Genomic DNA, 72089 nt, shown 5'->3' with positions numbered 1-72089 from the left:
TGACTAAGGGATCTTGTTCTGATGGGCATGGCCATGCTCAGTAAGTCTTTAATCCAATTTTCTGTTGATGGGTAGGGCTGTGTTCCCTCCCTGTCGTTTGATCTGAGGCCAAACTATGGTGGAGGTAATGAAGATAATGGCCACTCCTTCAAAAGGTCCCATGCAGGCACTGCTGCCCTCAGTGCCCCCAATCCTGCAGCAGGCCACCGATGACCCACGCCTCTGCTGGAGACTCTTGGACACTGACGGGCAAGTCTGGGTTAGTCTCTTGTGAGATCACTGCTCTTTTCTCCTGAGTCGCTGCTGAAAAACCATCAACAGGAGAATGTTGGATCCCACCAAAAAAAAGATACCCTGTGTCCAGAGGATGCAAAAACAGAAGGCAAAAGAGAAGCCCCAGCAAGATGGTAGGATGGGCAAAATCTCATTTAGAATCAAGCCCCATACCCGCCAGAGACTCTCGGAGGGCTCAAACAAACCTTATGTGCACCAGGATCCTGAGACCTCACAGAGACTGAGGCAGAACTGTGTTTGAGTATCTCCTGCATAGGTACAGGTCAGCAGTGGAATGCTGCAAGGGGAGCGGCTCTGGGTGCAGTAGACCTGGGTATGGCATAAGCCTCTTGGAGGTCACCATTAACCCCATCATACAGCTGCCAGAACTTACACAAGACTGGGGAAACAGATCCTTATGCTCACCGTGACCCAGGAGAGAGGAGAGGGGTTAGACTGAGGCAAGCTAAGTGAGGATAGACCAAAAGCTATACCTATTAGAATAGTGCATTATCTTAAGTGAACAAAATTGCCAATGATTGAACCCTATTTACAAGGCCCAAAAAATGTTTGGGAAATTAAAACAATCCAGTGGTCACTGGGAAGGTTATTCTTTTTATATTTTTTGAAAGTAATGCAGAACTTTTAAGGTATTTTTTTTCTTTAGAAAAAGAAATCATTCCCTCCATTCCCTCCAAGTGGAATGGCCACTACTGTCTCTATTGTTAATTTAGTTAAGAGTAGACAAAAACGAGAAGATTCTTGAGAGTCCCTTGGACTGCAAGGAGATCCAACCAGTCCATTCTGAAAATCAGCCCTGGGATTTCTTTGGAAGGAATGATGCTGAAGCCGAAACTCCAGTACTTTGGCCAACTCACGTGAAGAGTTGACTCATTGGAAAAGACGGTGATGCTGGGAGGGATTGGGGGCAGGAGGAGAAGGGGACGACAGGATGAGATGGCTGGATGGCATCACCAACTCGATGGACGTGAGTCTGAGTGAACTCTGGGAGTTGGTGATGGACAGGGAGGCCTCGTGTGCTGCGATTCATGGGGTCGCAAAGAGTCGGACACGACTGAGCAACTGAACTGAACTGAACTGAGACAAAAAGTGAAAGGTGCTTCCATGAGGAGGTCCATTAGAGACTGGGGAGGGGCTGGGCTTGCCCAGTGGAGCTTCTCAACTGCACAGGTGCCTGAGCAAATCCAGAGCACCTGGCCCTCAGACTCTCTCAGAGCAACGTCCTTCTGAACTGGAGGGGGAGTATCTCAAAAAAACCCTGCTAAAAAGGACTTAGCTCTGGTCTCCCCAGGCTTCCTGACTTTGTGAGTGAGAAGTAGTTTCCAGGATGAACCTCAGATTTCACCTCTAGCCATCTTCCTCTAGAGGAAGGGAAAGGGCAGATTTTTTTTTTATTTATTGTGCTCTGGTTCAACAAAGATACAGTAGATGAGAGATGGACAAGATGGAGGGAAAGAGCTGAAAGATACGACCCCATGGCGAGGAAGGTAGAAAAGTGGGCCTGATGGCCAGCCCCCCCACCACAGCTGATACTAGCGGGGGATCCTTGAGGGTCTACCTGTTCCCCAAGGACAAACTTGGCATGGCAGGAGCCTCAGATCACTTCTCCTGGCTGGGATTTACACCCTTTACACCAAGTCCCTGCCCTTGGTTCTACTGTTATTGTAAGGATCGAGGTAGTTAGTTACTTCTACCAGAGTATCCATCACCTGTGGTTACTCAAAACACATGCTCCCAAGGCGCTTTCAGTTGTTACATTTAAGGAGAAAAATATCTTTCTTTTGTCCTATCAGATTCTTTTGTCCTGTTAGATCCAACCGTATTGAGGCACCAGTAATGGCACCATCAGACTGTTCCCCAAGGAGGTGCGTAGGGCCAGGGTCGGGGTTGGGGTTTCGGCCCTTACCCTCTAAATCCAACTTTAGTCATCAGGCTTCCTCCCTCTCCCATGCCAAATAAAGAAGCCTTGTGAACCCAAAGGAAAACTGAAGTTTTCAGGTGATGTTACTCTAAGTCTAAATATAAGGGAAATGTTCTGCATTTAAATCATCATATATTTGGAAGGGTAATAGTTTTATGATCCCTGGCGTTGATGCAGAGTTTTTTTGCAATGTACCTTCAATTACTGGGTCAGGCTGTGCTGCTTTCCATCTGTCTGTTGTCTGCAAACATGCAAACAGTTGCATGGTTTCAATGTCAAAGCCACTAGGATCTCCCCATGAACACATTAGGGGAAAGAAAGGATGAGAGAGGGAGGAAAGGGTTGACCTGAGGCACAACTTCTGTGAATGAGAAAGTTCACGTGGACCATCTGGGGCTCTGTGAGGTCCCACCAAAGTACTGGTGGTTCCCTGTTGGGCACCGTTGAAACCTAACCGATGCCTCTCCTCCCTGGACAGGATCATTTTTACTATCTGAGCAGAATCTTGCCGGTGAGACTACACATGAAAACCGTTTTCTCAAACAAGCTACTATGGCAGTCTTCAGATTGCCTTTACTGTCCAGTTACCCAAACATGTGTTTGAAATTACTGTTTCATTCCTTGGGGATAGGACAAATTGTTCACTGTAGATTAGATACTTAAAACACATTCGTTTTACCTGAGTCACATCTTTATGGAAACTTTCCCAGGATTGAATTTGCAAGAATCCGTGACTGGCATTTATCATAGTTATTAAGCATAATGAAATCCAAACCAATACAAGTTCATCTACTATATCAGCCTCAAGGGCTCCATTTGGTACTCTGAAGGCCCAGGTTGTGAATACTGCTTGTAATTGTGGCCTGGTTACTATTGGTTAGAGATTCCAATTTGAGAGAAATCAATTTAGTTTATTTCAAGGCCATTTTAAGTTTGATTGAGCAGTTTCTGCTTCATTTAAAATAAAATCTCTTCAAAACCAGTTAAGTTTAAACCTTTAAAGATCTTATTTTTAAGAAAAGAAAATGGTAATGATTCAGTTAATAAAGTTATTGTTATTCTAAAACATATTATTAAAATATAGAAGGGGAATTAGATGAAGGCAGTCAAAAGGTATGAATTTTCAGTTACAAGACATTTACTAGGGATGCAATGTACAACATGATGATTCTAGTTAACACTGCTTGTATGGCATATTTGGAACTTGTTAAGGAAGTGGAAAAGACTCTGATGCTGGGAGGGATTGGGGACAGGAGGAGAAGGGGACGACAGAGGATGAGATGACTGGATGGCATCACTGACTCGATGGACGTGAGTCTGAGTGAACTCCGGGAGTTGGTGATGGACAGGGAGGCCTGGCGAGCTGCGATTCGTGGGGTCACAATGAGTAGGAAACGACTGAGCAACTGAAGTGAACTGAATTGAAGGAAGTAGATCCTGAGTTCTCAACACAAGGAAAAAAACATGTTTTTACTTTTTTTGTATCTATATGAGATGATTCAAGTTAACTAAATTTATTCGTGGTAATCATTTCACAGTTTATGTGAATCAAATCATTATACTATACACTTTAAACTTACACAGTGCTGTATGTCAACTATGTCTCAGTAAAATTAGGGGAAGGAAAGAATTATACTTCACTCCGTCAGTTCGATTCCTGGGTTGGGAAGATTCCCTGGAGGAGGGCATGGCAACCCACGCCAGTATTCTTGCCTGGAGAATCACGTGGACACTGGAGCCTGGTGGGCTACAGTCCATAGGTTGCAAAGAGTCGGACATGACTGAAGCGACTGAGCACTGAGCACAGTTAGTTCAGTTGCTCAGTTGTGTCCGACTCTTTGCAACCTCAAGGACTGGTATATGCCAGGCTTTCCTGTCCACCGCCAACTCTCAGAGCTTGCTCAAACTCAAGACCATCAAGTTGGTGATGCCATCCAACCATCTCATCCTCTGTATCCCCTTCTCCTCCTGCCTTCAATCTTTCCCAGCATCAGGGTCTTTTCTAATAAGTCAGTTCTTCGCATCAGATGGCCAAAATATTGGAGCTTCAGCTTCAGCATCAGTCCTTCCAATGGATATTCAGGACTGATTTCCTTTAGGAATGACTGGTTTGATCTCCTTGCAGTACAAGGGACTCTCAGGAGTCTTCTTCGGCACCACATTTCAAAAGCATCAATTCTTCAGCGCTCAGCACTCTTTATGGTCCACCTCTCTATTTAGAATAGTATCCATCACAAGATATACTTCACTATTAAGGAGTGATCCTATAAAGGGTTGGAAACCCCCAAATTTGATCCGGACCAATACTAGATCTGCTTTAAAGCAGGGTTTCCCAACAATAGCAGCATGGACACCTTTGTTGTGAGGGGCTATTCTGTGTATTGCAGATGATTAGCCACATCCCTGGCTTCTTTGCATCAGATGCATGCATGCAAAGTCTCTCAGTCATGTCTGACTCTTTGCAGTTCTTTGGACTGCAGCCCACCAGGCTCCTCTGTCCATGGGATTCTCCAGGCAAGAATACTGGAGTGAGTTGTCATGCCCTCCTCCCAGGAATCTTCCTAACCTAGTGACTGTGTCCACATCTCTTATGTCTCCTGCATTGGCAGGGGGGTTGTTTACCACTAGTACCACCTGGGAAGCCCTGGCCTCTATGCATTAGATGCCAGTAACATCCCCTGCCCACTGTAACAACTAGAAACATCTCCAGACATTAGCCAATGTCCCTGAGGGGTTAGAATCACCCACAGTCAAGAAACCTGTCTAAAGAAAGAGCTAGGATTATTTCAGGGTAGGAATGGGATCATCTGCATGAACAGTGTCCCTGTCCTTCAGTAATCCTGGAGTAGACACATTCCCTGTCTAATCTAGATGTTTTCACCCAAGCCCAACTTCACATACTACTGATTCTACTAGTTTGAACAGACTCCAGGAAGGTGTAGTTCGAGATCCCCTTCTCCAAGGCAAAGTTAGAGAACACTGACACTTATTTCTTCTGACGGAAGCTATTCCCCATATCAGAAATTGTTCTTACACTTTGTGTTAATGGGCAAAAGAATGTACATTCATTCTGTGAGCTAAAGCTGAATACTGCATTATGAATCTTTTCATTCATCACACAGAGCAGTTCACAGTGTTCCTTTAGGTGGCTTGCACTGTACAATTGCTAACAACAAACAAACAAAAAACAGAAAAATTGTCAGAAACTGTCACTACCTTCAAGAAGCTAGTAATGAACTCCTGCGCTATTCTGGTATGGTTTCCTTTCAGCGTCACTCCTGCTAACCTACACTCTCCACTGCCCTCTGACAGACCCTGGCCTCACACAGGGAAACATATACACCTATTCCTGTGGTAGTTGTCCATTTATTCTGAAAGACAGAGTTCATTTTTCTGATATCTCAGTTCTACTTGAATTGACCCTACAGTTCCCTTAATCTCACTGAGCTTTCCTGATCATACACTTATGTCAATTCTTTTCACCACTGAAGAGTGATTCCCCTGCTTTGCACCAGTCTTTTGGTTTATATTTTTGTGAAACTGTGAGCACAGAAAGCAAATAAAAATATATAAAAAAGGAAATGTTCATAGTAGTCAGAATTCACCCTTATATTGAAAAGGATTCTCTTGTGAATGAAATGTGGATTTGGTTTCTAGCATGTAGAGAATGCTACGGAAGAGGGAAGTCCTTATCTCTGCAGGAGATATGCGGGGTGGTCTTTTTAAAAACATTCTCTGTGTGTTACTGGAGAACATTACAGGCAAAAGGAATTGCATTTGCAAAAAGTTTTAGCAAATTTAAGCAGCAATTCAAGGCATGTGGGTTGAGTTTGGGGGCAAGATGAGAATGTTGTGGAAAACAGGGCCAGAAAGTTAGAAATTAAAAAAGAAGAACCCAGATTTTTTTGTAAAAGTTTATCACTCTGGAAGCAGTATAAAGAATGAATTGAAGAGATTTTTTTTTTTTTTTTCCCTGTAATGACCGTGTTACCTTCTTAAAGAGAGTCCATCTGGGAGGATATTGCAAAGGACTCAGAAGTTGAACATCAGAATTTCAGCAGCACCCAAATTGATATCATTTAAAATTTACATATAAAAGAGAGAACACAAAACTTGCTCTAATGGTGAGAGCTGTGTGTGAAGATAGTGCTATTTACACACTTGATGAAAGTGGTAGATAACGTTTATTTTTTTAATTTAATTTTATTTTATTGTTTAACTTTAAAATATTGTATTGGTTTTGCCATATATCAACATGAATCCGCCACAGGTATACATGTGTTCCCCATCCTGAACCCTCCTCCCTCCTCCCTCCCCATACCATCCCTCTGGGTCGTCCCAGTGCACTAGCCCCAAGCATCCAGTATCGTGCATCAAACCTGGACTGGCGACTCATTTCATATATGATATTATACATGTTTCAATGCCATTCTCCCAAATCATCCTACTCTCTCCCTCTCCCACAGAGTTCATAAGACTGTTCTATACATCTGTGTCTCTTTTGCTGTCTCGTATACAGGGTTATCGTTACCATCTTTCTAAATTCCATATATATGCGTTAGTATACTGTATTGGTGTTTACAAGCAATAAATGCTGGAGAAGGTGTAGATAAAAGGGAACCCTCTTACACTGTTGGTGGGAATGCAAACTAGTACAGCCACTATGGAGAAGAGTGTGGAGATTCCTTAAAAAACTGGGGTAGATAACATTTAACTCTTTATATACACCATCTCTCATCCGAAGCACTTGCCTCTCAGCACTACTAACTCATCTCATCCTCATGGCAAATCACAAATTCTACCTAGATTTGACTATATACTTCTTTGTGGTATGAATTCCCACTTCTCCTATCAAGGGATAGGGTCTGTCTCTCTACCCCTTTAATTTGGACTTGACTATGTGATTTTCTTTCATCAAAAGGCATTAGCAAATAGAGGCTTGAAAATGGGCTTGTTCTCATTTGTTGCTCTGAGAGCACCATGTAAAGAAACCTGAGTTAGCCTATTGGATGATGAGACACGTTCAGACATGTAAATAAAACCACCCCAAGCTAACCATCTTCAGCCAGGCCTCTCCAGATCAGAAGGCTCTCCTAGCCGATCCTTGGAGTTGTAGAAATAATACATGTTTATTGTACTGAGCCACTAAGTTCTTGATGGTTTGTGACACAGCAGAAGCTTACTAATAAATCTCACTGCAATCCTAGTAGATGGATACTAATATTTTTGACATTTTAGAAAAAAAAAATGAGACATTTAAAGACTAAGTAACCTATCCATGGTTATAGAGCTAACAAATGATAAAGACCAGAATTTGAACCCATACTCTAGATGGATGTGGATTTTGAAGGGGTTTGATCTGCTTAGCAAGATAAATCTGCTTAGTGTTTTCTCAATTAAAGAAATTAAGATTTTGCTAGTACTTTAAAATGGGAGTGGAGGAAACATACAAGAACAAGAAATTCTGGTAAAAAAATAATTCACCAGATTTTCAATTGAGGAATGCATAAGTTAAAGAGAAATATGATAACTGTATTGCTGCTGCTGCTGCTGCTGCTAAGTTGAGTCAGTCATGTCCAACTCTATGCGACCCCATAGATGGCAGCCCACCAGGCTCCCCCATCCCTGGGATTCTCCAGGCAAGAACACTGGAGTGGGTTCCCATTTCCTTCTCCATTGCGTGAAAGTGAAAAGTGAAAGTGAAGTCGCTCAGTCGCGTCCGACTCGTAGCAACCCCATGGACTGCAGCCTACCAGGCTCTTCCATCCATGGGATTTTCCAGGCAAGAGTACTGGAGTGGCTTGCCATTGCCTTCTCCAGCTTTATTGCAGCGATTGTCAAAAAGAGTAGTTCATAGCCTATCAGTTAGCTACAAGACTCAGTACCCTGCAGGGTCTTATAGGTGGACCATTGCCAATCCACAAACCTATTAACATTAATATGTGTGATGTACCAGCGTGGCAAGGATGTATTTATTATGTACCTCCACAAAATGGTATCAAAATGCCTCACAGTTCTTCATATTCATTCTTTCTTTTCTTATTTGGTGATGGCAGGTGAGAGGGATTTATTACCATGCCACAGTCCCTGGACCCTGAGTATTTGAGACACACCACAGCCAAGCATACAGCCAAAGATGCCTCCCAAATCTAAACCTACCGGAACAGGAAACAAGAAGTTCCACAATAATTAAAAAGGTAGCAGCAAGAATGCTGCAAAGCATAGGTACCACAGTGAATACAGAGTTATACCATAGAGGTAAAAGAGCAAATTTTGATTTATTGAGCTCTAATTCCATTGAGGGTTTCTGGTGACTCCAGCTTCACACTTGTGGTTATAGTATTCCCAGAACCCCTCCATAGAGTTATTTCCTGAAATGCACAGCTGCCTCTTATTTATTTTATTAACTTTACATAAAAACCATGGGAGCACAGCTTTTACGGTATTTGACTATGATTGGCCTTGTCTTTTCAAGTTTGGGATGGAAGGGGGAAAAAAAGCATAAAATGCAAAGAGAACACCATTTAAAAACTAAGACTCTCGAAGGAGTGATAAGTACAAAGACTTCTGCTTGAGGTTATAATTTAGCAGTGAAATTTCCTCAGACTAGTATATGATAATTGATTATATTTCAAAACAGATCAAAATGCAGATTTTTATACCATGAAGGACAGTTGTACAATGTACAAACACCTAGTCAAAGAGACAGAAAAATTGCTGAACTTCTTGGTTATAACCTTGTTATTAAGAAGTAAGGTAATGTAATTTGTTATAGAATCTATTGTGATCCATTCAATTTTTTTCATCTAGAATACATCTAAAAAGATCCTTTGAAGTTGTCATCATTATTCCAAAATGTCACTGCAAAGAGTATTACCTTTAAAACATAAACCATTAGAGTCTGGTCCCAGATTCTGGAACTAAAATAGTATACTAGAATAGAAAAATCAGTTCACTGAGAAAAAAAATTTGTTAAAATTATATAATTATTCATTAAACTAATGATACTTTTATAGCTTTGAGATAAATTTGCATGTTTTAATAAATCCTAAAGAAGCTCTTTTGGGTAAGATCTCTAACCATTCAATGTCATTATAAAAATTAAATTAGTGCTAGTAAACCATGATATAGTGTTAGTGCCAAAGTATTTTGTTGCTTAACCAAACAAGGGTATAGTCAGAAATTCTTCCGAAAGTCCAGCATATGGAGCTTATAGCTCTTCAATTATGTCAACATTTATTAGTTAAATAGAAATCACAAATCTTCTTTAAGGAAGTGAGCCCAGATGCCTGCAATTAATATTTCTCAGACCCACAGAAAATACTTTAACTTAATTCCCAGTGTCTTTACTTTCATGGGCTAAAAACTCACCAATTATGTCGTTAGAAAAAGCAATGGCTAACCAGAGCTTTGTTGTCATGTATTTTTGTTAGCCGAAGCTAATTGGATCCAAATGAGTAGAGCAATGTTGTAAGGGCACGAAGAGAAATCTTGGGTCTTTAGGAACTGAAATAAACGAGGGTAATCAGCGGTATGTGCAGAATATCCTGCGTTCAATTAATATAATAGGATGGCAGTCAGCTGGGAAGTGCCACGGATCATGATGGCTTGTGGTGGGCAGCTCACGTCTTATTACGCTATATAAACACAAACAACACGCCAGACGGAACTAGATCAAATAACAGGAGTCAGGGAACCAGGAGCTCAGATGAAGGCTCTTGCAAATTTCTCTGCTCCAGTTTTACAGAACACAGTCTGGTCTAGATTGTCAATTTGTGTGTTGAGTAGTAGGAGGAAGGTAGGATGCACGGGAAGTCCTCGTTTCAAAGATGAAAAATGTAGCTCAGGTAACATAAAGCTACTAATGTATTCCAACCATGACAATTATTTTCACCCACATACCTATATAATATTTATATTATATATAATAAGAATGATTTTAAGTTTGTATTTGATTTTTACAATAAATTTTGATCTAAAATATAACACTCTTGGAGAAGGCAATGGCACCCCACTCCAGTACTCTTGACTGGAAAATCCCATGGACGGAGGAGCCTGGTGGGCTGCATTCCATGGGGTTGCTAGAGTCGGACACGACTGAGCGACTTCACTTTCACTTTTCATTTTCATGCATTGGAGAAGGAAATGGCAACCCACTCCAGTGTTCTTACCTGGAGAATCCCAGGGACGAGGGAGCCTGGTGGGCTGCCGTCTATGGGGTCGCACAGAGTCGGACACGACTGAAGCAACTTAGCAGCCGCAGTAGCAGCATAACACTTTCTAGAAGAATTTCTTGATGTACTGGCAATCATTTCTTAGTGGATAAAAATTATAGCTTGAGTTTCATTAGCATGGTATCTTTAGAAAGTCTCCTCTTATAACGGACATTTAGTTCCCCTTTAAAAATGAAGTAGCATTAAGCCCACAATTTGAAGCTATTTTGTGCATAACATATTTAAGTTTGTCATGGTATATTGGAATTAAGACTTTTTTCTCCCATTTTATTTTCTCCCATTTTTTCTCCCATTCTGACTTAGAGATGCCAACCCTGTGGTCATCATTAAGCATTGTGTGTTAGGTACATGTTTTCCAACAGACACCGAATTAAACAGTGACATTTCAGGTAAGTTCATATTGTTGTTATTAAAGCAATTCTGCAGTGAGAAACTTGGATTCATCACCAACTCTGTGACTTTTCAATTGAGTGTCAGCCTCTCTGGATTTCAGTTTACTCACCTTAAGATGAGAGACTTGGTTTAGATAACCTTAGAGGCTTTTCCAGCTCTCAGAGTCTGTGTAAACTGAGAACCAGTCAAACCATATGAAACCACTGATACTTGAGGCAGAATGGTCTTTTTTTATTGTCATCTTTATGGCTGAGACTATTTCTGAGACTTCTACAGTTCTAATCATGACTTATTACAGGAAGTCATGTAGGAATCAGAGAGCAAGCCAAATTATATATAATTATTACAGAAAAAATTACAAAATACAGCCAAGAAGAAAAAGGAAAATATAAACCAGCTATCATCTTAACTCCAAAATAGTAACATTCTTAAGATTTTAGTGAATACAAGAGGGGAAGAAGATGGAAGTATGGTGGAGGAGATGATGGGAGAAAAAAGAAACAGATGATAAAGGCAATAAAGCTAATAAATTATATAGTTGGTGTAGATATGGATATACATATGGCACATATAGGGGCTTCCCTTTTGGCTCAGATGGTGAAGAGGCTGTCTGCAGTGCAGGATACCTGAGTTCGATCCCTGGGTTGGGAAGATCCCCTGGAGAAGGAAATGGCAACCCACTCCAGTATACTTTCCTGGAAGATTCCCTGGATGGAGGAGCCTGGCAGGCTACAGTCCTTGGGGTTGCAAAGAGTCTGACATGACTGAGCAACTTCACTTTCTTTTCTATGGCATGTATAGACACAAATGATGTAAGATGACAGAACATATGATCATCACTTTTTAACTTGATTTGACACTTAAAAATATTTTCTTGGGTTATTAAATGTTTTTCAAAAGCAACATGATTAAGGACTGGTAAACATATCTATGTTACACATAGATATATGCTATACATAGATATATTCCATATGTGCATAAGAGTATATAGTGTTGTGTTGTACAGTTGCTAAGTCATGTCTGACTTTCTGCGATCCCAGGGACTGTAGCCTGCAGGCTCCTCTGTCCATGGGATTTCCCAGGCTAGAATACTGGAGTGGGTTGCCATTTCCTTCTCCAGAGTGTATATACATGTATATATATTGACTTATGTAATTTTATAATAAATATCCTATAACTGTTATAATTTATGTTCATAATTTTTAGGTTAAATTCCAAGACATAAAAACAGTATGAGAGTGCTGTGTAAAATTTTAAAAACTTGACAAGTCATAAATCAAGCATTAATGAATGCCTTATTAAGGACCTGAGGCACTATTAGGATAAAATAGTTGTGCCATCCCTGGCACAAAGATGATAGATGATGCCATCCCTAGTGCAAAGGGAAGGGGGATGTGAGGAAGTCTCCTGTTCTACCTTGATCTGAAAGATTTTAAGATTAGAGGTTTGTTTTCCTAAAGAGAGCTTCAGGATAGGTGTGTGAGGCATAAGAAGTTGAGATCATTTGTGAGATGTCCTGATATAGGGCAAGAGCCGCCATCCTCATCTAATTCATCCTCCTTCAGTTCTGGATGGAAGGGAGGCAGGACAAGTAGAACATGGCAACAGAGACCAGTCTACAAGATCGTTTTAGGAGTTCTTCATTTCTTCCAAAGACAAAAGCAGCAGAGGTAACAGAAGCAAGAATTCTGCAAGAATGTAGACAGGTCTTTCAGTAAATTCACAAAAGGAAGCTACACTCGTGATATTTAATTTCCAGACTCCTTACTCCCATTGTAAAATGAATAACTTCTCAAATTCAGCCTCAGAGTTTACTGGAGGTTATTTTTTAGTTGTTGTTGTTTTTAAAGCTGTGCCACGAGGCATGTGGAATCTTAGTTTTCCTGTCCAGGGATCAAACCCATACCCCCTGCAGTGGAAGAGTGGAATCTTAACCACTGGACCATCAGGGAAGCCCCTAGTGTTTCATCTTTGGAGACTTCCATGACTTTCAAAGGGTTACATTCACCAATTTTTTTTTTCTGATTTTTAAAAATCAAATATCAAGACATTTTCTGACCATCAGTTATGGTCATTGGTTACAACATTTTTCAGTGCAGTGTTGAGAATGGAAATGGAGAGGATCCCATTGACCTGGAGGTGGCTGGGTGAGGAGTTCTTGTTTCTCGGGTTTAAAACCCCATGTTGAAAAGCGCCTTCCCCTCATCCCCCCTCCCACTAGATATCCAAGGTCTTGCCTTCATTTTCTTAGGCTAACAGGTTTCCTTGAGTACTGGTAGGGGAGGGGCATTGAAAGTGGGTAGTAAAAGAAGGTTCAGTATTTTCTCCTTCATTTCTGCCCCCAAACCTTATCTAAGCACTTAATCCTGTTTCTTTGGGGGTAAACCCAAACAGTTAATTTTCCACATTAAGAGTCTGCATCTTCCTTTCCTGTAAGGTGGTGGTGAATTTTGGTAGTTGCCAAATTGCCTCAGTAGCTCCATGAGAAAGAATGTCTGTCATCATTCACTAGAAGATGTTATGCAGGTTGGAAGTATTGATATATTTGTGCAGGTTACCAAATCTGTCTGGGAAACGGTTCAGAAATGCCAGAGCCCAGAATGGGTCACTGTAGAGTGCTGTATTTCTTTCTTTCTGGGTCTCCCAAAGCCCAGAATGGAAGCAGCACTCTAAAGGAGTGTGGAGGGAGCCACTTTGTGATGAAAAAGAGGAGTCAAAAAGAACCAGAGCATAGAGAAGATCTTAACATTAAGACACAGAAGAGTGAGAATCAGATATTTTATCTTATTCCTGGGTGGGGTGAGGTAGGTGAATTGTTTCAAGATCTTCATACTTCCACAGAAAGTGTTATAATCACTGGCTCCAACTGGACAGGACTGATGATACCTATAGTGCTGTACATGTTCCTGGAGGAAGTTTCAAAGGAGTCACAGTAAGTGAAGGAAATTCTGGCAACCACACATAGAAAATTAAGAGCAAAGTAGCCATGTGAGAGCAGGATAATGAGCAGAACACACTTGCAGAAGCCATGTGGCCAGTTCCTTTCCTGCAGCCCACCACTCTCTGGGAAGATTTTCTTTTAATCAAGGATAAAATTTGTAAGAACTTGTTATGGGACACAGGTGTTGTGAGATAATAGAATTTAGAGTGCTGTATTTCTTTTTTATTCCTTTTGTGTGTACATATTAATTCTAAATACGGACTTACAATAAACCATTATACCCAGATGTCTTCCTATAAAGAAGCTGGAAATCTGCTGAAGTGTCGCCTTTCCAGGAGAAGATGATTCTAGATTTCTGAGAAAGGACTGACATTTAAGAGGGGTCTTAGCCTTCCAAAAAATAATAACACAAAGGGCCTTCATGTCATTGGCCTTTTTTTTTTTTTTTTTGCCATAAAAGTTGATAGAAACAACATAATCAGAAAAGAAATTTTAAAAAATTTAAATGCCTATATAATTTTATGATATGAGGGACTTAAATATGTGTAGCAGTGAAAGGAAAGGACCTCATGAGTATAACAGTGAATTTGTAAGCACAATGGGTAATACGACCAAATGACTAAAAGGAGTAACAGTCAATGTTATCACTTAGGATTGCCAAAGAGACAATGTGACTACTTGGAAAAACAAAACAAAACAAACCTTTAGAATAATGATGACTCTAAACAAGGGAATATTACGTATCTTTATGAACAGTTGGTGCTATAGTAGTAGGAATCTCAACCATAGTAGCTTAAATATGAGGGATTTTTTTGAGGCCACCTCTCATAAGAAGTCTATAGGTTGGTTAACTCAGTAATATGATGATGTCATCAAAAATCCAGGTTCTTACTCCATGACATAAATCACAGCAAGATCCTCTATGACCCACCTCCTAAAGTAATGGATATAAGAACAAAAATAAACAAGTGGGACCTAATTAAAGTTAAAAGCTTTTGAACAGCAAAGGAAAGTATAGAAGTGAAAAGACAACCCTTAGAATGGGAGAAAATAATATCAAATGAAACAACTGACAGAGGATTAATTTCCAAAATATACAAGCAGCTCTTGCAATTCAATATGAAGAAAACAAAACAAAACAACCCAAACAACCCAATCAAAAAGTAGGCAAAAGACCCAGACATTTCTCCAAAGAAGACAAACAGATGTCTAATAAACACATGAAAAGATGCTCAACATCGCTCATTATTAGAGAAATGCAAATCAAAACTACAGTGAAATATCACCTCACACAGGTCAGAATGGCCATCATCAAAAAAATCTACAAATAATAAATGCTGGAGTAGGTGTGGAGAAACACTTGCACTATTGGGAATGTAAATTGATACAGCCACTGTGGAAGATAGTATTGAAAATTCCTTAAGAACTATACATAACCCATAAAAACCATATGACCCAACAATCCCACTACTGGGCATATACCCTGAGATATAATTTAAAAAGACACATGTACCCCAGTGTTCATTACAGCACTATTTATAATAGCTAGGATGTGGAAGCAACCTAGATGTCCATCAACAGATGAATGGATAGAGAAGCTGAAGCTGTGGTACCTATATACAAAGGAATATTACTCAGCCATAAAAAGGAATGCATTTGAGTCAGTGCTAATGAGATGGATGAACCTAGAGCCTCTTACACAGAATCAAGTAAGTCAGAAAGAGAAAAACAAATACTGCATATTAATATAGAGGCTACTGACTCCAGTATTCTGGCCTAGAGAATTCCATGGATAGTATAGTCCATGGGGTCACAAAGAGTCGGACATGACTGAGTGACTTACACTTTCACTTTCAATGTATATATATGGAATCTAGAAAGATAGTACTGATGAACCCATTTGCAGGGCACCAATGGAGACTCAGGGCTTCCCAGGTGGCACTAATAGTAAAGAACCCACTTGCCAGTGCAGGAGATATAAGAGACGTGGGTTTGATCCCTGGGTTGGGAAGATCCCCTGGAGGAGGGTATGGCAACCTACTCCAGTATTCTTGCCTGGAGAATCCCATGAACAGAGGAGCCTAGCAGGCTACAGTCCATAGGGTTGCAAAGAGTTGGACATGACTGAAGTGACTTAGCACACATACAATGGAGATGCAAACATATAAAACAGACTTATGAACATGGGAAGCGGGGAGGGAAGGAGAGGGTGGGACAAATGACGAGAGTGGCATGGGAACATAAAAACAGCAGTATGTAAAATAGATAACCAGTGGGAATCTGCTGTATGACCCAGGGAACTCAAACTGGGGCTCTGTGATAACTTAGATGGGTGGGATGAGGTGGGAGGTGAGAGGGAGGTTCAAGAGGGAGGGGAGATATGTATACCTATGGCTGATTCATGTTGATATATGGCAGAAGCCAACACAATATTATAAAGCAAGGATCCTTCAACTAAAATAAATTTTAAAAATAATTTCCAGGTTCTTTCCACTTGTTTTTTCGCAGTGGCCAGAAATGACAGCTGCGGTTCCAAGAGTTACATGTATTAACAGAGACAGAGAAATGAAGCACAGATTAATTCGTTGCTTTTTATGAGTGAAGATACAGTGTCTCAGAAACCCCCAGTAGCAGTCAGGGCCTACTCAAAAGAGAAATCACCCAGCAGGTTAAACACAGAAGTTTTATATAAGAATTATTAACTACGATAAAACAGTAACTATAAAATACAAAGAACCTCTCTATGGTATTTGAGACCTAAGGGTGAGTCCTGGAGGAACTCCAGCCTCGCCGAAGCAGGTGCTTCAGCCGCAGCAGAGCAGGGAACTTGGCCCGTCTGGAGTCTGGTCACATCACCAGCAGCCATGCCCAGTGCAGGCCCGGGAGCAGGGTCATTTACCTGTGGTGTTGGGTGTCCAGTGGGAGTCTGGCTCCCTTGTGTGGGGTGGGGAGAGGGAGCTAGAGAAGACCTTCAAAGGGCAGCGCTGGCAGGGAGGGGCTTGCAGAGGGAGCTAGCTTTCTGTATGGATTCTCCCCCTCTGTGCACACTGCCCTCCCTCCCCCCACCCCACCCCCCTCACCCCCACCCCCGCCCCCCCCCCCCCCGCCACTTTGGGTCCCAGGTAGCTACACACAGGTCAGCCAGGTTACGGCCAGGCTGAGACTGCAAGATCACAGAGAGATTGAGTGCTGGGCCCCAGGCTCAGCCAGGTCTCACCCAAGGTCCCCACACCCACAGTTCAGGCTGCAAATTGAAGAAGTATGTACTTCCCAGGTGGCTCAGTGGTAAAGAATCTGCCTGCCAGTTCAGGAGACATGAGTTCAATCCCTAGGTTGGGAAGGTCCTCTGCAGAAGGAAATGGCAACCTGCTCCAGTATTCTTGCCTGGAAAACTACATGGACAGAGGAGCCTGGTGGGCTACAGTTCATAGGACCATTAAAGAGCTGGACACTACTCAGAGACTGAACAACTTCCCCCTACAATGTCTCCAGCGCCCTCTACTGAAAATTTTAGCGTCATGAGAAGTGAAAAAAGTGAAATGTAAAAGGGAAATGGTTACAGGAGTTTCATTATTTATCATAGAGTGTATGTCCAAGGGTGCATTCAGAGCTGAGAGGCAATACATTAAGAGCTGACATAGCCCTGGATGACTTTCTCTCATATTTCCCTGGCCAGAAGTGCATGACATGCACATGCCTAAACCAATAATGGATGGAATTAATCACCATATTTGGCTTAGACTAATCAAGCTTTTTTTTTTTCCCAGTATTGATGTATGGATGTGAGAGTTGGACTATAAAGAAAGATGAGTACTGAAGAATTGATGCTTTTGAAGTGTGGTGTTGGAGAAAACTCTTGAGAGTCCCTTGGAGTACAAGCAGATCCATCCAGTCCATCCTAAAGGAAATCAGTCCTGAATATTCATTGGAAGGACTGATGCTGAAGCTGAAACTCCAATACTTTGGCCACCTGATGCAAAGAACTGACTCATTTGAAAAGACCCTGATGCTGGGAAAGATTGAAGGTGGGAGGAAAAGGGGACAACAGAGGATGAGATGGTTGGATGGCATCACTGACTCAATGGACATGAGTTTGAGTAGGCTCTGGGAGTTAGTGATGGACAGGGAAGCCTGGTGTGCTAGGAAGCCTGGACTGGGAAGCCATGGGGTTGCAAAGAATCAGACATGACTGAGTGACTGAACTGAACTGAACTGAATCAAGCTTTACCTTCCTAGGGCTGGAAAGGTGCTTTCTTTCCAGAGCACAAGACCCACAAGACCAGTCAGGTCTCTGCCCTCAGGAAGAAGCCTGAGATTGGTCATGGGCAGACAACCCACAGCACGTGCTATCCAGGCTTCTGTTTCAATGGTTTGGGATATGCCGGGTCAGAAAAACGGCAGAAACCTACAGTCTATTTTCTCCTAAAAAAAAATGTTTTTAAGTCTATGAAACTTTAGCAAGAGGATTGGAAAGCAGATGATACCAGAGAGCAGAATCTTACAATATTTAAGTAGCTGAGTTAGAAGATTCTGTGTGTTTTTCATGATGTGAAAATTATCATTGGGCTGCTGTCTATGGGGTTGCACAGAGTAGGACACAACTGAAGCGACTTAGCAGCAGCAGCAGCAGAAACTAAAAGCTTGTTATAAGAAGGGAAAATGTTAATTTTGCTTGCTATGAAAAGAGAATGGGAGAAAACTTCAAGTATCCATCAAAAAGTCTGTAATCCTCACTTAGAGAAGTCTCCAGAAACTATTTCACCATCGAACCCCTGTCATCCTAGCCCCCTGATAGAACCTGGCTTTTCCTTTTATTACTTGCTGATGTCTCTGCTCTTTTGCACACTCATCTGAATGATCTCATCTTCCTCTTCCTTGCCCTGCTTTCTCCATATGATAAATCTGAATTCACATTTACCACCATACACTTTATTAGCCACACCTTCTGTCTCCATTCAAAGGGAGTTGTACCAAAGGTGTGCTTGATGGTGGAGGTGTTGTTGGCCAGTTCAGTTCAGTTGCTCAGTCATGTCCGACTCTTTGCGACCCCATGGACTGCAGCACACCAGGCTTCTCTGTCCATCACCAACTCCCAGAGCTTAGTCAAACTCATGTCCATACAGTTGGTGATGCCATCCAACAATCTCATCCTTTGTCATCCCCTTCTCCTCCTGCCTTCAGTCTTTCCCAGCATCAGGGTCTTGGTCACAATGTTGGTTACAGTGTTACTAATTTAGAAATTACATCTGCTCAGTCTGAAATATTATATAGTGAATAGTTTTTCTTATCTGCAAAATATAAATATATGGAGGACAGACATTGTAGTCCATACACAATTTCATTTTTTAAAAGATATTTTAACTTAATATACCATCACTTTTAATGGGATAAAGTCAACCTTAACATTAAAAAAAAAAAAAATTCAAGTTTTCCCACTAAAGAATTATCTCCTGCCAGCTCAATCAGTAGTCACCTCTAAAACATGATAGAAATCATACATTTTAGGGAACATTATAAGAATTTACCACTGGGAGTCATATTTTTGGGTGACATGTAACAAAGCTTTGGTAGCAAGCTAGTATGTCATTTACTTGCTGATGTGGGATGTTGCCACTGAGAAATATTTGAAAGCTGCCAAGACCTTCCTAAAGAATAGAATGGCCTCTTTATTTTGGTGATTATGCCTTCTTTGGGAGAAAAGGAATTGTATTTATTCACGAATTTTGAATATTGAGTATATTTAAGACTTCAGAGCTTAACAATGAAGTTCTATTTGGATGTGTGACTTAATAATCGAACCTCATGTAACACATAGCTAAAATGTATAGTCAACTCTAAGTAAAATTGGGCTTAGATATTTTATATTGGAACAGATGCAAAGTCTTAAACTCATCCTATAACTAATTCAGGTTCAGCACCTCGATCTCCCAGGTGTAGGAAGTGGTGAAGGTCATATCTAGGCTGAGATATGCAAGGGGAAGCTTCCTTGGTGCATCCCTCTGAGCAATCACCTTCTTCTCTATAGTCTCTCACTGTTACACCTGGAAAGCGCCCTCAGCTCTTTTCCTTCACTTTCCTCCCATCTTGATAGTCAAGCACTCCAGTTACCACATCCTCATTCAACCAGGTGGAGAAGGCAATGGCACCCCACTCCAGTACTCTTGCCTGGAAAATCTCATGGATGGAGGAGCCTGGTAGGCTGCAGACCATGGGGTCGCTAAGAGTCGGACACAACTGAGCGACTTCACTTTCACTTTTCACTTTCATGCATTGGAGAAGGAAATGGCAACCCACTCCAGTGTTCTTGCCTGGAGAATCCCAGGGACGGGGGAGCCTGGTGGGCTGCTGTCTATGGGGTTGCACAGAGTCGGACATGACTGAAGCAACTTAGCAGCAGCAGCAGCAGCATTCAACCAGGAGTTAAGAAGAAAGGACTGAAACATTATTGGGGGTGGGGGTTGAAGGCAGGAGGAAGGACTGGCCCTGTTTTAATGTAATCAGGCAGTTTTTGTCTTATAGCTGAGTAGATTCAAATTCATGTGGTTGCCTAGATTCAAATTTCATGTTTGATCCAGTATTATCTGTACAACCTTGTTGATATTATTTAATTTCTTTGTGTTTCATATTGCTCTTCTGCAAAATGCAGAGAAAAATCATACTTACCTGACATGGCTGTTCTTAGATTAAATGATTTGATACAAATATAGTTCCTAAAATAATGCCTGAGACAAAGTAAATATATCAAGTCAATGCAAAGCATTTTTCAAAATAGAGAATAAAAATGTTACTTGATATACACATGAAGTTTAAATAATTTGAGTGTCAATAATTTATGAATATAAAAGTCAATAATTTTGACTAGAAGGCAAATGAGCAATTAATTGATTGAAATGCTGAATTATATATTTATTATATTAAGAAATTTTTAACAAGTGTAATTGTGGCCAGTTTTTGACATGTGCTTCTGTTAAATTTTAAATACACTGCTTTTGCAAATTGTGCTATTCAATTAAATGAGTATTTATTGAACAACTACTGTGTGTAAAGTTATTCCAATTATTTATTATTATGGGAAAACACTCCCCAACACTTAGTGACATAAAATTGTAACTTAATTTATTATGTTCATTATATTGTGGATCAGGAATTTGGGCAGAACATAGTTTCTCTCTACTGCATGATAACTGAGGTCTCAACTGATGTTGAAGTTGAAACTCCAATACTTTGGCCATCTGATGCGAAGAGCTGACTCATTTGAAAAGACCCTGATGCTGAGAAAGATTGAAGGCAGGAGGAGAAGGGGACGACAGAGGATGAGATGGTTGGATGGCATCACCGATTCAATGGACATGAGTTTGGGTAGACTCTGGGAGTTGGTGATGGACAGGGAGGCCTGGCGTGCTGCAGTCCATGGGGTCACAAAGAGTCAGACACGACTGGGTGACTGAACTGAACTGAACTGAACTGGGTTGAGATGGTTAAACAGCAAAACTGAGGCCACATGTCTGGAGCCTCATTTCTGGGTGGCTGCTGCATTTCTTGATTCTTCTCCATATCACATCTGCTAAATCTGGAGTGTTCAAGATGGCTTCTTCCTCCAGTCCTATTCCTAGGACTGGGATGGCTGGAATAGATGGGGCAGCCCAGGTATCTCTCTCTCACCTAGCCTCTCCATGTGACTAGCTTGGGCTTCCTCAGAGCATGGACTTCTCATCCTTAGACTTCTCATATGATGGTTCATGACTCCAAGAGCAAGTGTTGCAAGAAGCTAGGCTAGAAGCTGAAAAGCTTTTAATGACTTATCTCAGAAGCCCCCAGACATAACTTTTGCCACATCCTATTGACCTGTAAGTCAATAAAACTAGCACAAAATCAAGGGGAAGAAAATTAGAAATGGGAAGAAAAGCAAATAATTTGTATTTTTTAATCCATCTCATCAATGTCATCAACTTAATATATACATTTTCAAGCTACTGCCCATGAAAGTTAACATTCTCAAAAGAATTTTTTACCAATTACCTACTCTCTCCTTGCTGCTGCTGCTGCTGCTGCTGCTGCTGCATCCCTTCAGTTGTGTCTGACTCTGTGCGACCCCATAGACAGCAGCCCACCAGGCTCCCCCATCCCTTGGGATTCTCCAGGCAAGAACACTGGAGTGGGTTGCCATTTCCTTCTCCAGTGCATGAAAGTGAAAAGTGAAAGTGAAGTCGCTCAGTCATGTCCGACTCAGCGACACCATGGTCTGCAGCCCACCAGGCTCCTCCATCCATGGGATATTCCAGGCAAGAGTACTGGAATGAGTTGCCATTGCCTTCTCCACTCTCTCCTTAATGGCCTCTAATCTTGTGTTAACCCTCATCATATCACTTACACTCTTCTTGAAAAAGTTGTTAATGATCTCCATGTTCACAAATAAACTGGAAAAATTTCAGTATCATTTATTTTGATTTCCAAAGGGTTTTTTAACACAGTTGAACACTTTCTTTAAAGATTCTCTCCTCTAGGCTTTTTGACACCTTTACTCTCTGATTTTTCTGTTTCTGTGGCTATTTCTTCTTAGCATTTCTACTTCCTCCTTTTTTTCTACCCTCTTCCTTATCACCACGATATATCCCCACACACACCCCCATCAGTTGTCACCTCTGTTTTAACCAGTACTCAATCCATTCATTTATCTTTATTTCTACTGCTACGAATCCAGTCAAAACCCAAACTCTCTAGCACCTGACTTTTTTTCAGTTCCTCAACTACCATGTTTTTAACACCTTAGCATCTTTCTCCACTCTCATCTCGCCAGATGGAAAATGCCATTCCTCCCTAATGGTGTCCTGGCCAACTCTCACCCTACTCAGAGTTGAATTTAGTTACAAAGTCATGTCTGACTCTTGCAACCCCACAGACTGTAGCCCGCCAGGCTCTTCTGTCCATGGAATTCTCCAGGCAAGAATACTGGAGTGGGTTGCCATTTCCTTATCCAGGGACCCTACACAGAGTCTCAGCTTAAATACCATCACCTCAGAGACAACCTCATCTCTCTACCTAAATTAGGTCTTCCCACAATTATTTATCATTTTTCTTCATAAAATATATTACTAATTACAATTATATATTTGCTTATTTTATTTCTTTAACATTGTCTCTAGTAAGTAGGTTGTAAGTTTGATGAGGGCAGGAATACTATCTTTTAAATCACTTTTGTTGATATAATAGTGATAATTTTTCTCTCTGGAGTTAGATTACCTAATGTATATTCTGAGTATAGGACTAGCTATGACTTTGGGGAAGTTATATAATCTTTTATTCTTCAGTCCTCTTATCACAAAAATGTGAATAATAATTAAATATGTCTAATAGGGTTGTGGCAAGGACTTAATGAAATAATATGTGTTAGATTAGCAGAAAGTCTAGCACATGGCATTGTATGCTTTTTAAATATTTTCCATTGGTATTTTTATTATTATTTTTTCTGGTGCAGTGCATGGAACATAGTTGGTGCTCAATAAACATTTTTTTCTTTTTAATTTTTTTTTAATTGGAGGATAATTACAATATTGTGTTGGCTTCTGCCATGTATTAATATCAACATGAATCAGACATAGGTATATGTGTGTCCCCTCCCTCCCCCCTCCCACCCCATCTCACCCTTCTAGGTTGTCACAAGCACCAGGTTTGGGTGCCCAATAAACGTTTAATTATTGGATGAATGGTGAAAATTAAACATAGCTTGAGAAAGGTGCTTTATTTCTATGTGATGTAATATGTAATTTTTATATACATTTTATATATTTTAAAAGATATATTTTGAAATGTAATAGTATATGAAAGAACTAAGGGAAAATTATTCTTATATCAGGCTAAACATTTCCCTTGCCTCAGTGCCTGCTCTGTATTAAACTAAAACATGTCTTAATTATCTCTTTACAGATCATGTAAAGGTTAATTCCAATTAGTCCAAGTTGAATATTTACATATTTTGAATTAATGACATCCTGATTAATGAGTTTTTCTGTATGTATGGTTTATTCTAAAGTAAAAGTAAATTATACATGCTGATAAATCATTAAATTTGATTCATATAAGCATTTTAATGAAATAATTGAATAAAATTTCTCACGAATAAGCATATATTTGTGGAATTATTATTAGAAGACAAAAATTGACCTGTGAAATTAAAAGAAAAATTACCTATTTAAAATGAAAAGGGAAAGAAAAGGGTTCTTTTCTCTATAACATAATTATAATATAGTTACTAATTTATAATATGGTTTGGCTTTAATATTCTAGGAAAAGATTCATAGGTGATAATCAGACTAGATTTATAGGGGCCAGTATAATAACAATATAACTTTTGTCCTTTTCCCTTCCCACCAAATTTCCTATGAGAAAATAGAAATGAAAATTCACTCAAATTATAGCTCGATATCTTACAAATTTCCAAATCAGTTATTCATCCATTGCTAAGCAGAAAAAAATAGTATTTCTATTTATGGTAAAATCCAGAAACAAATTTACTCATATATATTTTAGTGAGATTTATTCTTTTTTAGTAATTCAGTTTCGTATTTTATTTCTGAATTAAATCCATTAATATTTCTGAAGGACAGTTCAGGGGATTGAATTATGTTATACACTTGAATATGTCTAAAATGAAATTTTGTTCAGTTATAATGGTTTATATAATTAACCATAATCTGCTCAAACTTTGTTGCAAAAAATTCTTCCTATGAGAGTTTTTTAACAGCATTCATAAGAACACAAGGTGTGGGGCAGGGAGGTAGGCAAGGAGCATATATTCATTTTGGTAAGGCAATCTTAGAAAAGGCCACTCATTTTGTTAGGAAATGTTTTCCTAAGAAAGCAGTATTTGCCAATTCACTCCTTTTCTCTTAAACTATAGAAAATCATGGCAATCCAAGATTTTGTTCTTATGCCTTTCCTTGTTTAAGAATGATAAATGATTTTATCTCACTACAGCCCTTTGGCCAACATGTATGGGGTTTATTGCTGTCATGAGAAAGTTGCATAAGATGCTGGTGGCTTGTCTTCAAATTCACTGAAAATGTTTCTATAATCATTTTATTAAATATCATCCTAAGTGAATTTTAATTCTTTGAAAATTACTGATTCCTACATTGTTAACTCTCATTTAATTAGGGCATTCTGGTTTTGCAAACAGAATTTATTTAGTTTTTCTGATGCAATTTGGTTTTTTATTTAAATCCATTGAAAAGGAGATGAAAGTGTACCTGCAGATCCAATAGGAAGAAAAATCCTATCCTACCTGTCATCCTTACTGGCTTACGTTGTGACCCACCACCTCACTATGCCATTGCTGACATCACACAGGTGTGGCAAGCAAAATTTCTAAAATGCATCCCTGCCCACACCCACACCCCTGCCACATACACACACAGAGATGTCTCCCATAACCCCAGATGAGATGTGATATGATATCATTCCTGCACTTATGTTATGCTCTGTGAAAGTTGACTTGAAAGCAGGGAGATTATCCAGGTGGGCCTGATCTGATCACATGAATCTTTTAAAAGCAGAAAGCTTTCTCCAGCTGATAGCAAAAAGCCAAGTCAAAGATACCTGATGTGTGAGAAGGACTTGCTGCCATGAGGATGGAAGGAGCCACCCTAAGAAGGATTGCAGATGGTCTTCTAGAGATAAAACCAGAAACCCACTGATGGCAAACAAGGAAACAGAGGCCTAACATAACTGCAAGGAATTGAATTTTGCCAATAAACAGGGAAGACGCCATGCTCCAGTTAATTACAAAGCCTGAAAATACCCTCTGTTCAGCCCTGTGAGACCCTGAGCAGAGAACCAGCCAGGCCATCCCAGATTTCTGACTTACAGAACTGAGTGATAAATGGGTTTTGTTTTAAACTGCCAAACTGGGGATACTTTGTTATGCAGCAACAGAAAACTAATACAACTAGTAACAATCCTAACATTTACCAAATGACTCACTGAACTTATATGATGATTTGGGTCTGTAACAAAGTACTTCAATTTGTCATATGTTGATATCCTAACCACTGAGCAAGCATACACATTAAGACAACTATAGTTTGCCCTGGTCTTTTAAGTTCCTTTTTCAGCAACAATAAGATTTCTTATCATTATTTTTAAAAAACTGAACAAAATCTATATTCTAACAACTCACAGTTTACTAATAATATGACTGAAATTTGAAGAAATACTGACTAAAGCTACTTTCTTAGAAGGGAGATTCCATTTTCACCCCAGATAGATCCATATTAGGAATCATTTTTAATAGTTTGATAATACTGCTTGTCAGCAGCAATATACATTCTTGTTCTAAAATGTACCTCTATCATCCAAAATATTATTCACAATTGCCCACATGTGCCTGCTACACATCTGTTTTCAGCTTTTCCATCCCTATTCCTAGATTCTACTCTAACTTTTCAATGCAGTGATTTCTTAAAATTTCATCAACCCCAAATTAACCACCCTTCTCCCCTCCTCCCATTTCCAAATGATTATCCACACCTGAAGACTTTACAACTTAACAGTACTTCTCTGCTTGCCTGGCATTTCTTTTAAGGCTATTTTCAATAATCCCAGCATCTTAAAACAATTTAAAAAATTGATATGGATGTGAATGACTTATTAGCAGTCCAGTTGAAAGAAATTAACAGGTGATTTAATCTGAATAAAGGCAGAAATAAAAAATAACACGAAAGTTTCGAGTAGATGACCTAAAGGAAGATGCCAGTAACAGTAACAACAACAACAACAACAAAATACAGAAGAAGAAGCAAATCTGGAACAGTGAATAGATAGATAATTTAATGTTTATTCAAATACTGAAAGGAGAGATTTGTACTAAGATTTAAAATTTTATACAAAGATTTACAACTTTATACTAAATCCTAATCTCCCTTCCCAAATTTTGGATTCAACTCTCTTTTGTTAAGTAAATCTGTACTTTTCTTTATACCTAGAAACTTAATTTCATTTGTATGTAATAAACTATACTTAATGTGAGTATAAGCCCATACTCTCATGTAAGAAATCATCTTCTACTATATTTCTCTTGGTAATTCAGGGATTGACAATCTCCTTTAGGAAATATTTTTCCAAACTTTATAGCTAGTTTGCTATTATGACCAAGCAAGGAAATTTCACTTCCAAGTATAACCACAAACCCAGCTACTTTCCTCTGTAAACTATTGTTCCAACATATTTCAGCCTGAAATTTTCCAGCTGTGCTCAAGGGCTTCTCGCAACCACATGGAAACTATTTCTTGGGGCTTATTTTTAATTATAGCCTTTGCTCTTTTTTGGTTCTTCAGATATTTCTGCTCCCAAGGTTACATGATGCTCTAGAGACATAACATTTGTGACACCACCACTGTATGATATTCTACAATAAGGAATATCATAGGGCAGATGGAAGCATTACCACAGAATGTGGATTTGTTTCTGTAGTTTATTCAGAAGGATGTCCATAGTACCATTACTGTGTGTGCTTTGAACTCATCAGATGTTATTCATTCATTTAGATGCCTGTAAATATACCACACAACTAGGATCCCACAAAATGTCATGCTAAGCAAGATCCATACCCTTAATGACAGAAGTGGTACATACATTACACATCCTTCCAGTAGGAAAATGTAGTGAAGAACATTGTGTAACATGTCTGTCTTGAGAAGCAAGCGCCTATTGACTGATGTGTCTTACTGGCAAAGCTTTCACGTGAACTCTCAAGTGAAGTCCTGTTTATTTCTCATAAATCATCAAAAGTAAACCAGAAAGTTCAATAAGATAGATATAAATGTTTTCAGTTCAGTCTGAAATAATTATAATGGATATGTTCCTAGTTCTTCCTCAAATTACTAGAATCTCAAAAGTTAAGGTTAATTCTAAAGTAAATCCAGAATTTGTGTATTCCAAGAAGGGGTTAAAAAGATCCAAGATGTAGTCTATCCAATAAGAATGCAGGGCCCACCGTACTGGTTAAGGACTATTCAAGAATTGGCCAAGAAGATTAAAATGATTTCTTTATGTGGCTGTCTGGAACATAGTATCCTGCAGTGGCTTTTGCCTTAATTTTTAGAGCTTTTTTTAATTAAAAGGATCCATACACTATATTTAGTATAATTTTTTTTTCAGTGAAGTGTGTATGAGGAAAGAGGTGGAGTCAAAGTAGTGTTTATTAACTGAAAATTAGTTAAAGTGTTACTTATACAAGGTAGCTAATCATATAGGATAATTCCCTTTCTACAGATGATGAATCTGAGATTCAGAGACACAGAATGACTTTCCAGTAAGGGCTGAGGAAGATTTAAACTAAGGTGTCGGTTTTCATTTTGAAATTCCAGTTCTCATACTTCAACTATATAACACATGGTCCTCTCAAACTTATCACATTATTAATAAAATTTTTGTTTGAAAAATTACTGTTGCCAGAGTTAAATAGCAAAAATAACTGTGCCACAAGACAGTGGTTTTCAAGGTGGGGTCCCCTAACTAGCCACAGCTGTATCATCTGGGAAATGGTTAGAAATAGTCTTACACTCTAGTCCTAATGAATCAAAGTCACAGGAAGTGACCCTGGGCAATCTGTGTTTTAACAAGGTTTCCAGCTGATTCTGGTACACATTCAAGTTTGAGCTCTAGAATAGGAATTCTCAACATTTGATGGTACATCATTATCACTGGCACAACTTTTCAAACTCGGATGCATTCCCTACAGTCATTGCATACATTCTGCAAGTGTAATTCTCACTTGCAGAAAAGGTTGTGTGACATTGCTACAGAAAGTTCATGAGAGCAGCGAAATTCAGTTAAACAAAGAGCTTCATTATTTTCACATGTTTGGTCAATCCAATGATAACACTAAAGCAGTGGTTCTCAACAGGGGACAATTTTCCACAATATATTTTACAACATTGTCACTATTGTGAGATTGAATTGTATCTGTAAGGATTTTATGTCAGATTTTTAGTTGAATATTTGTTTTGGGACCTGTGAGTGGAAACACAGTATGACTTAATATATTTAGAGTAATAAAACAGATAGATCTTGCCTTCTAGATATATCTAGACTTGGCTTCTATCTATCTAGACTCTACATATGATTATAGAGAGATGACGTCTTTGAAGAATAATATAAACATGTATAGGAAAAAACACCAACCAGAGTGGAGAAACCTCATTGAATATACTGGTTTCATGGATTGAATTGTGTAGCCCAATATTCATATATTAAAACCTTATCCCCCAATGTAACTGTATGTGGAGACAGGAAATAGAAGTAAATGATTAAGGTTAAATGAGTCGTAAGGGTGGGACCCTAATCTGATAGTTCAGTTCAGTTCAGTCGCTCAGTTGTGTCCGACTCTTTGTGACCCCATGAATCACAGCACCCCAGGCCTCCCTGTCCATCGCCAACTCTCAGAGTTCACTCAGACTCACGTCCATCGAGTCAGTGATGCCACTCGGCCATCTCATCCTCTGTCGTCCCCTTCTCCTCCTGCCACCAATCCCTCCCAGCATCACCGTCTTTTCCAATGAGTCAACTCTTCGCATGAGGTGGCCAAAGTACTGGAGTTTCAGCTTTAGCACCATTCCTTCCAAAGAAATCCCAGGGCTGATCTCCTTCAGAATGGACTGTTTGGATCTCCTTGCAGTCCAAGGGACTCTCAAGAGTCTCCTCCAACACCACAGTTCAAAAACATCAATTCTCTGGCGCTCAGCCTGCTTCACAGTCCAACTCTCACATCCATACATGACCACAGGAAAAACCATAGCCTTGACTAGACGGACCTTTGTTGGCAAAGTAATGTCTCTGCTTTTGAATATGCTATCTAGGTTGGTCATAACTTTCCTTCCAAGCAGTAGGCGTCTTTTAATTTCATGGCTGCAATCACCATCTGCAGTGATTTTGGAGCCCAGAAAAATAAAGCCTGACCAGTCCAATAGTACTGGTGTGCTTATGCATAAGAAGAGGAAGAGACACCAAAGAGCTCAATCTCTCTCAGAACATGGACAGAGAAAAGGCAATATGACAACACAGTGAGAATATGTCCATCTACAGGACAGGAAGAGAACCCTCACCAGAAACCAACCCTCCTAGCACTTTGATCTTGGATTTCTAGGTGCTAGTACTGTGAGAAAATAAACCTATGTTGTTTAAGCTACCCAGTCTGTGGTATTCTGCTATCACAGCCCGAGAGGACTACTACTGCTAAGGATGACTTAGCAGCAGCAGCAGCAGTCCTGGAGAATAGCTATATTTACCCACCCACAAATGACTGAAAAGCACTTATTGGTAACTAATGTAAGTTGCCAGAACACAGCATAGAACTTGTTAAAGGAATGCAACAAAATCTAGCACTCAACAACAAGAAATTGACCATGTCTAGCATCAAATCACGGAGAAGGCAATGGCACCCCACTCCAGTACTCTTGACTGGAAAATCCCATGGATGGAGGAGCCTGGTAGGCTGCAGTCCATGGGGTCGCTAAGAGTCAGACATGACTGAGCGACTTCACTTTCACTTTTCACTTTCATGCATTGGAGAAGGAAATGGCAACCCACTCCAGTGTTCTTGCCTGGAGAATCCCAGGGACGGGGGAGCCTGGTGGACTTCCGTCTATGGGGTCGCACAGAGTTGGACACGACTGAAGCGACTTAGCAGCAGCAGCAGCAGCATCCAATCAAAAAGTTCTAAATGTGCCAAGTAGTAGGAAAACATGAATCTTACCCTGTTTAAAAAAAAATGTATTGATATAAACAGGCCAAGAAATGATAGCTATAATTAAAAGACCTTAAAACAACTACAATAAATATTTTAATATGCTCAGAATTTAAGAGAACATAAATATAATGAGGAAAGAATTGGAAGATATAGAAAATACTCAAATGAGACTTCCAGAAATGAAAAATCTATTATCTGTCATGAATATGTCACTGGATGGGTTGTCAGCAAATTAAACAATTCAAGAGGGAAAAAGAGAAGTAAATGGAAGATACTGCAATAGAAACTATCCCCAGAAAAGCACAAAGAAAATTTAAAAAATATATAGAATCTCACTGTCCTGTGGGACAGTATTGACCAGTCTAAGCTGTGTTTATGGTGTCTCGGAGTGGGAGGATGGTATGTGAAAGAAAAGAGTAGAAGAGAAAACATATTTGAAAAAATAACTTTTTCCAAATTTGATAAAAACTGTAAACCCAAAGACTAAAAAAAAGTACACAAGATTTTTTTAAAAAAGAAAACTATATTGAGAACATTATAGTTAAATTGCTGAAAATAGGTAATAAAGAGAAAACCTTAAAACCAGCCAAAGGAGAGGAAAGATTTGTTATGTATAGAGGGCAGTGATTAGAACGATTTCAGACTTCTCATTGTCAAAAATAGAAGGAAAACTACATTTTAACATCTTGAAAGAAAACAAAAAGTCAACCTAGAATATTTTACTCATATAAATATCTTGTAAAACTAAAAGTGAAAGGAACTTTTCAAAAAAGCTGAGAGAAGTCATATTAATAGTTTCCAGTCAGGAATTAGGAAAAATGAATAGAACAGGCAGAAGAAAAATGATACCAGATGAAAATGAATCTGTATGAAGCAGAGAAGAGCATCTCAAAAATGGTATGTGGGCAAATAAAAAATACCTTCATCACCAATTTTAATTTACTTAAAATGTCATTGAAAAAATTACATAAATTAATCCCTCTAAACCTGTATATTTTTTAAACAAGTTTCCCATGTATTTATTTCTGTAAATTTTCCATTTTTTACTCTGAGGGTGGATTGCAAGTACAGTAAATGTGAAAGAACTCTGTATCTTAATTTCATCCCTATAAATTATTATTCACTCTTTATCATTTGGTTTCTTTTCACTTTATATTACAGCTTTGTAGCTAGTGAGTGTGGATGACATTTAACTATTTTAAGACCATTTAGCCAGTTCTGAAGCACCGTCAGTGATTTCAGCATATAACAATTGTTCTTCAGGACACACTGGTGCTGGAACTCTCAGTCTGAAAAAGAATGTAAATGGCTTATATTGAATGACATAGCAAATTCACTCAATAGGAAAGAGCCTAGTCTTTTTCACTGTCTGCCAAAAGATACTCAGCACAGTTTAAAGGATCTACATTCTTGCAAATTATGTACTGAACATAATCACTGGGATTTTTTTATTCTTTCTTTCCCCTTGAATAATAAATTCAGTGAATATTGCTAAAACACAGTTTAGTAACTGAATGATTCAAATGTTTTTCAAATGAAGTCCTTTCAACTATCAAATTATCAAATTCATGGCTGACTGCAGAATTATGTTGCAAAAAACTAGTGAAATATCACCAGAATCAAACATGTTTAATGGATTTCTTACTCAAAAAGCTCTATTCCTTAAACACTAAGCATATCCTGTGCAAAGTATTTTCTGCAAAAATAAATATAAAATTAAAGAAAAAAGAAAACTAATAAAAAAATTCTTAAAAGTTTTTAATGTTTAGAGTTGGAATTTTTTGCAGGAAGCAAAAAACTTATCTTGTACTTTCTTATAAAACCTTCAATGGCTTCCCACAAATTCGGGAATAAAGTCTACAGTCTTTGTCATTTCACTCACCCACCTGAATGTTATGCTGGGCTGGAAGAAGCACAAGCTGGAATCAAGATTGCCAGGAGAAACATCAATAACCTCAGATATGCAGATGACACCACCCTTATGGCAGAAAGTGAAGAGGAACTCAAAACCCTCTTAATGAAAGTGAAAGAGGAGAGTGGAAAAGTTGGCTTAAAGCTCAACATTCAGAAAACGAAGATCATGGCATCTGGTCCCATCACTTCATGGGAAATAGATGGGGAAACAGTGGAAACAGTGTCAGACTTTATTTTTCTGGGCTCCAAAATCACTGCAGATGGTGATTGCAGCCATGAAATTAAAAGACGCTTACTTCTTGGAAAGAAAGTTTTGACCAACCTAGATAGCATATTCAAAAGCAGAGACATTACTTTGCCAACAAAGGTCCATCTAGTCAAGGCTATGGCTTTTCCAGTGGTCATGTATGGATGTGAGAGTTGGACTGTGAAGAAAGCTGAATGCTGAAGAATTGATGCTTTTGAACTGTGGTGTTAGAGAAGACTCTTGAGATACCCTTGGACTGCAAGGAGATCCAACCAGTCCATTCTAAAGGAGATCAGTCCTGGGTGTTCTTTGGAAGGACTGATGCTAAAGCTGAAACTCCAATACTTTGGCCACCTCATGCGAAGAGTTGACTTATTGGAAAAGACCCTGATGATGGGAGGGATTTGGGGCAGGAGGAGAAGGGGTTGACAGAGGATGAGATGGCTGGATGGCATCACCGACTTGATGGACATGAGTTTGAGTGAACTCCAGGAGTTGGTGATGGACAGGGAAGCCTGGCATGCTGTGATTCATGGAGTCGCAAAGAATCGGACATGACTGAGTGACAACTGAATTGAACTGAACATAACAGAATCAAGACCATCCCCAAGAAAAAGAAATGCAAAAACGCAAATGGTTGTCTGAGGAGGCCTTACAAATAGCTGAGAAAAGAAGAGAAGCTAAAGGTGAAGGAGAAAAGGAAACATATACCTATCTGAATGCAGAGTTCCAAAGAATAGCAGGGAGAGATAAGAAAGCCTTCCTCAGTGATCAATTCAAAGAAATCGAGGAAAACAATCGAATGGGAAAGACTAGAGATCTCTTCAAGAAAATCAGAGATACCAAGGAAACATTTCATGCAAAGATGTGTACAATAAAGGGCAGAAATAGTATGGACCTAACAGAAGCAGAAGATATTAAGAAGAGGTGGCAAAAATACACAGAAGAACTGTACAAAAAAGATCTTTATGACCCAGATAACCACGATGGTATGATCACTCACCTAGAGCCAGACATCCCAGAATGCATAGTCAAGTGGGCCATAGGAAGCGTCACTATGAATAAAGCTACTGGAGGTGATGGATTCCAGTTGAACAATTTCAAATCCTAAAAGATGATGCTGTGAAAGTGTTGCACTCAATATGCCAGCAAATTTGGAAAACTCAGCAGGACCACAGGACTGGAAAAGGTCAGTTTTCATTCCAATCTGAAAGAAAGGCAATGCCAAAGAATGCTCAAACTACCGCACAATTGCACTTATCTCACATGCTTGCAAAGTAATCCTCAAAATTCTCCTAGCCAGGCTTCAACAGTACATGAGCCGACAACTTCCAGATGTTCAAGCTGGTTTTAGAAAAGGTAGAGGAACCAGAGATCAAATTGCCAAAATCTTTTGGATCGTCAAAAAAGTAGGAAAGTTCCAGAAAAACATCTATTTCTGCTTTATTGACCACACCAAAGCCTTTGTGTGGATCACAACAAACTGTGGAAAATTCTGAAAGAGATGGGAATACCATATCACCTGACCTGCCTCTTGAGAAACCTGTATGCAGGTCAGGTAGCAACAGTTAGAACTGGACATGGAAAACAGACTGGTTCCAAATAGGGAAAGGAGTACGTCAAGGCTGTATGTTATCATTCTGCTTATTTAACTTATATGCAGAGGACATCATGCAAAATGCCAGGATGGATGAAGCACAAGCTGGAATCAAGATTGCTGGGAGAAATATCAACAACCTCAGATACACAGGTGACACCACCCTTATGGCAGAAAGTGAAGAACTACAGACTCTTGATGCATATGAAAGAGGACAGGAAAAAAAGTTGGCTTAAAACTCAGCATTCAGAAAACTAAGATCACGGCATCCGGTCCCATCACTTCATGGCAAATAGATGGGGAAACAATGGAAACAGTGACAGACTTTATTTTCTTGGGCTCCAAAGTCACTGCAGATGGTGACTGCAGCCATGAAATTAAAAGACGCTTACTCCTTCGAAGAAAAGTTATGACCAACCTAGACAGCATATTAAAAAGCAGAGATGTTACTTTGCGAAAAAAGGTCCATCTAGTCAAAGCTATGGTTTTTCCAGTAGTTATGTATGGATGTGAGAGTTGGACTATAAAGAATGCTGAGCACCAAAGAATTGATGCTCATAACTGGGGTGTTGGAAAAGACTCTTGAGAGTCCCTTGGACTGCAAGGAGATCAAACCAATCAATCCTAACAGAAATCAATCCTGAATATTCATTGGTAGGACTGATGCTAAAAATGAAACTCCAATACTTTGGCCACCTAATGCCTCATCGGAAAAGTCCCTGATGCTGGGAAAGATTGATGGCAGGAGGAGAAGGAGACAACAACAGAGGATGAGATTGTTGGATGGCATCACCAACTTGATGCACATGAGTTTGAGCAAGGTCTGGGAGTTGGTGATGGACACGGAAGCCTGGCGTGCTGCAGTCCATGGGGTCGCAAATGGTTGGACATGACTGAGCGGCTGAACTGAACTGAATTGACATGACAGGTCGTCTCCTGCCTTTCTCAGCCCACCGTGCTCAGTGTGCTAAACAGTTTCAAGGCCTATTAACCTAGTAACATCATTTCAGTCTGTTGACCTTGCCAAACTCCTTCCCCCTGAGGACCTCCCCAGATGCTGTTCCCTCTGCCTGGAATGTGTTCTACCCGTCTAACATCATCTCCCTCCTTCTTCTCTTCTCATCTGTATCAATTTAAAATATTATATTCTTTATTTTTTGTTCATTGCATTTATTTCACATAGTAATTGTATCTTTTTATATCTTTGGACTGACACTGTATTCCAGTAGGGAAATATCACGTTGATTTGGTCTCTATCCTCATGTCTAGGAAGTGCCTGGCACAGAGTAGGAACTTCATGTTTGTGGAATGAGTGAACAGCTTGATTTGCACATGAATTTATGAATGCTTTTTACCACAAATGCCATTTCATTCTTAGATGAAACCCACAAACTGTGGTGGTATTTGCTATTATTTTATATGCGTTAGTGGGTCTTTCAAGAACATTGTATACTGAAATTGATTCATTTGGCATTACATGGATTCCGCCTTGTAATATGGAAGAGCAGTTAAAAGCATCATATGTGAACATTTAGAGGTAACAGATGCATAGAAATTCTAATGTTCCTTCCCAAAAATCCAATGCCATACACATGTATGAACTTGTACTAGAAAATGGAAGCACTTATTTATGATAAAATGTTATAAAATGGAAAGGAAAATCAGTGCAGGCTTTGTAAAATCCCCGTTTCAGTGTGAGAACTCAGCAGTCCACCAGCATGGCAAGGTGAATCTGTGCTGCAACATCTCCACACTGTGGCCAAATCTAGAATCATTTACTTTTCTTTGGGAACACAAGCTTTGCAGGTCTTTAGTAAGGGTAATGCACACAAGCATTCATTTAATATTAAATGCAACTAACTTGAATAATTCCTTGAAAATTAATCTCTCAGAATTTTATTAGTACCCCTTAATCATCATGGCTTAATGTCATGCTGGCACAGTTTACTGTGGTTGCTTTTCTAATGGCTCACTCCTCTGTTTTGCATCCTACTCACATCCAAAACCAATTTTTTAAAAAACTCAAATGCATGATTTAGAAAAAATGGAAACGATACTGTATCTCTCTTCCTCTATCCTAGCAGAAGTTTCCTCTATTAACCATTACTCCTTTCCCCCAAATTTCTCTAATACACAATAACCTGAATTCTAACCTTAAGCTTAAATTTTACAGTTACTTCAAAATTTTGTGCCATTACATTGAATATTTAGATCAACTGTTTTCAATATATATTCACTTCAAAGTGCTTTGTGTACACCTCTCTTTTTCTAGTATTGAGTGAGAAGTAAAAAGAGATTTCCTAAATGAAGGGAAAAGGGAGAAAAATCTATCTAAATTTCCCAATTCTGCCTGGTCAGACTTTTGTGATGACAAAAAAATTGAGTTGATGTGAACTCTCAAAGAACTTGGCACTTGATAATGAATTCTACTACTTTGCTTCAAAAATATTAATCTACAAAATCTCTTGATTGACTTGTCCATTAATACTTTTACTATGTAATAGAGAAAAGGCATTTTGTTACCTAAAATCATTCTGCATTTTTACTTCATCCAACACTGACAACTTCTATATTAGATTCTATAGATGGTACACTAAAGATTTTTCCCAAGTAAGTTCCTCCTCAGTTCAGTTCAGTTGCTCAGTCATGTCCGACTCGTTGCAACCTCATGAACCACAGCACACCAGGCCCCATGTCCATCATCAACTCCCAGAGACCACCCAAACTCATGTCCACTGAGTCGGTGCTGCCATCCAACCATCTCATCCTCTGTGGTCCCCTTCTCCTCCCGCCCTCAATCATTCCCATAATCAGGGTCTTTTCAAATGAGTTAACTCATCACATCAGGTGGCCAAAGTATTGGAGTTTCAGCTTCAACATCAGTCCTTCCATGAACACCCAAGGGTTGGATCTCCTTGCAGTCCAAGGGACTCTCAAGAGTCTTCTCCAACACCACAGTTCAAAAGCATCAATTCTTCGGCACTCAGCTTTCTTCTCAGTCCAACTCTCACATCCATACATGACCAATGGAAAAACCATAGCCTTGACTAGACGGACCTTTGTTGGCAAAATAATGTTTCTGCTTTTGAATATGCTATCTAGGTTGGTCATAACTTTCCTTCCAAGGAGTAAGCATCTTTAAATTTCATGGCTGCAATCACCATCTGCAGTGATTTTGGAGCCAAAAAAAATAAAGTCTGACACTGTTTCCCCATCTATTTTCCATGAAGTGATGGGACTGGATGCCATGACCTTAGTTTGCTGAATGTTGAACTTTAAGCCAACCTTTACAATGTCCTCTTTCACTTTCATCAAGAGGCTCTTTAGTTCTTCTTCAATTTCTGCCATAAGGGTGGTGTCATCTGCATACCTGAGGTTACTGATATTTCTCCCAGCAATCTTGATTACAGCTTATGCTTCATCCAGCCCAGCGTTTCTCCTGATGTACTCTGCATAGAAGTTAAATAAGCAGGGTGACAATATACCGCTTTGACGTACTCCTTTTCCTATTTGGAACCAGTCTATTGTTCCATGTCCAGTTCTAACTGTTGCTTCCTGACCTGCATACAGGTTTCTCAAGAGGCAGGTCAGGTGGTCTGGTATTCCCATCTCTTTCAGAATTTCAGTTTATTGTGATCCACACAGTCAAAGGCTTTGGCATAGTCAATAAAGCAGGAATAGGTGCTTTTCTGGAACTCTCTTGCTTTTTCAACGATCCAGCTGATGTTAGCAATTTGATCTCTGGTTCCTCTACCTTTTCTAAAACCAGCTTGAACATCTGGAAGTTCATGGTTCATGTATTGCTGAAGCCTGGCTTGGAGAATTTTCAGCATTACTTTACTAGCATGTGAGATGAGTGCAATTGTGCGGTAATTTGAGCATTCCTTGGCATTGCCTTTCTTTGGGATTGGAATGAAAACTGACCTTTTCCAATCCTGTGGCCACTGCTGAGTTTTCCAAATTTGCTGACATATTGAGCACAACACTTTCACAGCCTCAACTGGAATTCCATCACCTCCACTAGATTTGTTCGTAGTGATGCTTCCTAAGGCCCACTGGACTTCACATTCCATGATGTCTGGCTCTAGGTGAGTGATCACCCCATTGTGGTTATCTGGGTAATGAAGATCTTTTTTGTATAGTTCTTCTGTGTATTCTTGCCACGTCTTCTTAATATCTTCTGCTTCTCTCAGGTCCATACCATTTTTGTCCTTTATTGAGCCCATGTTTGTGTGAAATGTTCCCTTGGTATCTCTAATTTTCTTCAAGAGATATCTAGTCTTTCCCATTCTGTTGTTCTCCTCTATTTCTTTGCATTGATCACTGAGGAAGGCTTTCTTATCTCTCCTTGCTATTCTTTGGAACTTTGCATTCAAATGGGTATATCTTTCCTTTTCTCCTTTGCTTTTCACTTCTCTTTTTTTCTCAGCTATTTGTAAGGTCTTCTCAGACAGCCATTTTGCATTATTGCATTTCTTTTCCATGGGGATCGTCTTGATCCCTGTCTCCTGTACAATTTCATGAACATCCATCCATAGTTCATCAGGCACTCTGTCTATCAGATCTAGACCCTTAAATCTATTTCTCACTTCCACTGTATAGTCATAATGGATTTGATTTAGGTCATACCTGAGTGGTCCAGTGGTTTTCCCTACTTTCTTCAATTCAGTTTTGAATTTGGCAATAAGGAGTTCATGGTCTGAGACACAGTCAGCTCCAGGTCTTGTTTTTGCTGACTGTATAGAGCTTCTTATATTATAAGAATATAATCAATCTGATTTCAGTGTTGCCCATCTGGTGATGTCCATGTGTAGAGTCTTCTCTTGTGTTGTTGGGAGAGTGTTTGCTATGACCAGTGTGTTCTCTTGGCAGAACTCTAATAGCCTTTACCCTGCTTCATTCTGTACTCCAAGGCCAAATTTGCCTGTTACTCCAGGTGTTTCTTGACTTCCTACTTTTGCATTCCAGTCCCCTATAATGAAAAGGACATCTTTTTTGGGTGTTAGTTGTGAAAGGTCTCATAGGTCTTCATAGAACTGTTCAACTTCAGCTTCTTCAACGGTACTGGTTGGGGCATAGACTTGGATTACGTGATGTTGAATGGTTTGCTTTGGAAATGAACAGAGATCATTCTGTTGTTTTTGAGATTGCATCCAAGTACTGCATTTTGGACTCTTTTGTTGACTATGATGGCTACTTCATTTCTTCTAAGGGATTCCTGCCCACAGTAGTAGATATAATGGTCATCTGAGTTAAATTCACCCATTTCCTTCCATTTTAGTTCACTGATTCCTAGAATGTCGACGTTCACTCTTGCCATCTCCTGTTCGACCACTTCCAATTTGCCTTGATTCATGGACCTAACATTCCAGGTTCCTATGCAATATTGTTCTTTACAGCATTGGATCTTGCTTCTGTCACCAGTCACATCCACAACTGGGTGTTGTTCTTGCTTTGGCTCCATCCCTTCATTCTTTCTGAAGTTATTTCTCCACTGATCTCCAGTAACATATTGGGTATCTATCGACCTGGGGAGTTTCTCTTTCAGTATCCTATCTTTTTCCCTTTTCATAGTCTTCATGGGGTTCTCAGTGCAAGAATACTGAAGTGGTTTGCCGTTCCCTTCTCCAGTGGACCACATTCTATACCTCCTAGAGGGAAGGAACAATGTTTTCACCTCCTTTTGTTTCCTCATAAGCTCCTAACATAATTTGATGTCTATAGTAGGAATCTAATAATATTTAGAATGAGTAAACAGGCAAATAACTATTTAATCATTTTATCAAATGTTGGTCTTTGTATAGCTCTGAATCATACATGATGTGCTAATATGCCATGTGATTTTTACCTAGTTTCTTAATTTTTCTGGGATTTTCATTGCTTATATATCAAATGAAGCAGGTAATTTTCTCCACGGTCTTTTCAAGATTTAGGATGCTATGATGATTCTGAAAGTGAAAATAATAATAATTTATTACATTAATAATTATCAGATCAGATCAGTCACATAGTCGTGTCCGACTCTTTGCGACCCCATGAATCGCAGCACGCCAGGCCTCCCTGTCCATCACCAACTCCCAGAGTTCACTCAGACTCATGTCCACGAGTCAGTGATGCCATCCAGCCATCTCATCCTCTGTCGTCCCCTTCTCCTCCTGCCACCAATCCCTCCCAGCATCACCGTCTTTTCCAATGAGTCAACTCTTTGCATGAGGTGGCCAAAGTACCGGAGTTTCAGCTTTAGCATCATTCCTTCCAAAGAAATCCCAGGGCTGATCTCCTTCAGAATGGACTGGTTGGATCTCCTTGCAGTCCAAGGGACTCGCCAGAGTCTTCTCCTACACCACAGTTCAAAAGCATCAATTCTTTGGCGCTGAGCCTTCTTCACAGTCCAATTCTCACATCCATACATGACCACTGGAAAAACCATAGCCTTGCCTAGACAGACATTTGTTGGCAAAGTAATGTCTCTGCTTTTGAATATGCTATCTAGGTTGGTCATAACTTTCCTTCCAAGGAGTAAGCGTCTTTTAATTTCATGGCTGCAATCACCATCTGCAGTGATTTTGGAGCCCAGAAAAATAAAGTCTGACACTGTTTCCACTGTTTCCCATCTATTTCCCATGAAATGATGGGACCGGATGCCATGATCTTCGTTTTCTGAATGTTGAGCTTTAAGCCAACTTTTTCACTCCCCACTTTCACTTTCATCAAGAGGCTTTTTAGTTCCTCTTCACTTTTTGCCATAAGGGTGGTGTCATCTGCATATCTGAGGTTATTGATATTTCTCCTGGCAATCTTGATTCCAGGTTGTGTTTCTTCCAGTCCAGCGTTTCTCATGATGTACTCTGCATAGAAGTTAAATAAACAGGGTGACAATATACAGCCTTGACGAACTCTGTTTCCTGTTTGGAAGCAGTCTGTTGTTCCATGTCCAGTTCTAACTGTTGCTTCCTGACCTGCATACAAATTTTTCAAGAGGCAGATCAGGTAGTAACAAATATAAATTTTTTAACCACATGCCAAATATTTAGGATTTACTATGATTTTTTCTAGAGAAATACTTGAAGGAGAAAGCTACTGAGAGTCTATAAAAATATGAACTAGACCATACAAATGTTATTGACAAACAATTTGAGTACACAGAACACCAAAGTTATATTTGTGTATCTGAGCAACTGTTTATGTCACATGCTGACAGATTAGTTAAAAAGAAGAACAAAACTAGAACCCATCTAATCCCATTAATCTAATGGATGCAGCTAAAATAGGTAAACATAATAGGTATTATCCCTAAACTTGCTGGCACAAAGTCATTTTTAAAACTTTAGGACTTTAAAACCTTACCTCTGTCCATGGGAAAAGTGAAGCTAGACTGTTGGACTACTCTTCATTTGTCCTGTAACTGTTTCTGGAAACTATTGTTTGGTAAATGCCCTAGAGATGGAGAAATTCCTACAACAATGATAAATAGTAAGGGAAGAAAAAAAAAATCAAAGACTTGGAATTAAATTACATAATTAATTAAAATAACATTAGAAATGAATTAAAACTAAGTCATAATCAGAACTTCATTAGAGTTTTTAAACATTTTTAGCCTTTCTTTTAAAACCATTCTCTCAGTAGGCACTGGTGACCTATGAATCTTTAAATTCAGTTCTATCTCCTTTACCTTGCTTTAGCATCATGTTATGACCACTTACTTAGTCCCTTTCTTAGCACTGCTTATGCACCTATTCCTGGTTCTCTTTCAGCATACTAAAAACAGTCATTCCAGAAGATTCTATCCCACCAATATTTTCTTGTTTCCTTTGGATTCTGTTTCTTTTAATATCATATTGACTAGATACATGGTTCTCAGCTGTCTTTTTGGTATCTCTATAAGGAATAGATAAAATTCAGTGTGCTTAAAACTGAACTTTCTTTTCAAAATCAGCACATCCTCCTGATATTTCTGTTAATGACATTGCAGTTATCTGTGAATTTTACATATTATCCCACACTCCATACTCAGACTCTGAATATTTTCATTCCTATCTCAATATTCTTTCTCACACCCATCTTTTCTTCCCCACTTCCAGTGCCAGCCTCCTAGTTACAAGTACCTCTCCTTCATCTCTTGCCGGGAATGTTGCAGTGGTTTCTTAAGTATGCTTCATGTATCAGACTGATCATTTTTACAACACAAGTCTTGATTTATTTCATACAATTTTAGTGTTTCTAAAAGCACACACCAAATCTTTTAATGTCCTGCTGAAAAAGCCATATATATCTTTCCAATGTAGGTAAAAAAAATTGAAAACTCTAATGGTCAAAGCTTTTCCTGAGCTTCCTAAATAACATTTCCTCCTGTTTTCTACCTGTCTCCACATTCAGATGGAACTGAACCACCCTCAGTTCTCTTCGTTTGCACCTAATTTCAGGGCAGAAACTCATGGTGTTGCCTCTGGTGCCCTCTTCACCTCCATCCCAGCCTTTCATCCTTTTGCTTCTTCAGACAGCTTGTTACTTTCCTTGATTCCCTCCAGTCAAATTTGATATACTCACCCAACCCAACTCTTATAGTCCTTAAAAAACACATATTTTTAAACTATTTAAATATATAAAAAGATATACAGAAGAATGGGGTTTCTCGGGTAGCTCAGTTATATAGAATCTGCCTGCCAGTGCAAGAGATGTGGACTCAAACTCTGGGTTGGGAAGATCCCCTAGAGAAGGAAATGGCAACCTACTCCGGTATTCTTGCCTAAAAAATTCCATGGATAGAGGAGCCTGGTGGTCTATAGTTTATTCTATAGTTTAATTACAATATATTGTTTTACTTATTCTATTTTATTAGCTACTGTTGTTACTCTCTTACTGTGCCTAATTTATAAATTAACTTTATCATAGATATTTATGTATAGAAAAAAACATAGGATTTGCTACTGTCCACTGGGGGTTAGAAAAAGGAAGAGAGTTCCAGAAAAACATCTATTTCTGCTTTGTTGACTATGCCAAAGCCTTTGACTGTGTGGATCACAATAAACTGTGGAAAATTCTGAAAGAGATGGGAATACCAGACCACCTGACCTGCCTCTTGAGAAACCTATATGCAGGTCAGGAAGCAACAGTTACAACTGGACATGGAACAACAGACTGGTTCCAAATAGGAAAAGGAGTTCATCAAGGCTGTATATTGTCACCCTGCTTATTTAACATTCATATGCAGAGTACATCATGAGAAACGCTGGGCTGGAAGAAGCACAAGCTGGAATCAAGATTGCCAGGAGAAATATCAATAACCTCAGATATGCAGATGACACCACCCTTATGGCAGAAAGAGAAGAGGAACTAAAAAGCCTCTTGATGAAAGTGAAAGAGGAGAGTGAAAAAGTTGGCTTAAAGCTCAACATTCAGAAAACGAAGATCATGGCATCTGGTCCCATCACTTCATGGGAAATAGATGGGGAAACAGTGGAAACAGTGTCAGACTTTATTTTTCTGGGCTCCAAAATCACTGCAGATGGTGACTGCAGCCATGAAATTAAAAGACGCTTACTCCTTGGAAGGAAAGTTATGACCAACCTAGATAGCATATTCAAAAGCAGAGACATTACTTTGCCAACAAATGTCTGTCTAGTCAAGGCTATGGTTTTCCCAGTGGTCATGTATGGATGTGAGAGTTGGACTGTGAAGAAAGCTGAGTGCTGAAGAATTGATGCTTTTGAACTGTGGTGTTGGAGAAGATCTTGAGAGTCTCTGGACTGCACAGAGATCCAACCAGTCCATTCTAAAGGAGATCAGTCCTGGGTGTTCTTTGGAAGGAATGATGCTAAAGCTGAAACTCCAATACTTTGGCCACCTCATGCGAAGAGTTGACTCACTGGAAAAGACTCTGGGATGCTGGGAGGGATTGAGGGCAGGAGGAGAAGGGGCCGACAGAGGATGAGATGGCTGGAGGGCATCACGGATTCAATGGACATGAGTTTGGGTGAACTCTGGGAGTTGGTGATGGACAGGGAGGCCTGGCGTGCTGCAGTTCATGGCGTAGTAAAGAGTTGAACATGACTGAGCAACTGAACTGAACTGAACTGAACTGGGGATTAGTGGAATGAATCCCCTTTCGATAAAGGAGGACTACTGTATTTGCTGAAGTATTTAAGGAAGGGTGAAATAATATATCTGGGATCTGCTTTATAAAAGAGAAAGAACTTTTAACAACTATAGTTGCAGGCACATTAAATGAGCTATCTAGGGATACAGTGATTTCCATCTTACCAAATATGGTCTAAGAAATTTGGGTGCTGTAGAAAGAATGTCTGCATTACTTTTTAGAGAGGAATAGATAATCTCTACGATCTCTTCAGACTCTCAACCATATAATTATATGATGAAATGCATTACTTTTATCAAATGTGATTTTAATTAAAGATATTTAAATTTCCAAGAATAATTTCTGATTGAAATCACAAGTAATATAAAAACATAAACAAATATCTATTCATATATAAATGATAGACATGAGTAATGTCATTAACTAAAAGTCTGTTTATATATCATAATTATGATATTAGAAATACAGTTTGCAAATTATTAAACCAAACCCTTACATATAATCACGATAATCACCATGGAGGATTTTGCATAAATAATCATCTCCCAATACCAGAGGCACTATATAATATATCTGCATGACAAACTATTGAAGAATATATCCCACATTCATGAAACACAGTAAAATTTAATTGTCAAATATAAAATAAATGTAATTGAAGAGCTGAGAGTATTCACAAATGTCAGCTTTATGATTCAAGGACATAGCCCCCTTTGAAGAACATAGAACAGAGACTGCATTTACCATGAAGCACAGAAGACATCTAGATCTGTGATGATGGTTGGATTTTACTTCTCTTTCTAATGTCAATTGATTATGAATGGTGCCTGGAAAAATGCAATGAAGAATGCGTGACCCTCTTTGAGCTCAGTGGGAAAAAAATGGGAAGACTGATGACTGGTGTTCACTACAGTTTGGGGATATAGGAGGGTGGATGAGTTCAGTATTTGCCAATCCTGTAGTAGACCATTAAACATTGACTCACCACAAATCTTTTTCCTCCCACCTCTACCACTTTGACTAGCTATAAAATCTTTCACTAATATTTAAATTGTTACCCATTTTTTCAGAATACATCCTATTCCAGCAGAGTACTAGTTATTTTGAATGGGCAGAATCCTTTTTTTTTTTTTTAAATCTTGAGTGTGCATAAAACAGGGTGGCATGCCAGACTTCTTTTCAGCAGATACCCTTCATCTATCAGCAATATAACAGAAAACATTAATTTGGAAAAGAGAAACCAGAATGATGTGGATAATCATAGTACCTCCCCCCACCCCCCCAAAAAAAAAATTGCTGGTTCAATGTCCCTCCTTCTGTCTGGGTCCCATGCTGTCCCTAGACTCTTCCTGAATAGTGATTAAAGCTTTCCCTTGTTGCAGCATCACTGCAGCTGTTAAGTTCCACTGTTGGCATCTGCCCCAGTACCCTCTCTGGTTCTTGCACATTTTGTGATTTTGATTTCTACTTTATATTTTTATTCTTATTCTTTTACTGTTAATTGTAGTTATAACCATTTTAATTTTTTCTTGTTAATGTCAGTTAAAAATCTCTGAACTTTTAATAGTTGATTTACAGTATCGTGTAGTTTCAGCTATTACACCAAAGAGATTCAGTTATATTTGGTTTTCATATTATTTTACATTTTAGGTTATTTCAAGCTTTGAATATGTTGTAAATCTTTCTTGGTTATCTGTTTTATACATATATATTGTTCTTATTATTGCCATACTCCGAATTTATCCTGCATCCCCTTCCCCTTTGGTAGCCATAAATTTATCTTCTATGAGTCTGTTTCTGTTTTGCTTTTACAAAGTTTATTGATTAGGTTTAAAATCTATGTGCTGGCTTATTTAAATGATCTTCAATCCTTTTTAAAAAATTTATTGGAGTATAGTTGATTTAAAGTGTTGTGTTTCAATTCTTTTATGTATTTGCCCATCCCATTGTGATTTTTCCCTTTCCTGTAGATTTTTGCTCCTTTTCTACTTAGAGATCTTTAATATGTCTTTTAGCGTAGATTTAGTATTGATGAATTCTTTCAGTTTTTGCTCATCTGAGAAATTATCTCTTTCTGTTCTAAATTATAATCTTACTGGGTAGAGTATCCTAGGTTGCAGGTTCTCCCTTTTCAGAACTTTGAATATGCCATGCCACTCTCTTCTGGCCTGCAGAGTTTCTGCAGAGAAATCTGCTAATAGCCTTATGCAGGTTCCCTTGTAAATAATTCTTTATTTCTCTCTTGCTGCCTTTAGAATCTTCTTTTTGTTTCACTTCTGTCATTTTAACTACAGTAAGTTTGGTGTGGGTCTGTTTGGTGTCACCTTGTTTGGGGCCCTCTGTGCCTCCTGTACTTTAATATATTTCCTTCTTTAGGTTGGGAAGTTTTCAGCCATAATTTCTTCAAATACATTTTCAATCCTCTTTTCTTTGTCTTCTCCTGATACCCATATTTTGGATAGATTTGCAAGCTTTATAAAAACCCATGAATCACGTATGTTGCTTTCCTTCTCTTTCATTTGTCTTCCTGTCTGATATTTTGAGTGGTTGGTTTCCATTATTCTGTCTTCTGGATCACCTGTTCATTCCTCTGTGTCATTTAGTCTGCTATTCATTGCTTCTAAATTGGTTTTTATCTTGGTAGTTCAATTTTCTAATTTTCATCAGTTCATCTTCATAGTTTCTATTTCCTTGTCACAATGATCTGCACTTCTATCAGTAATCTTTCTTAATTTTTTTTTAACATTTTTATCACCTCATTTTTGAACTTGGAGTGTAGTTGACTGGTGAGGTCTGTTTCATTATTTGTTCTTTCAAGGGATTTCAGTTGTTCTTTCAATTGGCAGTAGGCTCTTCTGCCTTTTCATTTTATTTAAATTTCTCTGTCTTTATGAATTTAGAAGAAACAGTTATCTATTTTGGTCTTGAAGGAGTGTTTTTATGTGGGAGCACCTCTGTATTGCTGTGTGTCCAATATTTTCGATTTGGGGGCTGATTTTGGTATGGATGTCAGCCATCTCTTTCCTCGGATTATGCTGGATATTGTCGCCTTGATGGGTGACTAGTGTTGCAGTGTGTAGAACCCAAGCTGGATGTGAGTTCAGGCTTCATCTTTGCTCCAAGGTGTCACCACCCTGTCCAGGGCAAAGTCCACTCTTGTTGGAGTAGAAGCCCTGTGGGTGGGTTGGATTAAACTTGCCCTTGAGTGCATGCCCTGCCAGAAAGAAGGTGATTGGTGAAGCAAGTCACAGCAGACCTAGGCACCACCTGTAGAGGCATTGGCAGTTCCACCCAGAAGCAGCATAAGGTTTCATCCCTTTCTCTGTTGTGTTCATCCCAGGTCCAGTGCAAGGCTATGGTGTAGATTAGGCTGAGTGTCAGGGTGTTGTGCCTGCAGCAATTGAGGTGGCTATCCTGCTAGTGGCTAGACTCTGGAGTGCCACTGTGTAGACTCCTTCCAGAACCTGTCTGCTCCAGAGCTAGGGTAAGTTGCAGAGTGATGTGGGTGGAGCCAGGGTACTCTCTCTGGGAAATGAATCTCTGTGTTCCCCTGCCCAGGGGCTGTCAGGCTGAGATTCAGTGCTTATTTGCAGCTCATTCTTGTGACACTGCTGTGGCTCCACTCAGGCCCTTCAGTCTGCTTCTATGGAACTAGACAGAGTGCTCTCTCTGCCTGAGACTTAGTGCTTAGCCACTGCGTGTTCTATGGTGCCACCCATTGCATGCATTGACAACCGTCGGCCTGGCCTAGCCTGCCACCCCCATGTACATGCTGACCATGGTCTCCAGGGTTCCTCTTGGATCACACCCTAGATGCCACTGTCTCTCTTTGTAGCTAGATTGAACTCTGCCCTGATCTAGCACCAGCCTGTGGTATGGAATGAGCAGAGCTGAGGTATTTGGCTTTTCAGACTGAGAAATGTGGTGAGGTGGCAGCCACCAGTACAAGGCTCTTTCTGCTGACTTAGCAAGCCAGCACATGCACACTCCTCACAAGTAGAGTCTAGGGTTGTCCAGACCTCTGTCTGTCTCAGCAGATTTCTCAGCAGGCAAAGAAAGGGCTTTGTTTCTCCATAGGGTACCCTATTACTGGGATGCCTAGATTGTGAGTCTACATGCCCCCTTCTCTGGGCAAGGAGCCACCCACGGAGACCACCTCTTCCTTAGCAATCCCTCCCAGAGGTGCAAGTCCCAACCTAAGGCCTTTTTTTTTTTTTTTTGTCCTGCCCAGTTACATGGAGATATTTCTTGCAACTGTGGTATGTGGTAGATCTGCCAGTTTCTAGTTAGTTTTCTGTGAGAAATTGTTGCACAGGTAAATGTACTTTTAATGTGTTCATAGGGAGAGGTGAGCTCTGTCTGCCATCTTAGTGACAGTTTTTTGTCTCTTTTGTTCACTGCTCTTGCATTCACCACCAAGAATAGTGCTTAGATCATAGTAGGCAAAGAATAAATTCTTTGTGAATAAATGCTTTAATAGATGATTAAGCTAACAACACTGCATTCAAGTGGGCATGTTGTGATTGGTTTAATTTCACATTTGGAGAGATGCCTTACTATGAACAAGGTTCTGTATAACAGATTTGGGTCAAGTTATGTGAACTAGACCTAAGATAAAATTCAGATTAAGATATATTTAACATCTTATTGCTATCAATTATTAATAATTATTAGAGTTAATTATGGAGAAGATAGTGGCACCCCACTCCAGTACTCTTGCCTGGAAAATCCCATGGACAGGGGGGCCTGGCAGGCTGCAGTCCGTAGGGTCGCAAAGAGTCGGACACGAATGAGCAACTTCACCTTCACTTTTCACTTTCATGCATTGGAGAAGGAAATGGCAACCCACTCCAGTGTTCTTGTCTGGAGAATCCCAGGGACGGGGGAGCCTGATGGGCTGCCGTCTATGGGGTCGCACAGAGTCGGACACGACTGAAGTGACTTAGCAGCAGCAGCAGAGTTAATTATGTTTCTTTCCATTCCCAAATCACCACTGAATTCTAGATATACACTGCCTTATATTTATACCATTGCTTTAATTTTCTAAATTGCTTCTCTACTCCAGTTGTTAATACTGTGTTTTAATCTATTTTACAAACTGCTGCCAAATTAATCTTTCTACAGAGCACTATGACAATCATGCCCCAGAAATTGACTGTGGCATCTTGGTGCCTAATGCAAAGTCTCTCAAACTGGCCCTAACCCACTTCTACAGACTTTCCTTCTACTACTTCTATGTCATCACCTTGTGCTCCCACCACCTAGCCTTTGTGAGTGTCACCAATTCACATATAAAGATGATCCTCTACATCAGAAACAGGCAACCATTTTGTGTTTAAAAAAAAATCAGATAACAAATACTTTAGGCTTTGCAAATCATACAGTCTCTGTTACAACTACTCAGCTCTGCCCTGTAGATACAAAATGAGCCCAACAGTAAGGGAATAAACATAGATGTGCTCCAGGAATATATGAATTTCACACAATAGTCATGCATTACCAAATTTTATTTTTAAAACCATTTAAAAATAGTAAAGCCATCTTAGCTCGATGTATTATACAAAACAGATGTTGAGTGAACTTTGACTCCGGGGCCAATTTGCCACCCTTTGTTCTACATGGGTGTAAATCCTGCTCTTCATTTACAGTTCAGTCTATTCTGTGAGTGCTTCCAAATTGTTAGTACCAACTGTGCCATCTTCTCCCTATCAAACTTTCTTCTGTTTATATAACAAAAATGACCATATTCTGTACTTCTGTGTAACCCCACCAGCACATTTTGTCAATACTAGACACTCAGCATTTGCTGTTTTCTGTCACTACTGATAATAACTTTGATGAACATTAGTTATATCACATTTAACCGTACCTTATAAAAAGAAAAATTAAAGACCTGCTATTTTTTAAAAATGTTTTTGTATTAGCTTATTTCTTTCATCCTAAGATATTTCCTCAGCCCCTCCACATACTCTATTATTTAACATTTCTGACATTAGATTTTTCTTAACTCTATACATCCATTGAGTGTGATGCCAGGCTTTGGCACCAAAAAGTAATTGAATCAGTGGTGCAGCTTACAATCAATGGACTCTTCAGTTCAGTTCAGTTGCTCAGTGGTGTCCGACTCTTTGTGACCCCATGAACTGCAGCACGCCAGGCCTCCCTGTCCATCACCAACTCCCAGAGTTCACTCAAACTCACATCCATTGAGTTGGTGATGCCATCCAGCCATCTCACCCTCTGTCATCCCGCCATCTCATCCTCTGTCATCCCCTTCTCCTCCTGCCCCCAATCCCTCCCAGCATCAGAGTCTTTTCCAATGAGTCAATTCTTTACATGAGGTGGCCAAAGTACTGGAGTTTCAGCTTTAGCATTATTCCTTCCAAAGAACACCCAGGACTGATCTCCTTTAGAATGGACTGGTTGGATCTCCTTGCAGTCCAAGGGACTCGCCAGAGTCTTCTCCAACACCACAGTTCAAAAGCATCAATTCTTGGGCACTCAACTTTCTCCACAGTCCAACTCTCACATCCATACATGACCACTGGAAAAACCATAGCCTTGACTAGACAGACCTTTGTTGGCCAAGTAACGTCTCTGCTTTTGAATATGCTATCTAGGTTGGTCATAACTTTCCTTCCAAGGAGTAAGTGTCTTTTAATTTCATGGCTGCAATCACCATCTGCAGTGATTTTGGAGCCCCCCAAAATAAAGTCTGACACTGTTTTCATTGTTTCCCCATCTATTTCCCATGAAGTGATGGGACCAGATACCATGATCTTCGTTTTCTGAATGTTGAGCTTTAAGCCAACTTTTTCACTCTCCTCTTTCACTTTCATCAGAGGCTTTTTAGTTCCTCTTCACTTTCTGCCAGGACACTTCGATTCTAATCAGAAAAAGGAAAAATAATTCTTCTACAAATTTTTCTTTTGATTTTGAGCTTAGCAGACCACAGCTTCCTAGATCTAGGAATATGGTTTTGATTTGAAATATTCTATACAGCACTCAGATTTTGTCCTATTTTTAGTTTCAGAAAATACTACCATAATCTAAAGCACAAATTTAAGTGATTTTTCTCCCAAATATCTGAGTCTATGAAATAAAAGTCAAGTAGAAATGATATGAGTCCTGCCCTTCAAACTTGTTTGCCTGCATATCCCCTGAAAGAATGCTTGTAAAATTTACTCCCTCACAAATTTTGAGTTGACATCTGAAATATTATATTATTAAATAGCTGAAAAGAAGTAATTTATATTTTTAAATAAGTGTTAATTTTTAAAAATCTATCCAACTTAATTGTTTTTCTACCGAGCAGTATCTAAACATTTACAGACTTTTACACCTAGAAATTTTACTTGCACTCCTTTAATTTGTACTTTATTTCCCCGCTTTCTTTTATTGAACATTGATTTACAATGTTTCAGGTGTCAGCAATCAGCTATATATAAATACTCTTTTTCGGATTACTTTCCAGTATAGGTTATTAAATACTGAATATAGCTCCCTCTGCTATACAGTAGGTCCTTGTGGTTTATCTGCTTTATATATAATAGTGTGTATCTGTTCATCCAGGCCTGGTATGCTGCAGTCCGTGGGTTGCAGAGTCAGACACAACTGGGCAACTGAACACCTGTTCATCCAAAATCCCTCATTTATCCCTACATCCCTTTCACCTTTGTAACTATAAGTTTGTTTTCTATGTCTGTGAGTCTACATCTATTTTGTAAATCTTTTGTATCATATTTTAGATTCTGCATATAAGTGATCTCACATGTTACTTATGTTTATCTGACTTAATTGACTTAGTATGATAATTTCTAGGTTCATCCATGTTGCTGCAGATGTCATTATTTCATTCTTTTTATGGCTGAGTAATATTTCATTGCATATGTATTAATTTGTATTCCAGTTGTCACATAGAATTTTATCTTAATATATTTTATTTTTTAAAAACGTATTAATCACTGTATAACGCTTCTATGCAGGAAAAAAATCACAATTTTTAAAAATTTTACTATGTTTAAAGTGTTAAACATGTCTTCTGGTTATTATAATTTTTAGTTTTATATAATTGACCAAAATTCTGTAACTAATTCACACACTTCACTGAAAACCCATGATTTAATGAAGTAGGTTATTTCTTATATAAATCAGTTTGTCATCAGTTTTGTCTTTTAAATAAGCATGAGAAAGTACGCTCACACTAATAAGTAGAGAGGAATGAAATTATAATAGTTGAGACATTTTCTAAGAGTTGTACATTTTAGTGTATATAAACTTTAGATCAAAAGGCAAAAAACGTGATTTATTGCCAAGATTCATTTTAATAAATGATCAGATGTTAGATCATCATCTGATGATATTTTTCTTTAATTGTGTTGAAACCAAATTAATTTTAATGAAAGCTTAGCAACCACCTGACTTGCAAAGCTTTTGTTGAATGATAATTGTAGTGATTCCCTTTCCCTACACCAGTTAATTAAAAATTTTGATTTTAAAATTTGAGGTTTTGATACCACAGAGCAATGCACTACAGTGAGGCACAGGAGCGGTAAGAGTAACTGTAAAAGGAAGGTTGGAAAAAAGGAAATGGCATAGTGCCTAGACCACAGGCCTGGTCCAGTTAGTATAGGGAGAGGGCCGGTACTGAAGTTTAGGAAATTGGTTGCCTTAAGACCCTTTGCTGCTGCTAAGTCGCTTCAGTCGTGTCCGACTCTGTGCAACCCCATAGACGGCAGCCCACCAGGCTACCCCCGTCCCTGGGATTCTCCAGGCAAGAACACTGGAGTGGGTTGCCATTTCCTTCTCCAATGCATGAAAGTGAAAAGTGAAAGTGAAGTCGCTCAGCCGTGTCCGACTCTTAGCGACCCCAAGGACCGCAGCCTACCAGGCTCCTCCGTCCATGGGATTTTCTAGGCAAAAGTACTAGACTGGGGTGCCATTGCCTTCTCCGTAAGACCCTTTATATCAGTTTAAATTTTTGGAGTCTTCAGGTACTCTCAGAAGTACATTCTCCTGTTGGAAGTCCACTAGTACACAGCCCATTCTATGACAGACATAGAATACTCAGAGAAAAGCCTTGGCCACAAGATGTCACTAAAATTCCATGTTCTACTTTAAGATGTTATTACAAGCTTCTTTACTTCAAAATAATCAACAGCAACATTTGAGTTTTAAACAAGAGGGGGATAAAGTATTCTTAATGCCTTCTTAATTTCAAAGAAAAAAATGTGATGGGGAAAGAAAGGATGATGAAGACAAGCAAGATAGTTTTTGCAGTATTATGCTATCTGAGCCTATACTAATTTGTTTCTAGCAAAATGTAATCCAATAAACTTTAAATGGAATTAAAATTTAGTAAAGTAGGGTACTCTTAAAATGGAACATCTTGTAAAAATAAGTATTTTATTAAAACTCCTAGAAAATTAATACATTTTGTGGATGAAAATAAACCTATTCATTTCATCAGATTTACCTTAGAAAATCTGTTTATTCATCTACATAGCTGTGCAGCCCCTAAAACTTTTTATAATGCAAGTCCACTCAGATTTGAAAACTTAGCACTTAGCGATTGCTTAGTTTTTTAAGAGTGATGTATATTTTTAGTACTCACTATGTACTTTAGGTATTTTGAGAACTTGTTTATTGGCATGCTACATTTATTACCAGTAGAAGTTAAGCTAATCACTATGCAAAGTCTAGCAGTTAGGAACAGGCATATTTTAAAGTTACCTGTGTATAGGTCTTGGGACTTTCTCTAACGTGCAAACCCAAGAGTTTCAGAAGACCCAGCTTTATAAGGACTAACTTATAAAATGAAGAAAGATATCACAACAAGCCATCTGAATGTAGTGATATAAATAACATAGATTTGCCTATTTACTAATTATAATGAATGAATATATAATAACTAAAAAACTAAATATAATGAATGAATGCTTTATTTTGGCTAGGAAATAACAAAGAATATGAAAATCATCTGATGAAAATATCCACCGCCATCCATGTATCATGCAAAAACACACCCTTGCTCAACATACATCTAAAAGAATATTCACTGATTAATGATAACATTCTGAAAATGTTGATAATTGTAATTCATAAAATGTGAATGAAAGAAAATAGGATTTTTTTATGTCATCTCTAACTTTTTATTGAAGTATAGTGGATTTACACCATTGTGTTAGTTTCAGTTTTATAGCAAAGTGATTCACATTTGGGATATTTCTTTTGCAGATTATATTTCATTATAGGTATTATAAGGTATTGAGTGTAGTGACCTGTGCTATATAGTAAACCCTTGTTGCTTCTCTAGTTTATGTATAGTAGTTTGTATCTGTTAAACTCATACGCCTAATTCCTTCTTTCTCCCCTCCCTTTCCCCTATGGTAACCAAAAATTTGTTTTCTAAGTCTGGAGTCTCTTTGTGTTTTGTATATAGATTCATTGCCATTATTTTTTAGATCACATATATGAGTTATATCATATAGTATTTGTCTTTTCTCCAATTTATTTCACTAAGCATATTCTTTAAGTTCATCCACATTGCTGTAAACGGGAATAGCTCCTTCATATTCTTAGCTGGGTAATATTCCATCGTGTGTGTATAGAACCACTTCTTCCTGAGTCAGTTGTCTACTGTGGACACTCAGGTTTCCATGTGTTAGATATTGAAATAGTGCTGCTATGAACATTAGGGTGCAAGTATCTTTTTGAATTAGAGTTTTCATATTTTCCAGATACATACCCATGAGCAGGATTACTGGATCGTATGGTAGGTTCTATTTTTAGTTTTAAAGGAACCTCTGACAGTTTTTCACAGTGGCTGCTCCAGTTTAATTCCCATCATGTTAGAGGGTTCCCCTCTACTCCATACCCTCACCAGCATTTATTATTTGAAGACTTTTTGATGATAGTCTTCTGACTGGTGTGAGGTGATACCTCATTGTGGTTTTGAGTTGTATTTCTTCAATAATTAGCAATGTTGAGCATCTCTTCATATGCCTGTTGGCAATCTGTATGTTTTCTTTGGGAAAATGTCTATTTAGGTCTTCTGCATTTTTGACTTGGTTTTTTTTTGATATTGATTTGTATCAGCTGTTTGTATATTTTGGATTTTAACCCCTTGTTGGTAACATCATTTGCCAATATTTACACCCATTTCATAGGTTGTCTTTAGTTTTGTTAATGGTTTTCTTTGCTGTGCAAAAGCTCTTAAATTGGATTAGGTCCCAGTTGTTTATTTTGCTTTTCTTTCTTTATCCTTAAGATCTAAGAAAATATTGCTATGGGTTTACATTAGAGAACGTTTTGCCTATGTTCTGTTTTATGAGTCTTACGGTGTCATGTCTTATAAAGGTCTTTAAGTCATTTTGAGTTTATTTTTGTATATAATATGAGGGAGTGTTCTAACTTCATTGATTTATATGTGGTTGTCCAGCTTTCCCAACATCAACTGCTGAAGAGACTGTCTTTCCTCCATTGCCTGTTCTTTGTCACAGTCTCCTTTGTCATAGATTAACTGACCCAAGGTGTGTGGGTTTGTTTCTGAGCTCTCTAGTTTGTTAAATTTATCTATATTTGTTTTTGTGTCAATACCACACTATTGTTTTAAAAACATTTTATTTTACATAAAAGTAAAGCCAATTAACAATGCGATGATAGTTTCACAGCAAAGGGACTCAGCCATACATATACAAGTATCCATTCTTCTCCAAACTCCCCTCCCATCCCAGGCTGCCACCTAACACTGAGCAGAGTTCCCTGTGCTATGCAGTAGGATCTAGTTGGTTATTTTAAACACAGCAGTATGAACATGTGGATCCCAAACTCCCTAACTGTCTTTCCCCCCCCCCCCCCCCCCATTCTCTCTCCCCTCCCTGGCAACCATAATTTTGTTCTCTTAAGTCTGTGAGTCTGTTTCTGTTTTGTAAATATGTTCATTTTTATCATCTTTTTAGATTCTCCATATAAGGGATATCATATTTCTCCTTCTCTGTCTTACTTCATTCAGCATGACAATCTCTAGGTCCACACATGTAGCTGCAAATGGCATTATTTCATTCTTTTTAATGGCTGAATATTAATGGAATACAATATTCCATTATATATGTATATGTACCACGCCTTCTTTATCCATTCCTCTGGGATGGACATTTAGATTGCTTCCATATCTTGGCTACTGTAAACAGTGCTGCAGTGAACACTGGGGTGCAGGTTTCCTTTTGGATACCTATTTCTTTTCTCTGGGTATATGCCCATGAGTGGTATAGCAGAGTCATATGGTAAAACTTATTTTAGATTTTTCAGGAACCTCTACACCATTCTCCATGGGGGCTGTATCAATTGACATTCCCACCAACAGTATAGTAGGGTTCCTTTCTCTCCACACCCTCTCCAGCATTTATCTGTGGATTTTTTTTTTTTTTTTTTATGATGATAGCCATTTTACCTGGTGTGAGGTGATATCTCATTGTAGTTTTGACTTGAAAGTGAAAGTTGCTCAGTCGTGTCCAACTCTTTGCCACCTCATGGACTATATAGTCGATGGAATTCTCCAGGCCAGAATACTGGAGTGGGTAGCCTCTCCCTTCTCCAGGGAATCTTCCCAACCCAGGGATTGAACCCAGGTATCCTGCATTGCAGGCAGATTCTTTACCAGCTGAGCTACCATGGAAGCCCTAGAATACTGGAGTGGGTAGCCTATCCCTTCTCCAGTGGATCTTCCCAACCCAGGAATCGAACAGGGGGTCTCCTGCATTGCAGGTGGATTCTTTACCAACTGAGCTATCAGAGAAGCAGTTTTGACTTGCATTTCCCTAATAATTCGAAATGTTGACCATTTTTTCGTATGTCTCTTGGCCATCTGTATGTCTTCTTTGGAGAAATGTCTATTTAGGTCTTCTGCCCATTTTTTGACTGGATTGTTTTGATGATATTAAGCCTCATGAGCTGTCTTGATTAATGTTTTTACACTGAGGTCTACAAGGGTTATGCCTCCAGCTTTGTTCTGTCCTTGGGATTGCTTTGGTAATTCTGGGTCCTTTGTGGTTCCACATAAATTTAGGATTTTTTGTTCCAGCTGTGTGAAAAATATGAGTGTTTTGATGAAGATTAAATTTGTAGATTGCTTAGGACAGGATGACCATTTTAACAATATTCTTCCAATCCAAAAGCATAGGATATTTTTCCATTTCTTTGAATCATTTTCAATTTTATCAATGTTTTATAATTTTCAGCATATAGCTCGTTCACATCCTTGTTTAAGTTTATTCCTAGGTTTACTTATTTTTGATGCCATTTTAAACAGGATTGTTCTTTTACTGTTTCTAAAATTTCATTACCACTATAAAGAAATGCAACAGATCTTTGTATCCTGTATCCTTCAACCTTGCTAAATTCATTTGTTACTTCTAATAGATTTTGTATGGAGACTTTAGAGTTCTCTATGTATCATATCTACATATCTCTATATATCACCAGGGCTTCCCTGTGGCTCAGCTGGTAAAGAATCTGCCTGCAATGCAGGAGACCTGGGTTTGATCCCTGGGTCAGGAAGATCCCCTGGAGAAGGGCACGGCAACCCACTTGAGTATTCTTGTCTTGAGAATTCCACAGACAAAGAGCATGATGAGCTACAGTCTGTGGGGCAGCAAAGAGTCGGGACACGACTGAGCGACTCTTTCTCTCACACACACACACGGCATCTGCAAATAGTAACAGTTTTATCCCTTTTGTTGGATTTCTGTCACTAAGATTTCTGATACTATGGGAGTAGGCATCATGAGAAGCTATGTGTAGCCATCCTTGTCTTGTTCCTGAATTTAGTGGGAAGGCTTTTTCACTGTTGAGTATTATGCTGACTGTGGGTTTATCATAAACGGCTTTTATTATGTTGAGCTATATTCCCTCTGTATCCACTTGGGTAAGAATTTTTATCAGGAATAGATGTTGAATTTTGTCAAATGCTTTTCTGACATCTTATTGAGATGATCATGTGATTTTTATCTTTCCTTTTGTTAATATGATGTATCACATTGACTGATTTGTGTATGTTAAACCACCCTATGACACTGGAATGAATCCAACTTGATTATAGTGTATGGTATTTTTTATACACTGTTGGATTGCTAATATTTTGTGGAAGATTTTTGCATCTACAGTTGTTAAAGATATTAGTTTATAATTTTCTATTTTTGTGGTGTTTTGGTATCAAGGTAATGGTGGCCTCATAGAATTAATTTGGGAATACTCCCTCCTCTTCAATTTTTTGGAGTAGTCTTCAGTGAAAACAAGCTCAAATAAAATTTCAGGATCATCACCCAAACAATGAGATCCAAATATCTGAGGAGAACTCACCAGAACACGTGAGGAGTACCAAGAAGCCAGCAGGGCACAGTGGGCCCTTACTGAGCGCCAGTTCCAGGTAGACTCCAGGTGTCCTCTGGTGAATGTCTCTGATATCCAGGCAGCTGCACTAAGCATATGTCAACAAAACAATTGGTCAATCTAAGAAAGAAATGGAAAATTTTGAGCCAAATTTGAGGACTATAACCCAGGAAGAATATCTCACAAAGTTCCAAGAACCATTCTACCCATCAGAAGGCAGTTATACAAGTTTTTTTAGACAGAAAACTGTACATTGAATGATAGGTTATTGACAGTTTACACAATCCAGAGCTAAGCACTCTGTAGCTCCTTACAAGATCAAGAAGGAATGTTATCTTTAAGGAGTTATCTCCTTGATGCTAGGGGAATCTTGCTCTTTATGGTTAAGCAACTATTTCTGCTGATGGGGGAGGTTTGGTTGATGCATAATGTAGATACATAATGCACAGTAGAGAGGAGAGAGGAAGTCAAAGGGCAGAGAAATAAATTTGTTTAAATCCTTGTCTTTCTATAAAATGAATTTTATTTCATAGCCAGCATTTCCACACTTTTCATGAGTCTACACATCTTGAGCCCTTCTATCGGTCCCAGTAGTTCTCCCCAGCATCCAAGGGGGCTTGTCTGCTCTGTGGAGGACCCTATGACTGGGCTGCCCAATCTGTGGCTCAGCCTCCTTGCTCCCCAGGGCGAGGGTCCACCCATGCAGACTATTTCTTCCTTTCACATTCCTTTCAGGGTCTGAGGTCCCAACCTTACTCTTCTTCTTCCATCCTACCAGTATGTGATTTTTCTTAAAGCTTCCATTGTGAAAAAATTCCACAAGTTTCCAATTAGTTTTCCAAGAGAATTGTTCTCTTTGTGGATGTATTTTTGATGTGTTTGTGTGGGAATGTGAGCTCCATTCTCCTATTCCACCATCTTGATCTGAACCCTGAAAATAGGTTCTTTTAAAATTTTTTCACTCTACTACTGAAAATGTTTCAAAGAAGTTTATTTGGATGGAAAGTAAAAGGAGATAGTTAAATTGATCTGACAAACTGCCAGAATATGGATTATAAAAGGATAGAAAATAAGAGCATTGACTAGCTGCCAAAAAATGATGATGATTCTAGTTGTTAGCAAGAAAAGGTGATTACTGTGTTTTTTGTTTTTTGTTTTTTTTTTTAAACAGTATAGTCAAGGCTATGGTTTTTCCAGTGGTCATGTATGGATGTGAGTTGGACTATAAATAAAGCTGAGTGCCGAAGAATTGATGCTTTTGAACTGTGGTGTTGGAAAAGACTTGAGAGTCCCTTGGACTGCAAGGAGATCCAACGAGTCCAATCAGTCATTGGAAGGACTGATGTTGAAGCTGAAACTCCAAGACTTTGGCCACCTGATGTGAAGAGCTGACTCATTTGAAAAGACCCTGATGCTGGAAAGATTGAGGGCAGGAGAAGAAGGGGAGGACAGAGGATGAGATGGTTGGATGGCATCACCGACTCAATGGACATGGGTTTGGGTGGACTCCGGGAATTGGTGATGGACAGGAAGGCCTGGCGTGCTGTGGTTCATGGGGTCATAAAGAGTCAGACACGACTGAGCAACTGAACTGAAAATCAGGTCAGCATAAGCTTTTAGTATACAACTTGTTCTATAAGAATTATATATAAGCAATTTATCCCATAAATCTGTTCTGTATTACCACGTTCATAACAAAGAAGTTTGTCACTGCTTTGGTATTCTAATAGACATGTGAGGCCCCAAACCTCCTGTTTTTATGAATACACATACCAAATTTCTTTTTAGTCATATACTTTCTCTCACAATAATCTTTTTGAGTCATCATAAGAAAAATCTACCTGCAGATAATGTTAAATGGGTTCCCAACCTGTCCTTTGCATGCAGCTCAAGAAAGAACTTTTTCATGTTATGTTGCAATACCCTAATATACCTAATGTTTCTGAATTAAGGCAAGAAAATAAGATGGAGGTTAGGTGGGGATAAAGCTCTATACAACTAAGCCATTTGCAAAACACTTCTGTATTACAATTAACATTATGGACCTGGAGGAATGTCTCTTCAAGAAAGTAGGTCAACAGGTTGAGTATGCCACATGAGCAAGGCACCTAAAATCAAGGAAAGGCCATTTACTGACATTAACAGTGTCCGAAAGAAATACTTTTAAACTCTGCTCTGATCTCAAAACCTCATGTGAACACCTTTCCTCTAAAACAGGAAGTATACAGGAAAAAGTTTTCACCTCATGCCCAGTGTTTGCATTATAAAAATGGTGTAGATTTAAAAGATAAAACTTGGTGTTTTCTTTCCCCTTCAGCATTGGATCAACATCTAGACAGTTCATAGTTGATAATTAACTGTTCTTTTTTAACAAGATGAGTTGTTTGACTTTTTTTGCGTTAACACGTTAATTTACCTAGCCACCACCTTCATAGCTGCCCTAGGAGCTGGCATTCCATCATTAAAAGATCATGCTACATACTTTCTGTGTGTGTCTGCTTAGTTGCTCAATCGTCTCCGACTCTTTTGTGACCCCATGGACTGCAGCCTGCCAGACTCCTATGTCTATGGGGATTCTCCATTCAAGAATACTGGAGTGGGTTGCCATGCCCCTCTCCAGGGGATCTTCCCAACCTGGGACTCAAACCCAGGTCTCCTGCACTGCAGGCATTCTTTACTGACTGAGCCACCAGAGAAGCCCACATCCTGTACTGAAAAATAAATTTTGGTGCAGACATCCTTTTTAGTCTTCACCAAAATTTATTTTCCAGTATATTATTATTTTCTAAATACACAGATTTTCAGGGATGAATTAGGACAAGTTAAGGACTTCTCTCTCAATACATGTAATACACATATACCCAATAATGGGTCTGAAAATATCCTCTAGAACACATATGAAAGGAATTACTCTTCTGTGTTGTCACTAAATTACAGAACTTTCTGATACAACTTTTCCAGTACCACTTTTGTCCTGATTATATGTTATTAATGTTGAAACTGGTTTTAACAAGCTTTCGACAAGTCTTTTTTTTATATTATTATTATTGCTATTACTGTTACAGATTTGACGTTTGAACTGAGTCTACAAGTTCAGACCCACATGTAATGGATTGCTTCACGGTTGTTGGGAGGCTAGTGTTACTATATAATTTTATACATCAATAACTTCTGAGGATTACATCTGATGGCAGGAAACACAGGACAGATGGATATAATCATTAAGAGATGCTAAAATGTGCCTGAGTGTCCAAGAGACTTATCTAAGGTGGGGACCCTCCTAAGGCAGGGACTTAAGTTATTAATCTTAAGTGAGGCGGCTTCACACTACTAGGTGCTGAGTGAGCTGTAAGCCAGGTGCCTGGGACAGAAACTGACAACAGTCTCTTACACTTGGCCTTAAGGAATGCAATTCAGGATGATGCTTCTGTAATTCTGGACTCTCCTCCGTCTTGTGTAACATTTTAAACTGAGATATTTTATAATTACTCAGAAAAAATAAAATCACCTAACTAAATTCATTTACTAGAGATATCAATGTTTTAAAAGGATCCGAAGACTTCAGCAACATGCAAATGTATGTGCTACTGACCAATGGTAAATAGATTCAGTCCAAAAAGTTTTTTCAGAGGTTTATTACTGTTCTTCCTTATATGGTTTAGTTGATGTTTTGAAGACATCACACAAAAGCTCCTGCACAGAACATACAGATTCTAACTCCATTCACGCTGAAGTTCTTTCTACTATTTACATTATGGAATTTTTATGAATAGTAGTATTCATTACTATTCAATCATTTTTCAGTTACTTATTTTTGTGAATTGGAAATAAGTATCAACTGTAAGATGTAAGTCTAATTTACATGAAAATTAATAGAAAGTACCTTAGTGAAGATGAACACCTTGTTGACTTCATGCAGGCTAAAGTAAACTGACCAACAGTCCTTGTATACATATGTATCTAATAACTAGAAAGAACATAGTTAAAAATGAGATTTTCTATGAAAACCATATCTTACATTTAAAATTTAGAAAACATGAATTATGTGCAAAAAATTATAAAAATACATTTTAAAAAATATTTCATTTTTTTCCTTCTGAACTATGAAACTGTTTACTATGGTCTCCATTCTTTTAGCAGCATTGCTCTAATCTGAAAATTAGGATTTTACCTACAATTCAGATTAAGCACTAAAATATGTCAATGGTTAAAGTAGTAAGGGCATCAATGAGATATCACAGAGAACCACCTTCTAATAATAAAATAAACTATTAACCAGTAATCATTGCTTTATGTAAGTTAAAGTGAGAAAATCATTAAGAAACTAGAACAAATAAGCTACTTTATGAACCAACTGTCTTCTGTTAAAATACCTGCTACATAGTAAGAACTCAATAAACATTCACCAAATTCAAAGAACATTTAAGAGAAAACACCAATGTTATTTAAAATCAACTTTTCCCCTCAGTCCTAAACTCTTGCTCTAGCATAAGGTTGCTCTCAGAATTAAAATGGCTTATTCTACGTTTCTGATAATTCCTAGGAGTCCACTGTTCATTAATTTTGATTGTCCTATTACTAGTTCCAGCATTAAAGCTCCTGACATGTTAAAATTTTCTAATGTTATCTAGTTTCTGTACTCTAAACTCATTTTATCATAAAGCTGTACTTCTCTAATAAGTGCAATCAGTACTGCAAAACCTTCTGTCTGCTCTACAAATGTTTTCCATTACACTTCCTGGAATAACTTAAGAGCAGGAGCCAGTACCCATCCGGAGCCATGCTTCCCTCAGCAAAATCCTATCCCAAATCTGCCACTTGTCTCCAATGTCACTACCACTAATCTCTTAGAGTCAAAAATACTTGATTATTAACATGTTTATTTTTACTGGGGATTACTAGCAGTCTCCACACAGGAAGCGTGGCCGAGGGGAGCTACCCCATGCCCAAGGTCAGGGGCGGCGACCCAGAACGCCAGGCCACGTCCGAGGACCGGCGGCTGCGTGGGCCCAGGAGGGCTGAGAGGAGCTACTCCACGTTCAAGGTCAGAAGGGGCAGCGGTGAGGAGATAACCCTTGTCCAAGGTAAGGAGCAGTGGCTGCACTTTGCTGTAGCAGCCGTGAAGAGATAACCCACGTCCAAGGTAAGAGAAACCCAAGGAACACAGTAGGTGTTGCGATCACACTGAAATCATAATAGCAGAAAACTAGTCAATCTAATCATATGGACCACAGCCTTGTCTAACTCAACGAAACTACGCCATGCCCTGTGGGGCCACCCAAGACGGGCGGGTCATGGTGGAGAGGTCTGACAGAATGTGGTTCACTGGAGAAGGGAATGGCAAACCACTTCAGTATTATTCTTGCCTTGAGAACCCCATGAACAGTATGAAAAGGCAAAATGATAGGATAATGAAAGAGGAACTCTCCAGGTCGGTAGGTGCCCAATATGCTACTGGGGATCAGTGGAGAAATAACTCCAGAAAGAATGAAGGGATGGAGCCAAAGCAAAAACAACACCCACTTGTGGATGTGACTGGGGATAGAAGCAAAGTCCGATGCTGTAAAGAGCAATATTGCATAGGAACCTGGAATGTTAGGTCCACGAATCAAGGCAAAGCGAAGTGGTCAAACAGGAGATGGCAAGAGTGAATGTCGACATTCTAGGAATCAGAGAACTAAAATGGACTGGAATGGGTGAATTTAACTCAGATGACCGTTATATCTATTACTGTGGGCAGGAATCCCTCAGAAGAAATGGAGTAGCCACCATGGTCAACAAAAGAGTCCGACATGCAGTACTTGGATGCAATCTCAAAAATGATAGAATGATCTCTGTTCGTTTCCAAGGCAAACCATGTATCATGGTAATCCAAGCCTATGCCCCAACCAGTAACACTGAAGAAGCTGAAGTTGAACCGTTCCATAAAGACCTACAAGACCTTTTAGAACTAACATCCAAAAAAGTTGTCCTTTTCATTGTAGGGGACTGGAATGCAAAAGTAGGAAGTCAAGAAACACCTGGAGTAACAGGCCAAATTTGGCCTTGGAGTACATAATGAAGCAGGACAAAGGCTAATAGAGTTTTGCCAAGAGAACGCACTGGTCATAGCAAAAACCCTCTTCCAACAACACAAGAGGACTCTACACATGGACATCACCAGATGGTCAACACTGAAATCAGACTGATTATATTCTTTGCAGCCAAAGATGGAGCAGCTCTATATAGTCAGCAAAAACAAGACCAGGAGCTGACTGTGGCTCAGATCATGAACTCCTTATTGCCAAATTCAGACTTAAATTGAAGGAAGTGGGGAAAACCACTAGACCATTCAGGTATGACCTAAATCAAATCCCTTATGATTATACAATGGAAGTGAGAAATAGATTTAAGGGACTAGATCTGATAGACAGCAGTGCCTGATGAACTATGGACGGAGGTTTGTGACATTGTACAGGAGACAGGGATCAAGACTATCCCCATGGAAAAGAAATGCAAAAAAGCAAAATGGCTGTCTGAGGAGGCCTTACAGATAGCTGTGAAAAGAAAAGTGAAAAGTAAAGGAGAAATGGAAAGATAAGCATCTGAATGCAGAGTTCCAAATAGCAAGGAGAGATAGGAAAGCTTTCCTCAGTGATCAATGCAAAGAAATAGAGGAAAACAATACAATGGGAAAGACTAGAGATCTCTTCAAGAAAATTAGAGATACCAAGGGAACATTTCATGTGCTGAAGCTGAAACTCCAGTACTTTGGCCGCCTTATGCAGAGTTTACTCATTTAAAAAGACCCTGATGCTGGGAGGGATTGGGGGAAGGAGGAGAAGGGGACAACAGAGGATGAGATGGCTGGATGGCATCACTGACTCGATGGACTTGAGTTTGGGTGAATTCCAGGAGTTGGTGATGGACAGGGAGGCCTGGCGTGCTGCGATTCATGGGGTCGCAAAGAGTCGGACACGACTGAGAGACTGAACTGAATTGAACTGGCAGTCTATAATTTGCCCTTCTGTCAACCACTTTACACTTTTCTGAACTAAGACATGGACTTATATTTTAAGCATATGCAACAAAGCAAAAGGTTGTACAGAACACTTTTTCACATTTAAGCATTTATAGTGATTAGAAAGTAAGACAGTATTTTAAAGGCTTCATACTTTTTCCCTTTTCTATTCTAGATATGATCTGTAATGTTTTTATGTATATTTCCTCTGTAAACAGAAGTACATACTGCACAGACATCCTTAAAAATGTTTGGAAAAAACAATGCAAAGTGTTTTTCAATGAGCATGATTTATGAAGAAGCAAAATAATAATTTCCTTAACAATGAACTGCAAATTCAGTTAAAATATTTGTAAGTTGCTGAGAAGGTATACAATCACAAAATCATGTGTAACTTTAAAAAAAATTGTAGCAGACCTTAGAAATCATCTGGTTCACTTCTACATGTGAAGCAATTGAGTTGAAATTCCTTCAAAATAAGGAAGTAGCAGTAGTTAGACTGGACTTAAAGTGCAAGAAAAAAATAGGCTTTGTAATTTAAAAAGAAAATAAACCAAAAAAATAAAAAGCCAGAGTGAAAAAAAGTCTCTACAACAAAACTATGTGAACTTTGGCACGTTATTTAACTTTTGGGGCCTGTTTCTTCATCTTTACAAAAGCATAGACTTTAATAATTCTGTCGACCAAAGTGTTGTTAATTTGAATTCATATTCAGGAAAATAACTTTGGCTTTATTCATTAGAAATTTACTGAGTATCTATGTGCTAGGCAATGTCTTTAGCAGATACACAAAGGACTAGGAACCTATAAAGCTCTGAATAAAAACTAGCATTTGTTCCCTTACTTATATCTTTAATAAACATTATTGAATACCGTGTGTGCAAGCAATGGAAATACAATGGAAAAGTAAAACAATCCCTGCTTTCAGCTTAAAATCTTAGTACGGGAAATTCAACCAACAACAATATCTAAAGTGCTAAAACTGAAACAAAGTGCTCTGATAAACACCAATATGATAAAGAGGGTCCACTTTTGAGAAAATATTTAAGCCAAGTCCTCAAAGATGAAAAAGCAGCCATACATAAAGCTGGGGAAAGATTATTCGTGATAAGACAAGGTACACAAAACTCAAGAGAAAATAAAGTTTCTTACGGAGAAATTTTCAGTTTTTAAACTCCATTTCTATTGGAGTCCTTTTCTTTCTACAATAAGGCTGTCTGAAGCAACAAAAAATTAAATTCTACAACTTTGGATACTTGCCAGTAAAAGCAAAGAGCTAAGCAAGCACAGGATGAATACAAAGACTACATAGCTATAGATGTCCGCTGGACCAAACAGTGTGTCCAAATGAATGGAATCAAAGCTAGACAGTGATAAAAAGAAGACTGTGGTATCCGGATTTTATTTTGTAGGCAATGTAACACCAGTGAAATATCTGAATGTGGAAAATATGATGAAAGATGTAGTACTTTAAGGAAATTTTAATGTCACAAATATGCAAGAAAGATTAAAGCAAAGAAATAAATTATTACATAACAAGGGTTAGGTAAAGAGGGTCTAATTTCAGCAGCTAAAACAGAAAACAGTACTATAGATATGCTACATCCAGACACGGCAAGAAACTGCACGTATGAAACAAAGACTATCTCTAAGGCCCAAAACACAAGGGTGTCACAAACAGGAAGGAAAGAGAACCAGAGCTTGTGACACAGGGAGTTCAAGAAATCTGATATGAATTCTTACATTTTTAAAATTTTATTTTAATTTCTCAATTATCCAATTTATCCTTCTTCATAAGTAACACTGGCATACATTAAGATTCTTTTATCTTTCTTCCAGGTGGTTTTATACAACTAAACAAGCAACTCAAGAGGTATAATATAATTACAAGAGGAAACAGTATGTGTTGACACTCCCGCCTAATCCAGGTGAACAATTCAAAGGCATGTTTGCTTTGGAAATGTGACAGCAAATGACAGTTAGTCAAAAAAGATTCACCAAAAACTACTTTAGGGACTTAGCTGGTGGTCTAGTGGTTAAGACCCCATGCTACCACTGCAATGAGCAGAGGTTCGATCCCTGGTCGGGAACTATTAATAAGATCCCACATGCTTCTCAATGCAGCCAAAAACACAAAACCCACAACCTACTGTAGATACAAGGCACTATGTATAGTAGTTACCACACACTGGCTCTCAAACTCTAAAATTTGGGTTTAACCCTAGGCTCTACCATCAGCTCTGAAAGCTCGGGAAATTACTCAACCCTATTTTCCAATAAGTGATAGCTGTCCACAGGATTAAATGAATTAAAACACACAATATGCACAGAAAAGTAACTGCCATATAATAAATACCCCAATTTAGCTATTATTTATATTGTGCAAGGCACAGGTGGGAATGATTGTGAAATAAGAAAGAAATCATCAATTCCAGGAACTATTTAGGGAGACAAAAGTACCTTTAACAACTTGAGAACAATTAGTACAAGATCAGAAATAGAAAAGATTAATTCAAGTTTATGAAATGCTTCAAGCAAAAAGGCTGTAAGTAGTTATGATGCTTTGTTCAGAAAACATCCCATCAGATAAATAACACAGCTGGCAGTGAACAGCAAGAGATTCCTTCAATGCTTAAACTCATTAACTCAAATATTACTAATTTCATACTTGAGATTTAAGTTGTTTTAAAACTTAAGATGAAGTCTGCCAACCAAAGAACCCTCACTAAGTGACTCACTGAAAAAGTAAATGAGATTAGGCCAGGGATTCCAGTAACAATTCATGACTATACACAAGGAACTCTGGAGTTTCTGGTTTAATAATGTGGGGCACATTATAATTCACAGTAAATATCACTCAACACTTTACTGAAAGACTATAGGAAGGGTTCAAACTAGGAAGAATAAAGTTGAAAGGATTTAGTGCACTCTTTGACAACGCACAAATATTTTCCTTCCAACTCTAGCAAAGGGCCTAATGCAGTTCTCACCTTAAGACATCTAAAACCAGAGAGGTGAATTCAAAATAAGTTTAGGTAAATCAATCTATTGATGTATTGTTTTCTCGTATGCTTGACTCACTGACTTACAGATTGCAGATGTTCAATAAATACATGCATATAAACCCAGATGTAGAAAGTCTCATTTTCCAGCACCACAGCTGTGCTACGTGCATTCAAACTGGCTAGATACACATTTCATCACTTTCTCCAAAGCATGGCCATTAAACTTATCTTGTCAAAATAAAATGAATCCTGCATTAATATTTTTGTTTCACTTGATACTATTTTAGTAGGTTTTGTCATAACATCTAACACCTACTGAAAAAGAAAAACTCACAAGTTAACTATCATAAACAACAGACTTTCTAGAGATTATTCTTAGTAAGATTTAGCCTTTTAGCTTAAGGACTTTGGTAAGAGCACAAAATCTTCTAAAAATAATTTAAGTCTGCAGGAAATAAATTATTATGGCAGGATTTGGATATCAAGTACAAGGATCCCTACAGGACTAACAGATGTGCTTTAGGCAAGTCCAAGAATTCCCTGAATTATGCAAAAATTATAATAATATTTGCAGAGGATGAGATAGTTATCACCTATTCCATGAACATGAATTTGAACAAACTCCAGGAAATAGCGGAGGACAGAGGAACCTGTAACAGTCCACGGGATTGCAAAGAGTTGGACACGAATTAGTGACTGAACACCAACATATGCAAACATATTTTTTATAGAGAATATAGCTCCCTTTTTTTAAAAGGTCCCCCACAACCCAAATTTAAAAAGGGGCATCTATTCTTTTTAATGGCTGAGTAATACTCCATTGTGTATATGTACCACATGAGGTGGATGAAACTGGAGCCTATTATACAGAGTGAAGTAAGCCAGAAGGAAAAACATAAATACAGTATACTAACGCATATATATGGTATTTAGAAAGATGGTAACAATAACCCGGTGTACGAGACAGCAAAAGAGACACTGATGTATAGAACAGTCTTATGGGTTCTGTGGGAGAGGGAGAGTGTGGGAAGATTTGGGAGAATGGCAATGAAACATGTAAAATATCATGTAGGAAACGAGTTGCCAGTCCAGGTTCGATGCACAATGCTGGATGCTTGGGGCTGGTGCACTGGGACGGCCCAGAGGGATGGTATGGGGAGGGAGGAGGGAGGAGGGTTCGGGATGGGGAACACATGTATACCTGTGGCGGATTCATTTTGATATTTGGCAAAACTAATACAATTATGTAGTTTAAAAATAAAATAAAATTAGAAAACAAAAAAGGGGGGGGCATCTAAAATAGATGCTGAGAAACGGTTTTCACTCATTTTTATGACTTTTTAAGCCATAAGAGCTTTTTGCTAAAATCCAATGTTTCTGATTATCTTTTTTATTTAGTTATACCATTATTCTTTCAGTCCTTTTCTGGAGTGCTACTACACTAACTGGGCTTAACTAACTAGTCTTCCTTTGGCATGAAAATGTTGCCTTTCTGATAGCCCAAGAATGTTTTCCTGTGTTTGCCATTTTCAAGTTGATTTAATAAAACTAGAGAGGGTTTTTTCTATTACTTGATATTTTAGTGAGACACATGAAATATGTTTTTTGGTATTTTAGATACTAGTAAAACATCCAAATACAACAAATACGTTTTCAATTTAACAAAAAAGGATATTGATGTGTCACTGTCAGCTACAGCAAATCAGCCTCCAGTAAACAGACCACGTATCCCCTGGTTTGACCACTGAATGACTATGAATTAAGTGCACTTTTAGATGTTCTCAAAGGCCTGGCCAAGCTTTAAGTGTCATGAACAAATTTCAATTCCTCTAGATCTTTCTCTGAACAGAAATACACACTTCCCCAAAACTGTTTCTAGGCATCTTGCTGGTGGTGGTGGTTTAGTCACTAAGTCATGTCCAACTCTTGCGACCCCATGGACTGTAGCTAGACAGGCTCCTCTGCTCATGGAATTCTCCAGGCAAGAATACTGGAGTGGGTTGCCATTTTCTTCTCCAAGCCATCTTAGGGCCCTCCAGTATATCCTACTCTGACCTTTATGTCAGTAAATTTTAATGGGAAGTTAAAATTTTATCCTAATTTGGGGCCTAAAAGTTTGTGCATCCACATATTAAATTCCAACAGATTATATAACCCCAAGACCACCACTAATGACTAGAACCAAAGACAAAATCTAGATGCAAAAAAAGTCTTTTATACAGTAGGTTAAATGTCTTTTTACTCATTCATTCACCCATTCACTTGGACATTAGGTCCCACTGTGTAGCCAGCTGTGGGGATTCAAAGGAAATAAAATATAGCTCTAATTATGCTTAGTCACTCAGTTGTGTCCAATTCTGTGTGACTCCATGAACAGTAGCCCTGTTTGTCCATGGGATGTTCCAGGCAAGAATACTGGAGTTACCATTTCCTTCTCCAGGGGAATTCTCATTTAGTGTATCAGAAAGATTTCACATTTTTAAAGGGTGACTGAAGGGACATGCAGATTGCAACCTAACTTGAACATTACACATTCAAAAATTCAATACTGAACATACCTACAGGTAATTTCTGCCCATCCTGAGCATCTTCCTTTGGTATTATTTCTACAGTATTTGACAGCAATAGAACAAAGAATACGTGAATAATTTTAAATTTTATCCTTTACTAAGGATATCTATCAATTACATGTTAAAATGATACTTCAAACTTAAAGTACAAAAAAAAAAACCTAAACAAAGCACTATTCTTACAGCAGACTAAAGGGATTTCCCTCCTTTATTAAGTTCTTATTTGGGGATGTATGAATTTGTACTCTTCCTAAGAGGCATGGCGCTAAAAAAAAATTACAAAGATCATTCTTTTCCTCCTGTTTCCAAAATTTTGTAAGTCACCCTAGATGATCATGAGCTGAGTTAAAGTTAAAAAATTAATATGTACAAGTACCTCATCACAACATTTCCCAGCTGAATTTTTTTCCAAATGACATTTCTGCAAATTAAAATTATTAAATAAATTCAGATTCAGCAAGCAGCTGCTGGGTGATAAGGAATTTTAACTTGAAAGCAACTGTGTAATCTGGCAATCTAATCTTGTAACTCAAATCCAGTAAAACAAATTAGAAGTGAAAAAATCCTAATAATTTTATGATGTGGGAATATATTTCACTATATGTTTAATGTGGGGTATTGGTCACCTAAGATCATTCAAGAGAAAAAATTCATTTAAATTAGAAACTGGATATACCTTTTAAAAAATTTCAACAGTATAATAAATGCTCTATAAAACTGTTAGCTGAAAGCTTAAAGAAAAAAT

The 72089-nt window shown here is 38.7% G+C and overlaps 1 long non-coding RNA gene across 1 annotated transcript; it reads right to left on the bottom strand.

Moving 5' to 3' along the window:
• Positions 1-41090: 41090 nt before the first annotated feature.
• On the bottom strand, positions 41091-59978 carry LOC113899809. Its single transcript, XR_003513007.1, has 3 exons — positions 58740-59978; positions 41633-41740; positions 41091-41133 (listed from the first exon to the last, which is right to left on the bottom strand). It is a non-coding gene; the product is annotated as an uncharacterized LOC113899809 (long non-coding RNA).
• Positions 59979-72089: the final 12111 nt, after the last annotated feature.

Source organism: Bos indicus x Bos taurus, chromosome 1 (assembly GCF_003369695.1).
Source record: "Bos indicus x Bos taurus breed Angus x Brahman F1 hybrid chromosome 1, Bos_hybrid_MaternalHap_v2.0, whole genome shotgun sequence".
NCBI lineage: Eukaryota > Metazoa > Chordata > Mammalia > Artiodactyla > Bovidae > Bos > Bos indicus x Bos taurus.
This window is presented reverse-complemented; position numbering and strand designations above follow the sequence as displayed.